This window comes from Nilaparvata lugens, chromosome 4 (assembly GCF_014356525.2).
Source record: "Nilaparvata lugens isolate BPH chromosome 4, ASM1435652v1, whole genome shotgun sequence".
Classification (NCBI taxonomy): Eukaryota; Metazoa; Arthropoda; class Insecta; order Hemiptera; family Delphacidae; genus Nilaparvata; species Nilaparvata lugens.
The window spans coordinates 49,139,764-49,211,852 of record NC_052507.1 but is presented as its reverse complement, the minus strand read 5'-3'; the positions used below and the strand labels follow the sequence as shown (position 1 = coordinate 49,211,852).

The window sequence follows — 72,089 nt, the reverse complement described above, 5'->3', positions numbered from 1 at the left end:
ATCATGGACCCTGTCGTGTGATGTATTCCAATTGTGGTACTAATTTTGTAGGTGCCAAGGAACAGTTGCGAAAAATATCTCAACTTTTGAACTCATCCGAGTTTCAAACCACATTGACTAGTCAACTCGCCGAACACAGAATTGAATGTAAATTCATTCCCCCTGGTTCACCGCATTTTGGAGGTCTGTGGGAGGCAAATGTCAAATCTGTAAAGTTGCATCTGTTCCGAGTAATTGGCAATCAACTTCTCACCAATGAGGAACTGAACACTGTATTGGTGCAGATTGAAGGTGTCCTGAATTCCCGCCCCCTGTGTGTACTGAGTGAGGATCTGTGTGAACCGCTGGCTTTGCATTTTTTGACTCTAACACCGTTGAAATCATTTCCCATGCGGAACGTGGACAGTGCCCCTGTGAATCGTCTCACCAGGTATGAATTGATTAGTCAACTTATTCAATCGTTCTGGAACCGATGGAGACGAGAGTACCTGCACGAACTTCAAAGTCGTAAAAAATGGTTGAAATCACCCACTTCTATCAGTGTGGGAATGGTTGTGGTAGTAGACCAACCAAACACACCTCCATTGCAGTGGCTACTGGGTGTCATCGAACAGGTGTTTCTGGGAAGTGACGGCGAGGTTCGAGTGGCGAGTGTTCGCCTAAAAACTGGTATTTATAAAAGACCATTAACAAAATTGTATCCACTCCCAACTCAATAGTTGTTGTGCTTGTTGCATTTTTTTCCTTGTGTTGTTTTTTGGTGTTGGTTTTTTTTTTTGTTCTTTTTGGCATGTCTGGATTTTTTCCTTTCTTTGGTTTTTTCAGTGTTGTAACTTGGCTGAGAAATAGTTTTTCAGAGGCGGGGGTATGGTCCGGCCAGAGCATTCGAATTGTAGCGCCAAATCCCTGACTACAGTTCTGCCAATAGCAGGTTTGTTGGCACCCGTGTCGATCGTCCAGCTGTTTGCTTTGTCATCCTGGTTTTCAGTTTTTTGTTCTGTCAGTCGTTCAGTCATTCTTGCTTTCGTCCATTAGTAGTTCAGTTCGCTTGTTTTGTCACCCCGTTGTCTTGTAGCAAGACCGAATTTGTATTTTGTAATGTAATTTCAATCGGAAATTTCTTGTAGATAATTGTTTGAGTATAGTGTGTGTGAATTGAGTATAACAGCGTAAATAGTGTTAAATTGAATTAATTTGAATCAGATTTGAATCTATAAAGAATCCAGTTTGAGCTTTGTTCAAAAATACAGTATATGACCTGCAAGTGGAACACAGAATCAACACGAAAATACAGCCCGGAAGCAAACCTTTCTTTTCCCAGATTTCTTCCCACCTTGAATCTGACCAAAACACCTAATAAAGGCTTCGAAGGGCAAGTAGACAAAATTTGATTAAATCTGGTGAGTTTTTGCTCTTTTTTATTGTTCATTAATGCAGAGTTTAGCTGTACAAATAACCTGGCTCAAATTGAAGATTAAATTTTGCCCCTTGTTTGTATTTGATTATTTGAATAGTAAATTACAGTCCACTAGTAGCTCTAGCCTGAGCTTTGTTCAGAACAATATATATATATATATATATATATATATATATATATATATATATCTTCTTTAAAAAATATTTTTACAAGATGAGCAATAAAGTTCTATTAGATGCAACCAACTATACTCTAACATAAATAACGAAGAATAACAAACTAAAATAAATAGCCAAAGATAAAACAACTTTTGATAGTAGATAAAACTAGTGTTGGTTGAATTTATTTATCTATGATAGCAGAATTATTACAGAATGTATAAATAAATAATAAATGCAAATCAATAGAAAAATCCAACATTCATTGTATGGATCATGTTGATAATAGGGACCTGCGGATAACCCGGTGACTTCTCATTGGAGAAAAATTCAAATTAAGAGATGAAAGAAAAAATATATACAAGAAGCTAAAATTCAGTAGGAAACAAAAGCACCTTTTAAAACAGATATTAGTGCCAATATGCCAACCGAAGCAGGCCTTCTGACCTTTCCCAGCCAAAACTGTAAATCAAAATGTGTGCGTTTAAACTATAGGGAGGCCCACATTATAATCAAAATAAGAAAAAACAAAATTTATTGCCATAAAAAACAAAATACAATTTCGTTAAAAATTCTTAACAAGTGATTATTATGAATAAGAATACATTTTTTTCCTTAACAAAACAATATTCGCCATGGCACCACCAGCAAAAGTAAAACTTGCTCGCTGGTGGGAGTCTTTATTCTAACCCTAATAATATAGTTATTGATTTAGTTGATCTAATTTATACAAATGAAACAAACCGGAGTAGAAAAAAAATAAATGAAATAAGAAAGAAGGAGAACATGAATGAGAGAAAAATACAAGAGAAAGAAGAGATCAGGATGATGATGTACTTGCTAGGCTATTCAATGAAAATGTCAATTCAAATAAAACTCAATTCATGAAAAAATTCATACAAATCCATTAGTTTGGACCATTCCTTTTATGATGTGTCAGAAATAAAGGCGGTACTAAATTGATGAATTTTGTGCTAATGTGCATAAGCTGTCTACACAACAAACTTAGACTACTATGAAACATTTTGAATTTCCTTGTACTATTTGGTCTGAGTGAGTATGTCGGCCTATCAGCCTCTTCAAAGTTATCTTTATAATTATTTATGTATTTTATTAATATTTTCAGATATATTTGTCTTAAGGTCATAACATGGAAATCCCTGAAGACTTGCTGGGTGGGATAGTCTCTGGGTTTGCGGAGTATGGTTTTAATTACAGCCTTTTGTGTTATAAATAGATTATTCATAATGGCAGTGTAGAATTGACAATACTGTTGCTGTCCTTTTCTATCATACAACAAAACAGATAACGCTATCTCTCTCTAGCTTTGCAATGTTGTCTGTTTGCCAGAATATTTTATTGTTACTTTTGACAGTGACTGTACAAAAGTAGACAAAATTCTCAGCCACCATTCTATCAAAATACTCTAGTACACAAGTCGTATAATTGATTTAAAATGTATTTTTGAAACAATTGAATAATTTTTAGACATTACTGTATGAGAAACACAAATTAAAATACCTGAATTGACATTTTAAAAGTTGATAACTAACCATCCTAGACTTCATCCATGCTTCAGTTAGCCTACACGTATAGGTTAGACCTACTCGTACCGGTATAAATAATATTGAAAGGTTATTTCAGAATTATTTCCATTTAAATTACTTATTTTAAATGAGATTTCTATTTTTCTATTATTTAAAAAAAATGGAATAGAATGTCTACCAAATAACTTGATTTCTGTTGTTTTGAAATTCTGATTGGTAAGTTATATCACACAGCTTTTTGAATTAGCCGCCATTTCAGATTTGTATAAAAATAAAATCTGATCTCAGTTATGAAAGCAAATTATTGAATCAAATTATGAAAAAATATATATTCTTGATTAATTTGACATTAAATTGATTAATTTTTCAAGGTAATGATAATTATTATTAGATCAAATTTAATGGGATAAATTGAGTAACAGCTGTGTACAGTCAGTGGCAAAATGGAGAGACTTGGCAACGTTTTTCTCCTATCTTTCTTCACTTCCATTATAATGTGGACCTCACTATAGCAATATGCGAGAACGGGATGAGCAGTGAGCCAGTATTGAGCATAACTTTTTAGAGCTTTTATGACTAAAACATAATATTGCTGTCAGAGAGAAAAATATTTATTAAAAAAATGCAATTTACAAAATAAAACTCGTATGAACTCAGACACAGTTTTAATACAAAAAATAAAAACAATGCAATCTCATGAATACACTGAGCAAAATAACTTTATAGAAAATGATCTGCATGGACAAATGCCTGTGCGCAAACCAGAGTTGCATACTCAGATGTTTACAGAGAGGAAGGAAACACTTATTTTGATCCATTCAGAAGCTTATTGACTATTATTACTACTTTCTTTTCCTTCCTCTCCTCTCTTCTTCTCCTTCCTCTTCTCTTCTTCTTCTCCTATCTCAGTGAGTTATTGAGTAGTTCAAAAAATCGTGTATAAGTGTAATGAAAGGAAAAATATTTTTTCCACAGCACAAAGCAATTCAACTGAATTAATTAGAGATAGCTATAAATCAGCCCTTTTTGTGACTTGAGAGATATTGCAATAAATTCTGTAGACAGAATCTTTAACTAAATTGCATTGAAATAGTACTTTACGTAACAAGTCCGGTACCGATAATTTACCGCATAAGTATGATTGTTTCTGCCCGAAACGTAGTTGAGGGCAGAATTATCATACGAATGCGGTAAATACCTTACCTTACAAGTTACGTACAATATTTTTTGTCATACTTATCTGAGAAAGAATAATATTTCTGAGAAACAGAACCATTACCTGCTGCTGCTCGAGCTACTGTATTCTATAAACATGACCTAGCCCGTAGCGCCTAGTTCATAACAGACAGACCCTTCGAGCTCAAATAAATAAAGGCCTAAATTATAAGATTTCAGATGAGTTCTTATAACTTGATACTCCTTGAATGAGTTCTTTAATTATTTGAGTTGGTATATTAATTATTACTCAAATGCTATTAGGACTCACTAGAGTCCTAACATACTCGACTGTAAAGAGAACATATGATCTCTTTACAGTATAGTATGCTGTAATGAAAATCACATGTTTTCTTGTTTTGCAAACAGCTGTTCACCGGCTTGATTTGATGCATGGAAAACAGCTACAATTGAGTAAGTATGGCAAAATAGTTATTTGTGCAACTAGTGCGCAAAGTGTCAGTTTGCTGCACCGAATGAAATATTTACGCCCGAGCCGTAGGCGAGGGCGGAATGGCTTCTTGAGTGCAGCAGAGGAGCTTTGCGCACGTATTTCACATTAAATTTTTCCTACAGTTACCATTGAATATGAAAAGTGGGTAATTATGGGTAAAATGATGGCTGAAATCCATCAAATGTTTGTCTGTATAATGTTGTTATTAATAACAACTTTAATTTATTTTAAACTTGATAATCTTGGAAATTAATGATCGATAATTTATTCAAATTAAAAATTAAATCAATCCAATTAATTTGAAAATTTAAATAATTTTGAGTAAATCTTAATTTCTAAATAATGTTTCAACCAATCAATTTAAGTTAAGATTGCAATTAATCAAATAGTCTTTTTAAAAATGAATTTATTTTTTAACCACATATTACAATAATTTTATATCTCGCGATAGAGCTCCGTCCGCTATGTCCGCTAGCTTGGAACTGACTACTAAATACAATGTTACCTTCCACTACAACTATGCTACATCAACAATAATGGAATGAGGAGTGCTGACTATATAAGTAATTAGCTATATAACTCCTCCATCCCTAAAAAGAACTTCGGGGGTAGGGTTGTCAACAATGTTTACATTGGTTGAAACTTTTCTACTTAGATAACGATACAATAGAACAATTGACATTAGAATAAAAATTACATACAAAATAATTGTCCAAAAACTTATGTTTGTAGTTAAAATACTTTCTTCCCTTATGGGGGTGTACTTGTTAACAGCAATCGGATTAAAATTAAGATGTTCTAAATTAATTGTGAATTCTGGTTCTTGGTCTTCATTCATACTATTGATAACGTTGTCTAGGTTCAATAACTTAGGTCGATATTTTGATTCAGACAAATGATTAAGTATTTTACCATTATAATAATATGTATTGTTGTTGCTATTAATTAAATAAACTCCTTTTACAGATTTTGTTATCGTTTCTGCTTGCTTGTCAATTTTTATGTTTTCTTCATTTGGAAAGATACACAAATAGCTATTCAATTCTGGAATCCATTTTACAATACTATTACCTATTTTCATCTTACTATATTTACAGTTTGATGTAGTTCCTGATTCAATAATTTCTTTTTCACATTTCAATTTGTCATTACATAAACTTTCTACAGAACAAATAAAATTTGAACTTGTTTTTCTAGTGCATTCACTAGTTAGACCTCCAATTGATATTTCTTTCTTATTATAATTATCGTTTGACTTGAGTAAGTATCTGACCTTAGGAACAATAGTTACATATCCATTTTGAAACATACTAGGTACAGAAAACAACTTGTATAAGTTATAATTTGATTCATCTACGATTGGTAAGTTCAAAAAGTAAATGATTTCCTTAGACGTTAGTTTACAGTTTACATTTATCAAATTTTCGAATTCCCACATATTTTTCAATTCAGGTTTCAATGGTAATTTATTCTGATAGTAACCAGCAATCTTGGTTATCTGATAAAACAATTCTTTAGTTGAAATAATGCTAGGATGTAAAACTTTCAATTTTCAGAATGTTAAAGAGTTTTCAATGTCTTGGATCAAACTTAATACAATGTTATATAAAATATTCAACTGGTTCAGCAAATCTCTAAATTTCTCTAGTTCTACATAGTCGCTAAGTTTATCATTTACAAATTTAAATTTATTCTCCAACTCATTAAAATTATAATTAACAATGTTCAACGTCTGATTAAATTCAGCAATAAGTTCTGAACTCAATGAATATTGGGCTGATATTTGATCAATCAAACTGTTTTGATTAGTTTTCAAATGTTCAAGTAAATAATCGTATCTTTCACCATCATACGAGTCCAAATTTCCAGTAATAAATTTTATTGCGGCTCCTATGACATTCAATAGTCCTCTTTTAGATCTCTTATCATTAGTCACACTTATGATATCTAACTTATCTTCTATTACATTCCTAGTATGATTAATAAATTTCAAATAGTTTACTATATCTCTTGCTTTACTACCATTATCAGTTATATATTCTACATTTTCCATTATTGGAATCTTATTTCTAATATTTTCAGATACCTTATCATAATACATATTCAAATTATCAACATGATCAAAAATACTTTCTAGTTCATAATAGTGGATAAAAGTGTGTTTTGAAATCTCTAACTTTGCAGAGCCTAAATCTGCTGCAATTATTCCTAGATTACTACTTATATTCCTGAATTCTTCAGCTTTAGAAGAATGATTCGCCATACTCATTAGGCAGAGGAGGAACCTGGAAGAACAGGATTTGAATTAGGATCGGTTGTTACTTGTTCAGTTCTCTCATTAGTTTGATCTTTGTTCAGTTTCTTAAACTTTCTAGGTCTTTTTATCTTGGATAAATGAATTTTCTCTCTAGTGTTATGATGTCGGGGATTTATTTTGGCAGTTTTAAGTTCTCGATTCACTGATAGGAGAGTTTCTTTGTTGAATTTATTTTTTGTTTTACTTTGTTTTTGTACATTCCTCACATAAACTTCTTTTGGGATTTCTGGTAGTTCTTCTCGATCTTTGTTCCTTTCGTTGATGACATGTTCTTTTCTACTTTGGTTTATTTCCTGTATATGGTCAAATAGTCGTTTAGTTTTTTCTTTGTGATTATTAACATATTCGTTAATAAATCTGTTCTGAATGTCAATTTCGAGAATAGGATTAGATTCTATGTGTCCGTATAAAACTTCCAAAGGTGTCAGTTTTGTAACCGAGTGAATGCTATTGTTATAAGCAATTACGGCGTACTTTACTTTACTTTCAATTGTTTCTGTTTTGAACTCGTCGCGATTATTGAATATTCTGATGTGCTCAATTATCGTAGAATGAAAACGTTCGGCTAAGCCATTTGAAGGCGGATGTTGAGTACTTATCCAGTGCATTTTGATTTTGTGCAATTCTGTCAATTCCTTTACTAAGCCATTATTGAATTCACATCCATTGTCGGCAACTATAGTTTGAGGGATACCATGGTGGGAAAAGAAACTAAGCAGTTTGTCTGCTACCTCAACACTGTTACAACTTGTTATTGGATAGCATTGTGCGTATCTTGAAAAACTATCAATGATCGTGAGAAATTTCTTTTTCTCAAATGTTATACTGTCCACGTGAATGATTTGAAGCGGCCTTGTAGCTGTCGGTGTCAAGTTCATTTCTAAATTAAGTGGATTTCGTTCGTACTTTGTTTTGAGACATATCTCACATTTGTTAATAAAATTTTGAATATAATTTTTCATGTTGGGCCAATAGTATTTTCTTCTTATCTTATCGTACGTTTCTTGTATACCTCTGTGATTCGTTTTTCCAATATGATAATTATCAATAGTTTCTATTCTGTCATCTTCATGTGTTACATCAAGTACTTTAACTTTACATCGTACAAGTATGAGTTTTGAAAATTTAAAATTTTTGGCAATCACTGAAGCAAATCTTTCATAGAATTCATTTTCAAAATACAAGCTATATCTAACATTAGGCACTAAATATTCTTTCACGAAGTCAATCACATTTTTATCGAAATTATTCTCAGATATCTCTACTATCATTCTTGTTTTACTATCGAATATTTTATGAATAGTGACTTTCTTTGGGTTATTGCTCACAAGCTTCAATATGACTTGGTTTTTAGCATAGTTAACTGGGTCATCTGAAACTGGTATTTCTACTGATGTGTTACTTTCGTAATTAGAATGTTGCGTATGAGAATTATTTTCTATGAACTCATCTTCAGCAGGACCTATGAAATCTGGTTCATCATTTTCGAATCCTCGAAAAGGGGTTTCGTTTTCAAATCCTCTAAATGGGGTTTCATTATCATCTGTACCGGTTTCATTTTCTAATCTTTGAAATAACGTTTCGTTATCATCCACGTTAGCTATCATAGATTGTGCATCCTCGTTAGGTATGATATTCACTACATTTTCAATGGCTTCATTTATAATCGCATCAATATCACTGAATAATCTGGGTGAGTTTTGGTTGTGTGTGTTATTATTATTCAACTGAATTCGGGAAAGGGCATCTGCGTTTTGATTTGCTGTTCCTTTTTTGTAACATATGTCATAATCAAATTCTTCTAATTTCAGTCTCCATCTTAATAATTTTGAATTCGGTTCTTTCATAGAAAATAACCATTGTAGGGGCTTGTGGTCAGTGAATATTTTGAATTTTCTACCATAGAGATAGGGGCGGAAGTACTTGGTAGCCCAAACTATCGCTAAAAGTTCTTTTTCAATAGTTGAATAGTTCATTTCAGTTTCATTGAGGGTTCTACTTGCATATGCACAAGGCAAATCAGCACCGTCTTTGTTCTGACTGAGAACTGCCCCAATAGCTATATTGCTAGCATCTGTTGTAAGGTTGAATTGTTTTTCAAAATCAGGATACTGAAGGATTGGTTCGTTAGTAAGGATATTCTTACAAGTTTCAAAACACTTAATGTACTCTGGGTCCTGTATATCTATTTTAGCATTTCTTTTCAAACATTTAGTTAGAGGTTTTGTTAAATGAGCAAAGTTGTTAATGAATTTTCGATAGTATCCTAGAAGTCCAAGAAATCCTTTTATCTCTTTCGTTGTTTTAGGGATAGGATATCTTTTTATCGCTTCGACTTTGTCAGGATTTGGTTTAACTCCGTTTGGTGTCACTAAGTGTCCGAGAAAACTAACTTCTTTACGCAAAAATTCTGTTTTATCAAGTTGTACTTTGAAGTTGGATTGTCTTAACCTTTCAAATACTTGTCTTAGTCGATCAATGTGTTCTTCTAAACTAGTTGAATAAATAATAATGTCATCTAAATATACTAAACACAATTCATTTTGGAGTCCTCTTAGTATGCTATTCATAGCTTTTTGGAAAGTGGGTGGACCGTTTTTGAGACCGAAGGGCATTCGTAAAAATTCGTAATGACCCGTGTCTGTAGAGAATGCAGTTTTTTCAATACTGCTAGGATCCATTTCTATCTGATGGAAGCCAGAGAATAAGTCTAGGGTAGTGAAGTACTGTGCTCTTCCTAATTTGTCTAGAATATCCGTAATATTAGGAAGTGGGAATTTATCGTCTACAGTCTTAGAATTCAAACCGCGATAGTCAATTACAAGTCGAAATTTCTTTTTACCAGAAGCATCTTGTTTCTTTGGAATGACCCATATTGGTGAATTCCAAGGTGAATTGGAGGGTTGAATTATTTTTTGTTCCAACATTTCATCAATCTGTCGATTTACTTCAGTTCTATAGATTTCAGGGTAGCGATAACTTCTTGTATAGACCGGGATTTCGTCGGTGGTTCTTATGATATGCTTTATTTCATTCGTGAAAGTCAAAGGATTTCCATCAATGTGAAATATATCTGAGTAATCTTTAATCACCTGTAAAATAGCTTGCTCTTCTTCGGCATTCATATGATTGGTTCTAATTTTTGATAGATCGATTTTGTTAGTTTTGTGATGGAGTAGATTCAAATTATTGCATGCATTATGATTACGTAACTCACTTGGATTAATACAATTATAGTTTTCAAGCGATTCGACTGACATTGGTTTGTGAATGGTAAATTTCTTGTCTGACGTAGTGGGGTTCAAAATAGAACAATAGGCTTTGTTTTCTTTCACTTTCACTAGACACTGAGGAATTTCAAGTCCGGAAATGTTTTTGTATGATACTATAGCTTCACCTTCATTCATATTTTCAATTGGAATTTCTATAATGGATTGAGTTCTAGCTTTTATCAGAAATGATTTTATTTGTGTTATTTGATTTTTGGTAGGGTTCGTTGACTTCACTTTTGAATCATTTTCTTCAGCGTTAAAATAATAAATAGGTAGTTTCATTCCATTGAAATCAATACTGTCATTAATGAAATCCAAATTTATTTTAAGTTTTTTCATATTGTCAAGTCCGAGAAGAAGGTCAAAGTTTTTATGAAAATCAAAAAGATAGAACGTGTGTTTCGATTTTCCTAATAAAGAAATCTTTGTACTGTATTTCTCTTGTGAAATACCATGCGCTGTTGCTACTTCAAAAGGGTCTTCTATCAAGTTTTCTTTGTAACATTCCATACCTATGAAGTTCTTCACGAATGACCTAGTGCTTCCTGTGTCGATTAGAACTCTAAATCTTGTTTTAGGATCAATGAAGTAGGGAAGTTCATTCTTGTCATCTTGTAAGTTCATAATTGAAAATTTCTTTCGAGGCTCGTATCCTCTAAAAAACACTCTGATTCGGTTTGTTCGGCTGGCTGGAAATACGTTTCATTTTCGTTTTCAACGGAGAGCTGTTTGAATTCGTCTGATAATTCTTTCTGAGCGTTTTCTCCGAAATTATTATCAAACTCATCATTTTGCATTTCGTCAATTGGTCGACCTGTCATTTGAAACAGTCTTGGTCTTTTTTGGGGACGATTGTTGATTGAGGAAATGCTCATTGGCGTTGGTTGATACGAATTTTGGGGTCTTGGTTGGTTGTAGTTTGGATTTTGAGCTCTTGGCTGATTTGTGTTGAAATACTGTGGTTTGGGTTGATTGTTTTGAAAATGTTGTTGAGGTCTGTTCATGTGTTGATTTTGGAAGTGTTGATTTTTGTTTTGAAAGAATTGACCTTTCTGATTTTGAGTGTGATAGAACTGTTGTCTCTGAGGATAGTTTTGCATTTGATAGCTGGGATTACTTTTGTGTTGGATTTGAGTGTTAGGCTTTTTCAAATTAGAGTGGTCTTGAAAGAAACCAAATTTGAACTGGAAGTCGTTGGATAGCATGTTTAGAGCACTGTCCAACGAACTGGGATTTTTGGTTCTCATGAGAGACCCGAGAGGCTCTCTTAATCCTCTTAGCAATACTCTAAGTGCTAATCCATTTACATACTGACACATGACTTCTGATATTGTAGGTTGTTTGTTTCGGAAATACGAATCTGTAAATTCAGAAGTTTTTGGATTCGTTCATAGAATGAAAAGGGTGATTCACCTGATTCTTGTTTTAGTTCAGCCATTTCAAGATTGAGAGTAAAGCAATCTCTCTTGTCCATGTAACTATTGATCAAAACTTTTCTTACGTCAGGCCATGCATAAGTGTTAGAACTAGTAACAATGTCAAGAGCTGGGCTTTTAATACGGGCAAGAATAGTAGAATACAAGTATTCGTTTTGGAAATCATCTGGATTGGCAGTTACGTAAAATTTCGCTACAAGTTTGTCACAAATTGAAATAAAACGATTTAGCATAGTAGGCTCTCCTGAATAATCAGGGAAAAAATATTATTTGAAATAATGAATAATTAATAATATTCAAAATTTATAATTTAAGGAGTTCTCCTTTCTATTTATTCGAAAATCAGAAAAAATATAGATAGAACAAATTCGCATTCAAAATACACGCCAACAATGTCAACAGCTGATTGGGATGGCTGCAAGATAATACGCAAAGTATTAAGAGTACACAAAGTAATACTTTGCGCACTAGAGCGGAAAAGTGATTCTTTGCGTTCTGTAATCAGTGCAGGAATGGTCACTTTTCAAGGTAACTGTAGGAAAAATATTTTAACATATTCACAAATCCGACTATAGGGTAAATGCAATTAGAAAATAATAACCAGGAATAAAAACATTTTGTAGACAGCACATGAACAACAATATTTAATCATGTTTTTACATTTTATTCGAAATTCATGATATGCAACAAAATCTTACTTTTTGCGTTAATATTTCAGGATAAAATGAAATAATATAATACTAACATCACAGTCATCCATAGAGTTGGCTGTGTTTCAAAATGTATATAAAAACATATCCAAATGCATATTTCTGTTGCTAATGACAATTATTTAAATACAGAAATATAAAGCTGAAATATTTAAATATTTTTCTCTGAATGGTAGAAAGCTTGACTGTAATGTGATACTATAGCATTTTCTCAATAAAACTCAACTAGTGACAATCAACTACAGCTTTGATTATACGATTATGCAGGGTGTTTTTAAAATAGACCAACAAACTTTGTTAGAGGTTTCCTAACATAAAAAACCCAGAAAATATAGGTCCTAAAATTCTTTCTTACAGAGATTGTGATGGAAGAAAATTGCACATTCATCAAATTTTCAATTTTATAAATATCTGGCAGTCTCATGAGAAATGATCAATTCTTATACAAAATTAGCTGAGAAATGGAATAAAATCAATTAGAAATATGTACCTTCATAGATAATGGCTAATGGGGGAAATATGCCAAATAAGTAACTTTGATGTAGGTAAACAAGTCAAGGAGTTGGTCGGTCTACTTCAGAAACACTGTATTGATATAAAACAAAATAAATTACATGTTATAAATATCATGCTTTACAATTTTTAATTTCTAATAACTGACTTTATAATTACTCCAATCAAGTAAATCATTCAAGATTCACCGTACAAAGGGCCGGATGAATAAAACGAGTAGGAAAAGTTTTTGACTTGCAAGTCAAGTCTACAAAGTTTTTAAACTTTTTATAATGAGCAGATGAGAATGAACTTCTGAGATTACGGAACTTCTGGAACGGTTTGCTTGCAATTATTTTCTCGCGAGTATATTCTCATTACGTTTATTTATTTTGCTACGACGAATAAAACTACGCTGGCTGTGATAGTAGGGTTATTTTTAGAGCCCTGATGAAAAACTATACTACTTTACTGAATCCATCTTACCGAAAATTTCATTTGAATAAGCGAAGGCGTAGTCATGTTTAGCAGCACAATTTTTCGACAACGCTGGGAAACCAAAAATTGTTTCACAAATCACAAAACTCATGAATTCCTTCAAATCTGGAAGATTTTTCATGCAGAAGAAATCCGATTAAGTGCAATTGGAAAAAAACAAATAAAATTATTGGCATGGGGAGCAAATTTTTTAAGTTCAAAATCTGATGAAAACAATGTAGTCAACATGCTGGCACATAAATTACATAAAAAAGTACAGACAATTTTTGTTCACAACGTCGTTATTTCGTTAAATACACTATTCACTAGTACAGAGGTTCCCAAAATGTGCGCCGCAAACTAGTGCCAGGTGCACCGCCGTTGTCTATCATAGAATCACACTATAAAACAGTGCGGATCAGTCTGTGTGTGTGCCGTGAAAAATATATTAACAATCTTACGTAAAGTAAGTTAATAATAAATCACTATTAAGAATATAGACTGAAAAAATTATCATAATAAATAATGCAATGCGATATAAATAAATTATACTAGGTGCGCCGCCAAGCTTTATCTGTACTCAAAGGGAGCCGTGGGTCAAAAAAGTTTGGGTACCTCTGCACTAGTAGGAAAAGTCTTGTACCAGGCTACCATGTATGAATTTACAAGTATCTTCTTGCCATGGAAGCATTTGCTCCCGCTTACTGACACCAATTTAGGCACTTCTTTATAGTTCAACTCGACTCACAAGCATTTACTTGCGAGTAAAAAGTTCTATTCCCTTTGAATTTTGCGTTTACTTGTCTGTTATCTGTCCGATCGAAAATTTACTTGTTCTACTCGTTTATATTCACCCGGTCAAAGTCAAATTCGAGTATTAATCACACATGCTATTACAATTCATTTTTCAAACTTCACGTGAATACAGTAGGAGTAGGAGTTATTGATAACAAATATGTTTGAGTTTTAAAATACAAAATCCATGTAAGCATATAAAAACCGATGAATAAGAAAAATAGTTTTTATGAATATTTTTATAAATGAATAAAAAGAGAATAATTGTTTTTTTGTTTCATATTGAGTTGAATGTATGTTGTTAATTAATAATGGAAAATCATAATTTGTAATAGGCAAGTTATTGTTTGGTATTATACGAGTTATAAAACCTGTAGGTGCGACTTGAGAGGTCTCAGAACATCAAGCCTGGCACTTCTGTACAGTTCTAGTAAGTACTGTTCCTCTTTTAGGACCCGTAGCGCTCTCCTTATTCTATTCTTTTAAAATAATTACTGTAATATATACTTTTTTAATATTTAAAAATTCAAAATTAACTACAAATACTATAATTATTATATTTATTATAATTATGATTTGTAATTGTCATTGAAATAAATAAATAAATAATTTATTGTGACATGAAAATACAAATGATGGATAGAATTATCTCAACTTGCTTTGGGAATTTGATAATTTCCACTTTTAAGGTCAGTTTCACACATATACGATTACGTTCGGCTCGGTTAGTTTTCGGTCGCTGCCGAAAACGAATTGAGACCTTTATATCTCACAGGGTTCTTATTAGGTTTTTTATTTTCATTCTGAATACATGCTCCAGTCGCCTCTCCCATAGTGAATATCGATCATCAATGGAGAAGATTCCAGCTGTTCTGATGTGGATTATTTACTTTATACTAGATATTATATTTTGTATTATATTATACTAATATTTTTTATTTGTTACATGTTCTGTACCACCACACTTTGGTTTAGATCGCACTGCAGGAAGCAGTCGATCCATTTCAACATTTGACGAACTTTTATCCTACTCAATTTATTAAATTTCAAAATAGATGATCCACTCATTATCAGGTTTAAAAAGTAACTGAACCGAGCGTTTGTGAAAGATTTCACTTGTTTGCTGTACCTTGATAACTAATTTGAACCTGATGAAATGAAATCTATTCGTGTCGAGGGGTGTGTGGTTTCTACTCGGTACCTTACCCAATTCAAAACTAATTCGTTTCACACTTTTCGGGATTGACCGAAAACAAACTAAACCGTATACATGTGAAACAAGCCTAATGAAACCTATTCGTGTCGAGGAGTGTTCGGTGATGTACCGAATTCAAGACTAATTACCGTTTCGGAATAAACCAAAAACGACCAGAAAGCTTTCAATGTTTGTATTGTTTCAACGATACAACCAACCACTTCTATTATTCACTTCATTTTATAAGCTAACTGTTAAACAAAGAAAAAGTATTTTTGCTTTTTCTGCCCTAATTATTTATAACTAGCATAACCAGATGATTGATTTATTGAATCTAATTACTTGTTGAATTCAAAATATCAGAATAATCTAAAATTAAAATGGTCTGAATTAAATCTTAAACTAAATTATTTTTATTTGCAGAAGTAATCACGATTTATAGAAGGCATTACAAATAAATAATGCAATATTCTAGAGTATAATTGCATCTAACAAGTGATAGTTACATTTTCACACAGAACAATAGCCTACAATGTTCTAAAATATTCTTGGTGCTAACAAATAATTATTATTTAATATTTACAAACATTAACTTCTATCACGAATTAATCGTTTTACAAAGCAGCCAACACAGCCGGACAATATATTGCGCAGGTTTTACATTGGATAGTTTTTCAAGTTCTTAAGGTTCTCAAGTCGATTCTCAAGGTCGATTCAAGGGTAGAAACACTTTGGGTAGGGCCAGACAGGCAGTAAACTGTCCATCAAAAAAATGGTTCATAATGCAATGAAGTATGGATAATTTGGATAAAAATGGAAAAGTTACAGTGTCATTTTTGAAGGAGACTCAATTTTTTCTTCAGTGTTGACATTTTACTAGAGAGGAAAGAATTGTAACTTTGAATACGTACAAAAAAGCGTGTGTGTAATTACGGCCGTCTTTGTCCTAAACTCTTGTGTAGACGTTGCGAGATGACGGAATGCCGTCCAACAGATAATCTTGCCTTGAAGCAAACGTTGATACATAAAGACCGTGCTTTTTAGTTGAGTTAATTGCTGCATTCATAGAAATGGTGAATATAACTGTTTGGTGTGGCATTAGTGGAAACTTTATTATTGGTCCTGACAAAACGTCACTTTTAATTCAAATCGTTGTCTAACGATGTTTTGTCACAATTATTGACAAGTCGACATATCAATCTCAATTAATACTGTAAAGTGCCAACATGCCAAGCATCGAGAGAAGCTATGCAATTTCTAAGACAACCTCCCCTGGACGCCTTCGTTGCGTGGAGTGATCTTATCGGTAACCAGACCTATCACCTTCTGACTTTTTCTTTTTGGGCTATCTGAAAGCACTTGAATACATCACCAGAAATTGGAAGGCAACACATTTACAACAAAAGAAATTCGAGCAATACCACGTGCAACGCTTCAGAGGAGTATGGACAAGCGCCACACCGTCTAAATGATAGAGTGGACATAACGGATGCCATTTTCTCACGTAATCAATGATACAATTTTCCCCTCTACATTAAAATTACAACATTAGAGGTAAACACTGAAAAAAACCTTGAGTTTCGTTTGAAAATGAGTTTGTAGCTGCAACTTCAAATTATCCATACTTAATTGTCCCAACCCTGTATAATAGTCAGAAAGTGCGTCTATTTATTTACAGTGCGTCTATTCACAGCGCTTCTGGTCACATTCCCATCATATTTTCAATTTTGCCTTTTTTGGCATAACATTCTACTGCAAAAATATGCACGTCTGGCCCTACCCTTCCGGTCAGTTGCTCAAAATTACAGTTGAATGTAATCAGCGTAATATTATGTCAATGGAACCAATTAACGCCATTTCACGGTGGCTAAATTCAACTGGTTATGAAACTAATATTCAGAAATAAAAGATCCAGCTTCTATATGTGCATGCAAAATCACCAGTCTACACAAATCATATTAATATAGTAATGATTAAATTATTGAAAATTAGGTTTGCATGATGAACTAATCAGAGTCAATATCGACTGTTTCGTACTTCATTTCAACTTTTTCTACACAAATCAATTCGCAATCTGAATCTGAATCGGCTGTTTCATTTGCTACAGCTGATGAGGAGTGTTTTGCCGCCTTACCCACATGCTGCCTGCAACCGATCACTTTTTCCAAATCGGCCAGCTTCTCCTTCAGGAACATGTTCTCCATCTTCAAGCGATCGATCAGCAGGTCTTTTTCATTGCATTCCTTCGGTGCGTCCTCAGTTTGCACTGATTTATCACTGTTGGATACTGGAAAAATACAATTGAAATTACATTAAATTAATACATAACAAATGTATGATCTAAACCAAAACGAATCATGGAACATGGGATAAAAATAAAGAGAACATGAAACAATATCTCATTTAATTGATAAGCATATTTGCATTGCTTTTATTGCTAGAAAGTCCTGACGAAAGTTGCATCTCGCCTAATAATATAGATTTGAGTCGTCAATGGGCTTCCCTACTGTTACAATCACTTAACAAGGGAGAGTTATTTAATGCGCTCTATTCTCTAGACCACGGTCATTCATACTCCAAATAATATATAATAGTAGAATATATTATTTCAACAAGTGAAAAAAGTAATTTTCAAAAAGTGTTTACTACACTCGACAAAAGTCAAGTTTATAAGCCGACGTGAACATAATAAATACATCTAAAGGTGGATTTTGAATTGTGCGTAAACTGCCGACGTCGACCGCCATTTTTGTCTGGCGACATTCATTTTTCCCAAATTTCAAATGTGATAAAAAAGCTGATCAATCAAATTCGTTGTTTGTGTTTATTATAAAACTATCAAGATATTTAAAAAAAATATAAACATATTGCCGTTTAAAAATATAAACCTAATCTCTCCCTTTAAAATATAATTCAACAGAACATTGTGATGAACAGACAATGTGGCGTCATTTCTCGGTAATTAAAATTAGTAGACGAATGTCCGGTTTCTAAAACTCTTAGGGCCGGTTTCCGAGCTCGGGATTTATAAGTTCTGGACTTCAATCAGCTTAAACCTAAGGCCGCATTGCAGGCTGGTTCTACACAGCTTGGCGGGGTTGTCATTTGAGATTAGTGTCATCCGCATTGCAGGATGACTGTTACAAAAAATCTTTCAGACAACAATGTAACGTATCTCCTGTTAACGAAGAAAGTCGATAAAAATATGGAAAAAATAACTTTGGAAAAGATTCAAATCAGAAACAAGGTATGAATGAAGATACTGTATCACATTCTAAATTCAAATAGGAAAACAAAAAATATACCTCACCTGTTTTGAGGTCTTTTGCGTTAGTTATGTCAGTTTTGAACTGCACGTTGGGCTGGGATATAATTGGCTCATTATCGGTTGAAAACTCCTGGAAGTCGGTTCGGACACTACTGATTAACAAGCATGACAGTGGCTCAGGATCAACGGTTTCTTGTTTTATCTTTGGTACATTTGTACAATCCATGTATTTTGCTGTAACTACTTGTTGTTCATTGGTTACGCTGTTGTGTAGGATTCGCGGACGAGATTCCTGATTACTTTCGCAATCGATTTCTGTTTTTATCCTTGGTGTTGGGTTGGTTGTGGAGTATATTACACTCTCTGTGGTTACTTGTGATGCCTCTGATGCTTCTTCACCTATCGAAGGTGGCATCGAGCCACTTGATTTTCTTCTGAGACGGGTACACGGCGAAAATTCAGGATCGTCATCGTGATCCATGACGATTTTCGAAGTTGGTTTGTAATCACAGTCTCTGTCACGTTTCATATTATACAAAGCCATCATCATCTCATCGGCCATTTCCTGATCGAAATCAGAATCTTCATTATCAGAATAATCCTGATGAGTTCTCTGTTGTTTCTTTTTCCTTTTTACTGGTTGATAGACCACTTTTCGTTTCATATTTTTCATTCTTTCTCGAAGTTCTTTCCGTTGTTGTATTATCTAAAAACAAAACACAAAGATCAGTTGCTAATCAAATGATGTATCACAATTCTGCGAGAGCAATATCAATCATCATTATAGCAAAATGAATTTAATAATAATAAAATTATTATCTTTGATAGAACTTTATTTTTAAATAGTTAGTTATGTCCGTTGAACGCATTGTTCTCAAGATATGAGCATGGTTGCAAAACGCTGAAAAATGCACCTTTTAAACCACCCTCATCCCCTTAGCACATGAGTTAGGAATGGGGACTTTTGATATGTTCTCCTCCTAACTAGTCTTAACAGAGCTGCATAGTCATCAATTTTGTTTAAAACATTCCCTCCAAATTCCTTTGTCAATTGGTCTATTGTTGCAAAAATGGAGATTTCACACTCTACACTAAAGCTGTTGCAAAATGTGTAGGGAAATTCGTAGAAGCGTGAAATTATACATAAAATTGAAGAGAATTCAATGATTTATAAACTCATAATCAGCATGTATTTTTCCCGTCGATTTTTAAAAAGTTATAAGAGCGAAAATAGGAAGAAATTTGTGGCAAACGTGTTTTTTCAAAAATGTCACAGCTTCAAGAGCGGATATCTCGTAAATTAGAGGAGATATAAATAAAAGTAGAATGAATATTGTGGGGAAATTATGTAAGCTCTTTTATTTGTTATAAGACAATCAAGTCCTTAAGCTGCGTTTACACTGTGTAACATTGTTAGAAAACTTTGGTTATATAACAAATTTAACAAAAATTAAAAAAAAAAAAACTCGTGTAATTTGTTACATGTAACTTCGTGTTTTAAAACATAATTTCATGTTATATAACAAGTTTTTTCTTTAGCTACGTTTACACTGTGTAACTTTGTTATAAAACGTTGGTTATATAACAACTTGAACAAAAATGTTATAAATTCATGTACCTTATTACAAATGTAACTTCGAGTTTTATAACATAATTTCGTGTTTTATAACAAGTTTTTAATTTCCCGCACGAAGTCGGTAAAGATCAAAGAAAAATTATAACGTTTTGTTACATGTAACATGTGTTTTACTACGTTTACAAAAAACTTCGTTTACGTTGTGTAGAACGTTTTACTACTTATAACATGTTACAAGTTAAAGAATGGAGTTGAAATAGGTGGTGGGGGAAGTAGCTGAATCATCAGCTGCTTGGCAGTTGTTGACAATTGACAGTGGTGATTGCAGGCACGGATCCAGGGGGACGATCGCCAGTCAATATAGACATGAAAAAGGGGATGTGCTTGGATTTTATATTGTAGTTCTAATTATTCAATATTATTCAGTATTGTTTGGATACATAAAAGAAGTCCAGAAACAATTTTTCCATGCAAAATTTCCTTGTGCTAGATACACGATGGCCCAAAAACTTCGTATTTTCGGCTCATTTTCCAGTTTTCATTTATTTCTGCAAAATCCTGTAATCGGACACAAGAATTCGTTTTTGCCTTTTTTTAGATAAAATTCTTAATAAAGACTTCTTCATTGTCATCACATTAAGATTTCGCACCATGATATAAGTTTATTAGATCATGTTTAGTGAGAATCACCCGTTAGATGCTCTTAATTTAGTGGAGAGACGCGCATAAGGACACCTCAAGGATCGAAATTTCAAATACTCATAACTTTCGACTCAATGATCAGATCTCATTGTACCACAGCTCTTTCTTCTCAGCTCGTCAAGACGGGTTCAAAAAAAATGCTTCATGAGTATTCATGAGTCGAATTCGATCGAAAAATATGAAATTCATTCCTGAGTGTAGATTAACTAGTATTTCAATACACAAAAAAATGACCAATAATTCAGAGCTCGGTAACCCATAATTATAAAAAATACTTGATCTTGAATTTTAAAATTGAATTTGATTTTTTTCTCCTCTTTTAGTTACTGTAAACGGAAGAATATGATCGTAATGTGTAAGATTCGATCATAAAAAATCAAGAAATCGAAGATACTGACCTCATATTAACGGTCTAGGAAGTGCTATGATGGGAAACAGTGATTCAAGATGAATTTTAGGCAACTGAGATCGTAGAGGATGGAATTGTCTACAATTTGGAATCAATCATGAGTTTCTATTATATATCAGACTCATTTTAGAGAATCATCATTTTTAATATCGGCTGTAACTTTCTAATAATACTGGAATCGAAAGTATTCTTCATTGTACTGGAAAGAGAAAATACTTTTCCACATCCTTACTGGATTTTTAAATTTTATCCGAAGTATTTCCCAATACGCAGCTTTGAATACTGGTTAAAGTACACTCAAGGATGAATTTTATATTTTTTGATCGTATTTCATTTATGATGCGTGCGTGATTTGAAATAGAAATAGAAATTTCTTTATTGACATAAGACATTTAACAAAATGTATGGTCAATCGTCATATATATATATATATTATATATATATATATATATATATATATATATATATATATCCATACATACATACACATATAAAGATATATACATATACACATACATATAATATTAAACAAAAAATTCAAAGCACAGAAACAATACGATTCTACAGTACAAAGTAATTTACAAACCCATTTTCACAATTCATACATACGAAAATCAATTTCATAAAAATCAGCCACTGTATAAATGCATTCTTGCTGCAGGATAAATTTAACAGTTTTTTTGAAACTCATACAAGAAAGGCTTCTAATAGATAGTGGCAAGAAATTGTACAATTTTACTCCAATAAACAGCCAGCTTTTTTGTGATCGTGAATACCTGAGGTATTCAGTTCTTATGTTATTTCTGTGCCTCGTATTATGATTATGGACTTCAGTGCCAGTAGCCAAATCCCCTTTATACGTATGTATATAGAGAAGCAGGCTCATAACATAGACGGACGGCAGAGTCAACAGCTTAAGTTTTTTGAAAAGAGGCCTACAATGAGATCTTTGGTTTTCATTCATTATTATTCTTACTGCCCTTTTCTGAAGCCTAAAAATCTCAATGGACCTACTGCAATTTCCCCATACAATGATTCCATAAGACAACAATGAGAATATCTGAGCATAATAAACATTTAACAAAACGTCAACATCAACAACTCCACGCAATCTTCTTAACATATATATTAAGATAATTTCTTCTTAACATATATATTTAGATAATTTCTTACTTAGGGACTCCACGTGCGAGAACCAATTCAGTCTGTTATCAATATATATACTGCTTGGTAACCTATTATTATAACTAAAACTAATATCACAGGTTTTATCTATATTGAGTGTAAGATGTTTTGCTGAGCACCAATCAGTCACAATATTTGTACTATTTACAAGTAGGTGATCTAACTCTAATGTGGTATTAGCTTTTATTTTTAAACCCAGGTCATCTGCAAACAAGAAACCCTCTCTGGTAGCACAATCAACATTTGAAGGTAAGTCATTTATATAAACTATGAATAATAGTGGTCCTAGTATGGATCCCTGAGGAACACCATACAGTACATCATTGCCACTGGACAGAAATCCAGATTGAAACACAAACTGACTCCTCCCCTTTAAGTAAGATTTAATCACTCTAACAGACTGAATTTCCAAACTATAATATTCCAATTTTCTTAATAACAGATCATGGTGGACTGTATCGAACGCACGACTCATATCAAATGATCTGAAAGTAACAAGAAACCTACTCTCAAGATCCATTACAACTTGATTTGTTAATTTCTGCACAGCCTTACTTGTGCTACACTGTTTTCTGAAGCCAAATTGCTTATCTGACAATAATTTATTTTTTTCGAAATACTCAGAGAGTTGCTCCTGCATTATCATCTCAAATAATTTAGAAAATATAGGCACTATTGATATTGGTCTAAAGTTTGATGGATCATCTTTGGAGCCTCTTTTATGAATAGGTATTACTTTTATTTTCTTCCACTCAGGAGGAAAATCAGAACAGTTAACAACATATTGATTGAATAGGTAGGCTAATACTTCGCATATATACTTCGCAGAGATTTTCAATAAAAGAGAATTTAAGCCATAAATATCTAGACATTTACTATTACTTAGATTATGAATCATTGCATAGACCTTCTCCACAGTGACAGACTTGAAAGAAAAATTACTTTTTGGCTTCTCAACCCTCTCCAAATAATCAGAAGAGAGCAGGTTGCTCTTTGGAATCCTACTGCTAAGGTTTGCTATGTGTCCTGTGAAAAAATTATTGAACTTTTCTGCAGTTATTGAAACGGCCTTGACGTGCTGAGAAGAATGAGCTGTAGTACAATGAGATCTGATCATTGTTTCAAAAGTTATGAGTGTTTGAAATTTTGATTCTTGAGGTGTCCTCCACTAAATTTATTCTTCATTAAACTAAGAATTGATTGAGGGGTCATCAAAATTAATTTTTTCTTAAAATTTTACTTATTTTTGAAAAATTGTAACTCAGTACTCATTGAAGATGGAACGTTCGAAATAATCTCATTTTATAAGGAATTTCATAATCTGAATAAAAGGCAGGAGCAAATTTTTCTCATCGATCACAGGATTTGGCGGAGATAACTTAAAACAGGAAAATTAACCGAAAAAGTGAGGTTCTTGGGCCACTCTGTATGTAGCACAAGAAAATTTATGTATCCAAACAATATATTGAAAAATCAGAACTACAATAAAACATGCAAACATAGAGATTTTGCAAACACTTAAAAACCGCCGATTTATGTAGTTACATCACAATATTTTATACTATCGTTATTCAAATTGCATTCAATCTTCATTCTCACTAATCATTACTATACTTTGCAAAATTCGTTGAATAAATAGCGATACTGTCATTTATTGTAAATTAGTGTATAAGCCAGAAAATATTGTAACATACTGAGACATACAAACGGGCGGCTGTAGAAGCAACATTCGTCCAAATTGTCTTGCTACCAATTGCTACTGCTCTTTAGTGAGATCCACTTTAAACTGTCAGCATTATTTGAAAGAGAACAGCATTGATGCTATTAATAAGTATGCTGATACACAACCAAGCTGCTCTATGGTGGCATTCATCTTCAATTGAACGGGAACAGCATCGATATCATCATCTGTAGTTGCCATGATGACTGCCACTTATGGAGACCCACAAACTGATGTTTTTGTTTTATAAAATGTTACAAATTCAAACTATCAAACTTTTGTTGTATGACTAAAGTTTTATAACTTATTTATTTAACAAAAGTTACATATAACCTGTTACATATAACAAAGTTACACAGTGTAAACGAAGCTTTAGGATACATAGTTTTTGAGTTTTATGCGAAGAACACCAATATTACCTAAAAATCAGACTATTCATCATAAATCAGCTGTCTAGTGGACTATAATACTATCCGTTCAAAAACATCGAACATCTTGAAAATGTATCTTTCCATCAACGTTAGTAGACAGTTGTTGTCTACTAACTTTGTCTTCCAATAAGCTAAGGCCATGATTCTAGTTTGGAGTTTAGAGTTATTGATAGAAAACATTTTTTCACATTTTTCTTTTCTAATCTGATGATTAAAATTGCAACAAATGTTATTGAAAAGAGATTGATTTCTAAAATCATGAAAAGTGAGAAATGAAGTTTGTAGGAAATCAGCATTATGGTAGTTTATCCTATACTATTAAACGAGCAACTTCTGTTTATATGTTTGTATGTTGTATTTCACCGGATCTCGAAAACGGCTCTAACGATTCTCACGAAATTCAGAACATAGTAGGTTTATAATATAAAGATTCGATTGCACTAGGTCTCATCCCTGGGAAAACTCGCTGAAGGACATTAAAATGATAATTATTATTTCATCCTTGGAAAAACAGCTGATAATAATTATTTCGTCGTCTGTTGGTGATGGAAGTGAGTGAGCGAGTTCATGTGTGTGGGACTGTGTCAAAATTATGACTCAGCTGTTGAACTTTTGTAATCATTGAATCAGGTACATAGTGCCGGTTGCAAAAAAGCCGGGTTATTTCCAATCCCGATTAATTCCAGTAGATCAATCTTTTTGGAATGGTCTTCTCTGATTTGGTTCACGTGAAGTTAATCAGGATTAAAATTTAACCAGCTTTTTGTGCAACTGGGCCATTGTGAGGGGAATTTTTGTATTCCTCTGGGAATTAATCTCAATTTACTGTGATTAGATAGAAAATTTCTGTATAAATGTTATTATAATTTCTTCTTTCGAAATAAAGTTTTTATGCTTTCGTACTCCAGAGCGAAGCTCGGTCCCCGATATTTTTGTTAATTTCAACACACCGACTTTTCGCCAACACGACAACACAGAATGTTCTCTGATGAGTTGATTGGATTGGCATATCGACGGCAGCTAGACCTGATAACAGCGCTCACACTCACATTCCGGGACGACACGTCACGGTACTATAGGACAGAATGCTCTATGTTTATTTAGAATTTTTTCTAGACATTTTAAATTGTTAAATTATTTAGTAATTTTTGAGAAAACATAACAAATTTGAGAAAGTTACAATTTCACACGAATTGACAACCTTGTAATTTCTTCGGATGGAGGGCCAAGTCTCAACTTATTTTACACGGACTTGGTATTTTCATAGCTTCATGGTATTTCCATGTATTACATGGAAATGTAACTCATGGAAAAAATGTATGAAATCTTTCTACTTACGAGTTTTCGTAAGTTTGAATATATATTCCATGATAAGGTATAGTTATATACTATTCAGAACCTTACAATTCAATTTTTGTTCTTCTTATTGGTCTCACTGTTTCCAAATCAATGTAGGAATTTGCCACAGTGCGTAAAATATAATTTCAAACTTTGTTCATTATTCAATCAATCAAATAGTTCTTAATTTATCATTGAATTTATACAATGAAAATAGTGTCAAAATAAATATAAAATAATCTACAATATTATCAGTTCAGAATGTCTTATATTGAATGTAATATAATTGTTTTGTATTCAAATAATTAAAGTATAATTCAATAATAAGGTATAAATTCAAACTGAAATGATTAGAGTTATATTATCAGTGTATTGGAGTTTCAGCTGGATACGTTTTATACTTTCACACTATTCGATACTGCTTATACTGCTTATCGTCAAAATATGATTTCTAGTGAAAATCATTTACAAGCTTCAAGAATGTAGATTAAATTTTGGCCGCTGTGAGAATCAAGGAGCTCCAGGCTACTAAAGATTTTTTCACGAACACACTGAAGACTAGGCAAACCAGAAGAAAGTCATTCATCAGACAAAAACATGCATTTCAACAATCAATTTGCTACGGTCATCTGCAGACTTGTGTGGAGGGTTGATGGCTTTGTATTTTCATTCCCTTACTTTCACTCCTTCCCAAACGCTCTCTCTCTCATAGCGCTCTCACTTCTCACTAAGAAACTTGTACTGTTTTTAGCCCTACACTGGTTCGTGCGATGGACTGAAAATTTTACTCCCTTCCGGGCCATAACTAGAAATAAAAAACCTATAAAGATGTGATAAAGTTAATATTATTATATCTAGTATGATTAGTTGGTTTCAAATGATTTCATTTTGGAGGCGGCCCAATTTAGACAAGTGATTCAATCAAAGTGTGTTAATAGAATAGAACTAGTAGTTCTGTGAGCAATAGACCTCGCGCAATTATAAACCGCAGCCTCCTCTTATACTGTCCATCAGAGTAGATCCTGTCTGCATGTCGTGTCGGCGAGATATCAGTGTGAATACGGCTAATGACTGTTGGGGTTGGTGTATCAAAAATGCTAACATCAAAAGTTAATCTCCTTCAAGACATACTGGCAACAGGACAGCCCAAGTTCAAAGCAGAGAAAGTTCGAGAGACAATACTATATTATTTTTGTTATTAATTGCATGCGTTATTGCACGTAATCAATAGTTCATTTATTTATTTTTTTTATTCACAATGGAGACAACGGGTTTCCCCGAATATGTTTCCTTAACAATAAAAATTGTACAGATACAAATGAAAAAAGAAAAATAATACGAACTTATGCAATAATAAATAATACAAACAACAAAAATACCACCTTATTCAAAAATGAAAAATACAAAGATTTCAAATACTTATGAAAAAAGTAAAAATAATACAAATTGAGAATATAATAACAAATAATGAACAAAAAATTGTATCAATAGAATAAATAGCTTTTATAACTGAACGACGTCCCAAACCATATTATGCACATACACACTGATACACCAACTATTTATTTCATCAGATCATGCTTTCATAAGATTCAATTATCATATAACGCTTCCCGGAATTTAGCGCGAGAAAACCAGAAGACATCTAGGCGCCCAGACAAGCTGTTATAAGTTCTTTGCATCCTATTTAATAGTGCATAAAAATTGCATTCAGTGAGGCATGCAATTTATAGTCTACATAGCTGCTGATTTTTTACCAAGTTACATTGAGATATTGAATCGCATGCGTCATGGCATGCGATTTGTAATCCACTCGACAGCTGATTTATGATGAATAATTCTATAGTCAGATTTTTACTCTAATATTGGCGTATGAAGGAGGCTCCTTTTTCCTTTTATATTATCCTTGAAATGCAAAATTTCCAAAAACCTTGTATATACGTCGACGCGCAATTTAAAAAGGAACATACCTGTCAAATTTCATGAAAATCTATTACCGCGTTTCGCTGTAAATGCGCAACATATAAACATTTAAACATTAAGTGAAATTCCAAACCGTCGACTTGAATCTTAGACCTCACTTCGCTCGGTCAATGAATTTACATTAAGTAAGTAATGTATGTAGTATCCTACCTAATATACAGGATGTCTGAAAAAGGTGCCTATACGTCAGGTAAAAGAGGAGAAAAGTTATAATTAGCTTATGTCCGAAAATGCTTAGTTACCAGTTATACAGAGTGGAAGATTTCAGTTCGCCTGCCGAAACAAAGCCCTAAGGGTATTTGTTGGCTGTTAATTAAGATGTACAATTTAGCGTAATTTATGTAAAATGAACTGAAAAATTGGATAAAACAGTTTCCAGACCTTTAGCTACAGTAATTTTTAAGATATGTGACGAAATACGCGAAACTTGGTCCCGAAAAACAAGTTCCTTTAAGGTTTGAAGCAGATTTACTATGTTAAATGTACAATAAACACAAAATATTTTTCTACAGATTAATTACATGCGTTTTGAATATAATTAAGGATTATTTTTTTAACCTTCATCCGCTCGCGCGGGCGGCAAATTGGCCGCATTTTTAGAATTTTTGTTATATTTCCTAAACTGACAATTAGTGAGTGGTGAGAGTGCCATGTTATCCACCCCCACTATCTTCCCTAACTTGTTCAGCCATTATCCAGCTCAGTTGGTGACTTGCTTGAGCATAGGAGTGATTTTTAGCGTGTGACTACCGGTGAGCGGCCAAACTGCCGCCCGCGCGAGCGCTTGTGTTGGGATCTCCACCAAGAATTTTTCTGCAAATATATCTTCAAATTTACCATTTTTATTCACATTACAATGCATCATTTTCATTTCAAACCCATTTCTAATGTATTTATTTTTTCAAGTAATCTCCTATGGCTTGTAAGATTGCAATAGCCTAACTGCAAGAACACATTGGAGTGGATTAGATACTTCTATGTTCATTTTTTAGTTCATTTTTTCAGTTCATTTATTGACACACTTTACAATTTACAATAATAAATAATACACAAAAACATTACAAAACAATAATATAAAGTGGTTAGGTAACCTCATTTGAAAAAACGTGTTGAGGCACCATCACACTGAAAATAAAGAAAGAGTAGCTTAGAGCCTAGCTAAAATTATATAAAAACTTGATAAATGTTTACAATACAGAGAAAAAAATATGTTGAAGAGTACTAAGAGATAAACTGTCCCTTCATAAATGTATCATTCACTGCAATATGATAATATCAAAAATACAATATAAAAGTAACTATACTATCTAAACAGAAACTCAACATCTTCTAGTGAAAACAACCAAGATTTCAATTCCTTGAGAAAAGTTCTTAAACTTAAACTAGAGGACACATGGAAAGGTAGATAATTATAAAACTTTAAAGCACAAAAAGTAAAAAACCTACGAAAAACCTATGTTCTAGTGGATTGTAAAATTTTACTTATTATCAAATAGATATTCATCAAAATATGTGAGATGTAACTACAATTTTTTCATTTCAACCAACCCCTGATATTTCAAATGAACAACTTTTTATACGACTAGTACGGCCGGTATTACACTAATTCTATGACATAAATGAATTTTTGCATTTCTCTTAGAGTCAGTTTCCGAGCTCGGGATTTAGCTAAGTTCTAGACTTTAACTGGCTTTAAACCTTGGAGTCAGAAAATTGGCTTTCCGAGTCAGAGCGTTAACGTAGTCGAGGACTTAAATAGACTCTGGAGTTTAGAGATCACGTTAGACCCTGGAGTTTGTCACGATGTATATCGTAACTAGTGAGGGGAATGGAGTTTAGGGCTAGTTTGAGGACGCTCAGTAATCTCTTGATGAGATCTCGTTGTCCAAAGAGCAGGCCGGGCGCTGAGCTACTGCTCAACAGTGCCGCGCATCCTTACCCCCTCCCTCTCGGCTACTGAGGAAGGCTCGTGAAGAGCTAGTAGAGCTCAGTCTAGGGCGGGTGTCCAGTGCAAGCGGTCGGCAGAGAACCAGTGAAGGAAGCAGCGCGCAGCTAGCAAGATAGTACAGCTCGTATCCTGAGTGTACTCCGACTCCTTCGACTACTAGTTGTGTCTTAGGTTAACTGGAGTTGACCGAAGGCCCTGGAAGCTCCGAGATTGAACACTCACAGCGGGTGAGTGTTGTTCGACCACTTCGACGACTTCTGGCAGCAGCCTGCCTGTTTCGACCAGTGGCGACAAGTCAGGTTTTGGCTATACCCTGGTGCATCATCGTTAGGACCAGGAAAGGTAAGAGGACCTCGAGTAAGGCTCAGGGAGGCCTTTCTCGACCTCGAGACGCGATCCTGCCCGCAGGAAATAGCCGGTGCCCGAGGTTAGGGACCCGGTGACCGACAGCGACGGCGAGTGTAAGGGACTTTCCTACCTTGCTATTTCCAATAGGAAAAAAAAGAGGACCTCGAGAAAGGCTTGGGAAGGCCTTTCTCGACCCCGAGACACGATCCTAGTCGCAGGAAATGGCCGGTGCCCGAGGTTAGGGACCCGGTGACCAGTAGTGACGCCCGGTGCAAGGGCTCTCATACCTTGCTATTTCGTCCTAGAATAGCAAGAGGACCTCGAGTAAGGCTTGGGAAGGCCTTTCTCGACACCAAGACACGATCCTGGCCGTAGGAAATAGCCGGTGCCCGAGGTTAGGGACCCGGTGACCAGTAGTGACGCCCGGTGCAGGGGCTCCCATATCTTGCTATCTCGTCCTAAAATAGCAAGAGGACCTCGAGTAAGGCTTGGGAAGGCCTTTCTCGACACCAAGACACGATCCTGGCCGTAGGAAATAGCCGGTGCCCGAGGTTAGGGACCCGGCGACCAGTAGTGAGGCCCGGTGCAGGGGCTCCCATACCTTGCTATTTCGTCCTAGAATAGCAAGAGGACCTCGAGTAAGGCTTGGGAAGGCCTTACTCGACCTCGAGACGTGACCCTGGCCGCAGGAAATAGCCGGTGCCCGAGGTTAGGGACCGGTGACCAGTTGTGACGCCCGGTGCAAGGGCTCCCATACCTTGCTATTTCGTCCTAGAATAGCAAGAAGACCTCGAGTAAGGCTTGGGAAGGCCTTTCTCGACCTCAAGACGTGATCCTGGCCACAGGAAATAGCCGGTGCCCGAGGTTAGGGACCCGGTGATCAACTACGGCAACCAGTTCCGTGGCTCTTAAACCCTGCTATTTCGGATCCTAATAGCAGGAGGACATCTAGTGGCAATCGGGAACGTTCCTCCCGTATCAGAGACCCCCCTCACGGAAGACACCAGATCGTTCCTATTCCTCTCACTCCACGCCCAACCCTGGTAGGCAGTGCGAAAGCATGGCCCCTCTTACCTAAAAGAGGGAAACATTTCTCCAAGGTACTCAAGACCTTGTTCCAACCCCCAACTCGAACGAGGGTGGTTGACGGACCCCCCACCAAGCCTCCCGTCCCCTACTGCGGCCCACCCCAAACGCCGACTGAGTCTAGCCGGTCCAGAGCGACACTGGGGATTCTGATAGAAGAAGGTGTGGGCAAAAATCTACTCAGAAGTTTATAATTTCGCTTTCTGAGTGATGAGCTTATAAGTCCAGGACTTGAATTAGATTCTCGCCTCTTTCCGAGTCGAGGGTTCATCAAAAATCGTTAAGTTCAGAACTTAAAACAGCGTAATTTTAAACCCTCGTCTGGGGTAGGGTTTTAAGTTCTAGACTTAACTGAGCAAACACAATTCAGTTATTGTTTTGGAGTACATGAAAAGCCAAATAGATGCCATGGAATACGTAAATTATTTGGATTATTCCATCTAAATTCATAATTTACAGTTTGCAAGTTCATTTTGCAATAAGAATTATGCGTAAAAAACTAACCTTATTTTACGAATGTGACATAACCTAAAAATGTTCAAGAAAAATAATACAAGGATTGGCTTGTAAATTATATTCCGAAGTAATTAATGTCAATTGTTATTATATCCCAATTAATCAATGTCATATTCAACATATTAATATAACAATAATAAAATTTTTATTCCAGTTTTTTTAAAAACAAATTCGTTTTCAAAACTCAATAGCCTAATTATATTTTTATTCCAAAATCACTGGTTAGGATCCAGTGATCAATAATAGCATAACGTAAAATAAAATGTTTATTCATTCATTTTTCAAAAGGTTAGGTTTTGTTTTGAATAGGCCTACAAAGAAATCGAAACGTATTTTCACAAAATAGATTGGAGAGCATGCTCATTTGAATTATCCCTTTGCAATCAGCTGTTTTCGTTTTGCTATAATGCCAACGATATAACAGCAACATATTGTGAATTTCCCTCATGTTTACTACATTAAAGTCCTGGACTCAAATAAGTCGAGAACTTTATAGACCCCGGAGTTTAGAAGATAAAATCGTGACTCAGAAAGTCGATTTAGACCCGAGCGCTTATTTCAGTCCTGGACTCTGTAAGTCCAGAACTTATAGATCCTGAGCTCGGAAACCGCCCCTAAATGTTTGTTCCGCATTTACGGCGAAACGCGACTGTTTATTCGACAGAGGCTGGCTCAAACAGCACTCTGGTTTGTGGACTGTATCAATTACATCGAGAACTTTTTGGGGTTGTCTGGTGTCGGGTAGCAAGTTGAACAATTTGCACAATAACATAGGCCTACCTTCATGTCTAAATCCTCCTTGCTTCTAGGATCCCGGGTCCAGATCATGATACGAGACGAGATAACACTTGTAATAAATCACAATAAATCAATAGATCACTTTGCAAGAAATTGACATTACAAGAAGTGATTTGTTCGATTGGCTGGCAGTCGGCAACTGGCGCAATTATGCTATGCGCTTCACCCTTCAATTGCCCCCTCCACCACACAACGCCAGACAACAAAGGGGAACATTGATATAACGTCCAAACATTCCGCCCATCTTGGAAGAATTTCCAATAACAAAAAAAAAAAACACCTATAACGAACCCTACTAGGGAAACTAGGAGAAAAAATATCTTCATTCCTCAGGGGCCATTGAGGAGACTTATACAAAAGGAGTAGGAGGCCCACGGAAAGGAGAGGATGGGACGAGAAATAATGACTATGTAAAACCACTATAGATAAAAACAAGAAACAAAGCAACTTGGGAACCTTTCAACTTTCGCAACGTTTCAAAGAGAGGCATTAATTCGTAAAATAAAATGGATTAATAAAATTGCCGAAGCTGTCGAAAAGGATCCGAAAAATGAAAAAATAAAGAATTTATTGAAAGTTATGGGTGAGCATATCGATCACCACCAGGTGGAGTTCAATGATATAATAGATAAGATGCAGAGCTACTATAACAAACAAAATCCTCAATTGGAAACAACTGAGCTTGAAACACTGATGAGCGAATTTGATGAGATGTATTTCAATGTCAAGGCTATTCTCGAAACCTTACCATCCACTCAAACAAATTTGAATATTAGTTCTTCCAATGTAGCTTCTTAACCTTCAACTGGAAATATCTCGTCAGTTGCCCTACCTAAGCTTCCTTTAATGACTTTTGACGGCGATTTGAAAATTTGGAGTCAATTTAAAGATTTATTCGAAGCCACGGTTCATAATAATGGTCAAATTGCTGACATACAAAAACATATGTATCTTCGGTCTGTACTGAGAGGCGATGCACTGTCAGTCATTTCTGTAATCCCATTGACAAGTGATCATTATGCTGAGGCATGGAAAATATTATTGAATCGCTACAATGACTCTTACAAGCTGACTGACGCATACTTGCAAGCAATTTTTGATATGCCAGCAGTTAATAAGCAACCAGACTCGCTACAAAAATTCATCACTCATTTAGTTGAGTATATTGCCGCACTAAAACCAATTGGTCATTCAGTTAATGACTGGTCGATTCCGTTATTATTTGTCTTGCGTAAAAAACTGACTGAAGAATTGAGAGAGAAGTGGCAGAGAATGCTAAGAAATGGAACAGTATCCGATTTGAAAAACTTCCAAATATTTTTGAATGATGAAGCTGTTATTTTGGAGGCTACCAAATCCACTGATTTATTGGGGTCATCTACATCGTTAGAAGCCTCCTCACGTAAGCAGTTTGGGAAATCGAAACCCACTATGGGAAATTACAAAGCTTCAGCTATGATTGTTAAATCGAAATTGGACGAGCTGAAATGTATTGAATGTAATAATTCTCATGAACTGGAAAATTGTGAAGTGTTCTTGAATCACAAACCGTCTGATCGATTAAAACGTGTAAAAGAATGGAAACTATGCAAATGCTGTTTATTGGCAGGGCACTTTATTAGAGATTGTAGAAGAAGGAAGCCGTGCAGTCACTGTAATGTGCGTCATCATTCGCTCCTCCATTTAGAGCCGAGACAGCCGCCTGTTGAAAACACCAACACATTGGCCGGTAATAAACAAATGAGCAGGGTAGACGTGCACGACGCCGCTGTTCAAAGCCATCAAACATTTGTTACTGACTAAGCTAAGAAAGTATTTTCGAATGTAAATAGTTCCTTAGTATTGTTACCAACTGTTAAATTGGGAGTTCGAGGTAATCAAGGCAATTATCATAAGGTCAAAGTATTATTAGATAGTGCAAGCACCGAGTCATTTATTACAAGGCGATGCATGAAAAAACTGGGTTTAGTGGTGCAGAAAACACATAGTTTGCCAATATATGGATTATCTGATACTAAACTGGAAGTGACAGATGAAATTACTAACTGTGAATTTGAATCACCGAACTCCCCTTCATTAAAAATTACCGCGTTGGTAGCTGCTACAAAATAGCAGCTACAAATCAGATAAAAAATGCGTACTGGGCACATATTGAAGGACTGGATCTAGCATATTCTAAATGTTTCCTTTCAGAGGAGGTTGATATTTTTTGGGTGCTGAATACTTCCCCTTCATTCTGACTGGAAGAAAGGTTATTGGTCCAGCGGGTACACCATCTGCCCTAGAAACTATATGGGGCTACTGCCTGATGGGTAAGGTATCAGAGGAGAGTTCTACTATCTCAAATAATCGGTGCATGTATTCCAATGCTAATTTAGAAGAGTTGGTGAAGCGATTTTGGGTCGTAGAAGAGCCACCTAGGACAAAAAATTATTGGAAAGTGAAATGGCTTGTGAGGAGATATACAAATCAACTGTTTGTCATTTGAATACTGGTAGATACATTGTAGAATTACCATCCAAGGAAACAAATACGAGTGAGATATCGGGATATCTTGAAGGTAAAACTAATGTTGGAGAAAATGTTTCCATGATTCGAGAAGAAGAATTGGGAGATAATTTAGAAGAAGTTCCAGGTAAACAAGGTATAACCTTCAACAGTTATTTACCGATCAACGGTAATTTAGGGAAAGAGTTGAAAGTGATTCATAGTCCACATGAAATCAAACCAATGGGAAGACCCATACCGAAAAAGGAAATTGGAGAAGATGTTTTTGAAAAGGAGAAACGGAATTCGGAAGAGTTAGATGATGATAGACAGGATAATGTTGAAATAAAATGGACAAAATCCGAAAAGGGAGAAGAAATGAAAGAGTATACTCTAACAACTATGTCGTATGGTGTATCATCATCGCCATTTCTTGCTATTTGTACTACGCATCAGTTTATTGAAGATGAAGAAAAAATGTTCCCTGCGGATCTGAAGCCTTACGGTTTTCTACTTACATGGATGATATAGTTACATCAGTCTCATCAATGGAAGCAACCAAGCAACTGCAGTCTGAGCTTACTGAATTGTTAAGCAAAGGGAAATTTGAATTGCTAAAGTGGGCCTGCAATCATTCTACCATTCTATCAAATCTCCCTCCAGAGCATTGCGCTATTGATGCAAAAGATTTCACTTTGGAGTCTGATAAAACCATTATAATTCTTGGCTTCCAATCGAATCCAATTGGTGACTACCTATTCTACAGGGTGAAGGTTCCATCCAGTCTAGCTACAAAACGAAATGTTTTATCAACGTTAGCACACATTTTTGATCCATTAGGATATTTAACACCTTTCATGTTTACCTTCAAGAGTATAATTCAATATCTATGGCAATCGGGTTGTGACTGGGATGATATAGCATCCGTGGAGATAGTGAAGAAATGGGAGCTTTGTGTGGTTGTCCTAGTAGCTAGATTATTACATGAAGTTCAAGAAGTGCTTTCAAAAATTATAAACATAGATCATATTGCAGCTTGGACTTATTCAACTGTGGCATTGAGTTGGATTCGGTCTTCACCTCATCGTTGGGCTACGTTTGTGACAAATCGTGTAAGTCAAGTACAGGAACACCTGTCTACAGAGCAATTCAGATATGTGCCAACCGAATGTAATCCAGCTGATTGTGCTAGTCGAGGACGATTGCTCAATGAGTTAATTGGTAATTCTCTGTGGTGGAATGGTCCTGATTGGTTAGACAAACCACTGGAGTGCTGGCCACACCAAACCCACGGTAATGATGATGAAAATTCCAAACAGATTGAATTGGAAGCAAGAAAAATTACTCTAGCAACACAGAGTAAAGAGTCAGAGGAATCAATTCAATCGGTGAACTTGAGAAATCGATGGAGTTTAATCAAAGGAATTGTATCCTCATTCTGGAAACGTTGGCAATTGGAGAATGTATCTAGCTTGCAAACCCGAACAAAATGGTACAGAAAACATAGTAATGTTAACATTGGACGTATGGCTCTCTTAAAGGAAAGTAACCTACTCCCTCTTCACTGGAGTCTTGGTGGAATAACGAAGATATTCCCTGGACAGGATGGAGTTGTGAGAGTAGTGGAGGTACATACTGCAAAAGGAAGTCTCACAAAGGCTGTCAATAGGGTATGTCTCATCCCTATTGATGAAGATTAGGCCTTATTGAAGGGAACTTCAATAAGTTTAGTGGTTAGTTTTTTGTTTCCCGTTTTACATGTTTGCGAGGTTGCAATATCGTAGGCCGCGGCCTTGTATTAGAGGTGGCTATGCAAGTATCCTTTGAAAAAAGAATAGTTCCAGGTACTGTTACAGCTAGATGACGTTCAAGTCTTTCTCTACTTATCGACACGAACTTCCCAGTCCAACCTTGTGGCGCCAATGCAACAATCTTACGCAATAATACTATGACACAATTATTCACAAAAATATTACTTGTTCTACTCAATTTCCAACTTAAATTGAGCCCAAATTTCTTAAGAATACCACAAATAAACCGTATATTCATCTACAATGACAAAAACAAGCCATATACACAGAAAAACCAAGAATAAAATAGGCATAAAAAACAACAAACCTATTAGGCAATATTTCAAACTTATGTCCTATTCAAATTCAATTAACAAATCAATCCCGGACGGTTGGACCATGTTTATTCGACAGAGGCTGGCTCAAACAGCACTCTGGTTTGTGGACTGTATCAATTACATTGAGAACTTTTTGGGGTTGTCTGGCATCGGGTAGCAAGTTGAACAATTTAAATGGCTAAGTGCACAATAACATAGGCCAATCTGGATTTGGACTTCATGTCCAAATCCTCCTTGCTTCTAGGATCCAGGGTCCAGATCACTATACGAGATGAGACGACACTTGTGATAAATCACAATAAATCAATAGATCACTTTGCAAAAAATCGACATTACGAGAAGTGAGCTGGCTGAGAAGAATTGGCTGGCAGTCAGCAACTGGCGCAATTATGTCACCCTCCAATTGCCCCCTCCACCACACAACGCCAGACAACAAAGGGGAACATTGATATAATGACCAAACAGCAACAATAGATTTTCATGAAATTTGACAGGTATTATCTTCTAGAATTATTGCGCACGACGAATATGTAATTTCTTTAAAGTTTATCATTTCAAGGATAATATACAAAGAGAAGGAATTTCCTTCATAGTCCAATATTACTGTAAAAATCAGACTATAATATTATTCATGATTAACTGTCGAGTGGATTAATAATTGCATGCAATTAATAACTCGAAGCAACTCAAAATTTACTCTGATGGGCAGTATTAGAGGAGGCAATGGTTAATTACTGCGCGAGATCTACTGTTGAAAGAACTACTACTTATTTTGATAAAACAATTCCATCATTTGCACTTACTGTTGGACGCTATAACTTTTCATGGTAATTTGGTAAGACATACAAAATAGATGAATGGGAAGTCCAAGTTGTAAGACCCTATACAATAATTATTAATGAATGTGAGCAACGAAAACAAAAAAAAAACATTCCAATGTAGCCTCTGTAGGGGATAGAATACGAGTTTTATTAATTTTCATATTATTCCTTCTTAAAGGTGTTTGCTACTCTATTCAATATTCTTCTACTTTAGGCTAAATAGGCTAAAACTTAAACCATTGAGATAAATTGGTGGGATTTTTTTTGAAAGAGAAAACTGCTTCTATTATCCAGGTGGATGAGGTAAAGAGAAAACTGCTTCTATTATCCAGGTGGATGAGGTATTTTTCAAGTTTCAAGAATATGTTCCTGTGGCGAACTCAGAAGTAGAGGATATGAATGATCCAATTAATAGACATTATTACATATGCGAATAAAGGACTTTTGTAGAAGAACAAGATGTTTAGTCAATAAATAAAAATTGAAGATATAAATGAATATATTATCAATAAATAAATGGATCTCATTGTAGCCTAATAATATTACACCTATTGCGAAACGATTCGATAGAATTTAATTCATTAGGCATTTGTACTAGTTAGAATTAAATTTTTTAATTGAATTTTTATCACTGAAATTGAACAATCTATAATATTTAAGCGGGCTATACTTACAGATTCCTTATCTCTAAACACTGCATGTCGAATAGTTTCCTTTTCCCTATCTGGAGTACCCGTCGGTTCAGGAAAAAAACTGAAGTTATCAAGGGTTAATCCCTCTTCTTTATCTGAAACAAAGTGAATCTTTCTATTTTATCCAATCATTAGATTCGCCCACCAAACACACACACACAGATCGGAAATGGACGTGCAACTGATTCGTCATGTTCTCCATTTTTTATGGTCAGTTTTTGCTGCCTGGTACATGTAAATATTCTAATCTCTCTTTTAATTCATCTATATTAGCCAGAATTTATATAAGCCCTCGAATCTAAATCGCCTTTCTGAGTCACGGATTTATCTTCTACAGAATCTATCAAGTGCTATCAACCTATTTGAGTCTAGGACTTGAAGCAAATACCTATGGTAATAGGGCAAGGAAAGTAAAAACAAGAGGGAAATTTACCGTTTTTTGTAATATTTGCATTGAACAGCTGATGGAAGCACGCTCTCATCACCTATCTTTCAATGCCAACATTACAGAAGCAAAATACTGTACGTTTACCTCTTGAGAAATACACTGTAAAGTAGTATACACTGTATATTGTAATTTACAAATAATGTACTTTTTTCTCCTCTTGGAGAAAAAGGACTTAATAGATCCTGGAGTTTCAAAGATAAATCCGTGACTTAAAAACAATTTAGATCGAGAGCTTTTTCGGTGCTAGACTTGTTAAGTCCAAAACTTATAGATCCATATCTGGTGTTTCTATGCACTGCACTAATATACAGGTTGTCTACGAACTGCCTACCATTACTCTAGGGCTAGGGCATTGTTCCTAGGTAACAAACATATCTGAATATCATATAATTAAATTGTCCCAAAGACTTCAGTTACTCACACAGCAGCCATTTTGCTCTTTTCACTCATCATTTTTTTCTAAATAATTATTATACATACGAAATTGAAACTTTGCACAATCATTTATAACAACTAGACAAAGCTACAAAAAAAATTAAAAATTCATAAAACAAAATGTCGGTCATTTAAAATTTTGTTTCTTAAAGAACTCAGAAAACGTTGGTTTTACTAAGAAATAATAAAAATAACTTTTTTTAGTAAATTTATTTGCCTATCGATTGGTAACAATATTGACTGAGATATGGCAGCTTTAGTGGTTGGTGACCCACCCTTAAAGGGTTATGTAACATTATTTTATTGTTTGAAATGACCTACAATCGCTTTCTATCAACATGCAATGCAAATAGAAATTGTTGCATCATTGAGGCGACTCTATCAGCATGTCTTGGTATGCACTTCAACAAACTTTCAGTTGTCATATATCACTAAAGCTGGTACCAATCGATAGGTAATTAAATTTACTAAAAAAAGTTATTCTTGTAAATTTATTGTAAAACCAACGGTTTCTGAGTTATTTAAGAAACAAAATTTTAAATGGCCGCCATTTTGATGAGAAATTATCATAATTTTTTGTAGCTTTGTCTGGTTGCTATAAATGATTGTACTAAGTTTCTATTTCGTATGTTCTATCATTATTTAGAAAAAGATAATAAGTGAAAAAAGCAAAATGGCCCCTGTGTGAGTATCTGAAGACTTCCGGACAATTTAAATATATTTAGATGTATTTTTTACCCAGGAACAATGCCCTAGAGTAAGGGAGGGAGTTCGTAAACACTCTGTATAATAATTTTTTGAATGATAAAACGGGTTGTTGATTCGAGAAGAAATATATTTCATAAAACATGCTTATTTTTCTATTGCACAGCAACGACGCCACATATACAAGAAGGTTCAAGACCTCCTAAACGGGATGTAAGGTCAACGGGAGGTAAGTGAAGTCAAACAAATCTTGGATATAAATGAGAAATACTTACTTTTAATCAAATGATTTAGATATTGCAGTTGTATTTTGAAAACTTCATTTATATCCAGATGAATTCAAATGAATGAATTTCAAATAGGGTAAAAATCTTTCTATTGGAATTTATCAGTTAAGATAATTATTGAAGCAGAAGAGGATCCGTTTCAAGTGCTTCTCCAATGAATGAACAGAAGAATATTTCAGCTCAGAAAGTGAGAAGTGATAATTCATAAGTTGTAGTTAGGCTAAGTATCCATAACACTATGAACAGGATGTTGTAGTATTCATTTATTATGAATAGGTTGTAGAGTGGTAAAATAAGTTTGTAACTGATAACTTGGAGAGGGATATAACTTATTAGAGTTATAGTGAGGTTCACGTTATAATGACAGTGCAGAAAGACAGCGTTGCCGATCCTCTGCATTGCCACTCCCTTCTATAGAGGATAGCTGATATCATAATATGGAGTAGTATCAACTGTTCATTCTTGTTTAAAATAGGCTAATCAATTAAATTTTATAAATTTTTCAATTACTAAATGACACATTTTCATAATATTAAGATAAAATATTATATTGATTAATTTTAATTCTACATAGTTAAAAGACGATCTGGCAACGTTGCAGAGCTAGAAAAGGATAGCACTACCTGCTTTGTCGAATTATAGACAAGGACAGCAAAACCAATGTCGATCAAATACTGCCATTATAACATGGACCTCACTAGGAGTGATACTTGGAAGTAGTCATTCTTACCAACAAGAGCCAGCTCTACCATGGATCGCAATCGGAGTCCATAGGGAGTATAATAATAGACATCACCATGTCTTGCTTTAGTTTTGTGAACAGTAGCACGCCACACTAATTCCCGTCGCCAACCTACACAAATTATATGCGCAATTTGCAAATCGAGAAAAAAGTAGATTTATATAACTAATATAGGATTAATATACCTGATATACATTATAGGAAAATATATGGAGTACAAGATTAAGAACTATAGAGGTTCATTGTTATCCCCTATCTATTCCAGATCCAAATAATAACTCTAAATAACTTCAATATTCCATTAGATTTTTTTTTAAATACATTACCCTAGAATTGCTATTCTGCGAAATCAATTAGCTTATGTTATTATAATATACAGTGTCTCACCAAGGTTGAAAAGCCGTTGACCACAGATTCTACTCGACATTTCTGACAAAAAATGGTCAGTAAACTTTTTTCCTAACGACCTTAGTTTTCGAGATATATAGATTTTTCGATATTTTCAGAATATGCTTACTTCCGATCATTTAATACTCAATAACTCGAAAACTACTGGTCGAATTTCAATTCCAAGGGTTTTGATGGAAAGAGAAAAACATTTCAAACAAGATTAATGTAATATTATTTGTTGTGAGATATCTTGCAGTTTTTTATTAGAGCTTAAACTTGAAAATATGCTATACTTCAAATTCAAAGTGAAATTTCAAACAGTTTTTTCTCGGTTTTTTTTCAGGTAATTATAGTGGTTTCAATATTCCAAAAACTTCTCCATTTCATAAGCTTTTGAATGTGTATAAATTCGAAATGGTAAGTTTCATGAAAAAGTGTTCAAAACTGCTAATATCTGGAATGAACACCTTCAAAATGAGGAAATTCACAAACAGCATGCATAAAGTGGTGATGCTAGGGTGAAATCACCTGATTTCTTTCTGCCAATATTCAAAAGTTTTAATCAACATTTCAACATTCTACAATGATTAGGACTTTTTCAATAACTTGCATTATTTCCTGTACCATAAATCCTGAATAAAATAACAAGAAGTGTATGTTTCAGCCTATTTTCAGTATAGTTTTCAGTGTGCTTTCCAGTTAATTGGCATGATATGTATCAACTTTGGCTAGTAGAGAAGTGTTCGCGTTCATTATCATGATATTTACCTTGATTGAGTACTTGACATGTTATTGGTGTATGGAGAGTGTGGATGCAATTCAAGAGAGGCAGAGAAAGTATGCAGGAGACGTTTTCCTGACCGAAAACACGCATCTCATAGGACGTTTTTAAGATTGACAGATGTCATGATGGTGAGGGTCTAGGATCAGTTTCAAGGTACGAGAGGCCCGTCTCAATTTCTGAAGCTTTTGAGAATCTTATTCTAAAGTATTTCGAGCAGAATCCTCGATCCAGCATCCGGCGGGCAGCTGCGATGTTGGATGTTTCAAGAATGATAGTTCCAAGAATATTGAAGAAGAATAACTTTCGACCATTTCATGACACCCCAGTTCAAGAGTTGAATGAACCTGATAATGTTTCAAGGATGCAGTTTTGCCGTTGGATATTAGCACAAGATTGTATTTCAAACATTTTATGGACAGATCACAGATAAAAGTACGTTCACAAGAACTGGTGCTGTAAATTTCCACAATAACTTTTCCAAATACATGGACCATTCATTTTCCCTGCAAGAATAAATGGTGAAGTTTTTCTGGACTTTCTGGAAGCTTCACGATTTGATGGAAGACGTGCCTCTCAATGTGAGGCAGAATATGTGGCTCCAGTTGGATGGCTGCCTCCCTCATTATGCTATTTAACGTCTGTGGGTGGCTTGATAACAATTATGCTGGGCGGTGGATTGGCCGAGGTGGACCCGTAAGTTGGCCACCAAGCTCACCTGATCTTACTCCAATAGACATCTACTTTTGGGGGTTCTGAAAAGTATGAAGTTTACAGATAACCAGTAGAGACCAGGGTGGAACTGATTCTCAGAGTTCGATTGACGTTTAAAGTAATGAAGAGACGACCCAACGAAATGAGACGGAAAACTCGAAGCTTGATGAACGGCAGCAGAAGTTGCACAAAGAGAAATGGAGGCTTTTTTGAATTCCTGTAAGCAGTGAGCATGACATGTAACTTGATTGTCATCTGAATGATTGCCATCAGTTTTTTAATTCTATCATTCATCTACTTTGAATTATTATTTATTCTATGAATACATTTTGTTGGATCTTGTAGAAGTGTATGATAAATATTAATTTTATATAGGATTTAGGCTATATGCTACAGAAAATAATGCAATAATCAGGTGATTTCACTCTTAGGATCATCACTTGATGCATGCTGTTTGTGAATTTCCTTATTTTGGAGGTGTTTATTCCAAATATTAACAGTTTTGAACACTTAATCATGGAACTTATTATACTCATTCGAAAGCTTATTAAATGAAGTAGTTTTTTAAAGATTGAAACCACTATAAATACCTGGAAAAAAACCGAGAAAAAACTCTTTGAAATTTCACTTTTAATTTGAAGAATAGCTATTTTCCAAGTTTAAGCCCTAATAAAAAACTACAAAATATCTTACAACAAATAAAATTACATTAATCTTGTTTGAAATTCGACCAGTAGTTTTCGAGTTATTGAGTATTTAATGACCGGAAGTAGGTATATTCTGAAAATATCGAAGAATCGATATATCTCGAATACTAAGGTCGATAGGAAAAAAGTTTACTGAACATTTTTTGTCAGAAATGTCGAGTAGAATCTATGGTCAACGGCTGTTACAACCTTGGTGGGATACACTATATAAACAATATCTTGAAGAATGAATCCTGGAAATTTCAAGAATAAAATTTGTATAAGTTCAGAAATGGATTAACCTAAAGATTCCAACTTTGATCGCTCATATCTCAAAAAGTAAAAATTATAAAAACTATTTCCTTGAAAATTAATTTCATTTTGGTAACTTGATGATATCCAAATCGAAATATTTTGAAAAATGTCACCAGTAAAATGTATTCAAAAGAGTGGTGCACTACCTTAACGTGACTGACGCTTACTTGACTCAAGCCAACCAAAACTTAACAGAAGCATAATCAAGCCAGTGTCACTTGAATACTGAATGAGGAAGTGAGGAAGTATCATAGTAGAACGTAATCTTTGTTATCTTAAATATTTCTCTAACAAATGAATATATAATACATACCATAATCGAATGGCTTTTTGTATTTTGGATGAGTGATATCCGCGCAAACCAGAGAATCTGTTGCTGATTTTTTGAAATCAAAATCAGGCATAAGGGTTTCATTTGACGGTAAACGGTTCTCTTGTTGCGGAATATCTTTCTCCTCTTTAATCTTTTCTGCAAGTCATTGAGAACATACATAACATGAATACACAATTCGAAAAATTTATGTAGATTAAAAACAAGGGTTATTGTAAGGTGCATTATTATTCTTTGAAATATATTGTTCTTCAATACTCTCCTAACCAAACGCAACACATCAAAACATTATTCAGTTTATAGTACTGTATGTAGGTATTTGAGACTTATGTGTAAGTTGTTAATCATTTAGCCATACGCTGAATAAAAATGAATAAATTCTTCAACTTGTTTTTATCAAATCAAAAAGTATTGTATTGTAAAGTATTGTTGTAATGTAAGTTGATTTGAATTCGGATTTCAATTCAATAACTAATTCGTATTATTGGTAAAATACTATGTATGACTTCAGATTCTAATAAAATATTAATAAAAAATTCTGGATCGATTCATCAATTGCATATTCAAATTAACTTCAATATATTAAGTTCATTTATTGTAAAATTGCACCAGTGGTACATTCAACCATATTTCATTATTCAACTACATGTCAATATAGTTATTCAACTATATTTCAATTCCATTCTACTTCGACTACGAGGGAATTAGCATTTGCTATAGAAGGCAATAAGAGGATCTATTACAAATGATTAATTATCATCTATTCAAAAGACAAATATCTATTTACTTGATAGATGAGGCCAACATATTATGCTTTTGCCATATAATATAGCCGGACTGACCTGCAAACCTATGTCAGTCTGCACATACTATTATTAAATCGAAAAAAAAATCGTCAAATCTCTATTCTTTTGTTAATGCATTATGATTATCAACTTATAACAAACTACACAGAAAATATAAAACTCTAAACAAATGGGCATAAAATAACATTAAATCTTAAAGATGGAACACAGAAAGCTTTTAAAACTATTTTGTCAGAGTAATGTCTTTATACTGCATAAAATTAAATTTTTTCACATTTTGGAGAGATCTTTATTTTTTATAAATTTAGATCTTACTTTTATATTTAACTCATCTTATGACAACCAACCATAAGTGCAAAATATTTTTAACGTCAAATTTCACACAGATCTAAATTTTTGATTGTTTCACTTTTAATTGATTTTATGTTTATAACGGATGTTTTTTTAGAGGTATAGAACTTCGAATTGCTATAAAACAACATTGGATTATTCGATTGACATATTTATTTTTAATAATAGCCTTGATGGTGGCATTTCATTTTGAATATGTCTGGCATATGACCGCGATAGCTGGCTCGGATGAAGTTCAATCTGGACGTCCAATTTTCTATTACTTTTTCCAACATTTTTTGTGGCCGTATATCCGTATAGGTTGCAATAACAAGGCGAATGTTGTCTCACAAATGGTCTAGCATTTGTGACTTATCCGCATAGACCTCCACAAAGTCCCACAGAAAGTGCTCTAGCGGTGATCACAAGATCTTGGAGGCCAATGCACAGGTACAAAACGTGAAATTAGGCGGGACCTTCGGTCCAGTAGGTGACAAGTAGTCGGGGTGACAACTTGACGGCAATGGTATATTTTTACGAGGGTATCGCCTATGTACAGCCTGTACCCTCGTCAAGTTGTCACCCCGACTACTTGTCACCTACTGGACCGAAGGTGCCAACTTGTCATGACCGTAAACGACAACCTGGCACCTCGCACACACACGTCAAAGTGTCACCCCAACTACTTGTCTCCTGTACCTGCAGGGGATAGTTAGTCGGCACCGCTGGCGTCAAGGTGTCACCCTGACTATACTTACAGAGCACAACTTACACCCCTCGGCGTGAGGAAGGATTGTCATGCAGTTTTATTAATGGTTAAGATGTAGAATTGAATTCTAAGCACTTTTGGTTCAGCAACATTTTCCCGTCAAACGCACGGTTCGGAAGATATTAGCCGTTTTTGCAATTTTTAGGAGACATTTTTTCGAGTTGGTTGAAAACAGAAAAAAATGAATAATAAGCTTTGAATAAAACTGAATTGGATAAAACTTTCAAATGAAGAGCCAGCCAGAATGGTGATTTCTTATAGTGTGGAATCAAGGTGATATGTTGTCGTGACCTTTAAAAAATATACCATTGCCGTCAAGTTGTCACCCCGACTACTTGTCACCTACTGGACCGAAGGTTCCAACTAGTCATGACCTAGGTTGTCGTGTCCTCGTAAAAATATACCATTGCCGTCAAGTTGCCACCCCGACTACTTGTCACCTACTGGACCGAAGGCGCCAAAAAGTCATGACCGTAAACGACAACCTGACACCTCACACCCTCGCGTCACAGTGTGTCCCCGACTAGTTGTCACCTCCTTAGAAAGGAAACAAGTAGACAGGTACGGCTAACGTCAACCTGTCCCCTCAGAACCGGTTTTAAAAGGGGACAGGTTGACGGGGTGTTAAGAGCAATGTTATAATTCGGAAAAAGGGCTGAAATCACGCAAGCACTTCGTTCTAGCATGTTTCGGACGCTATTTTCCAACCGATAATCATGAAAATGGTACCAAATTGTTCAGAAAGATTTGGACATCTCGGGCTGTACCGCAAAATTTTGATATCACTTATCAATTTTTTTCTATTGAACGTCAAGCTTTGCCAAATTTTCTCCAAGTTCATCAAATTTTAAAGTCATTTTATAGTTGGAAAATTGGAATTTGGTGGTACGGCGCGAGATGTCCAAATCTTTCTGAACAATTTGGTACCATTTTCATGGTTATCGGTAGGAAAATACCGTCCGAAACACGCTAGAACGAAGTACCTGCAAAGTACTCTCAATCGAGAAAGCTTCAATTCCGTACTAGCCTTTCGAAAAAGTATGGTCGAACTCACTAACATAGTCACAAACTGCTATGATTGTGAGTACACACACTCACACACAACCAGTGAACTGGAAAACTGGTTTTCGGTCATCGAAACAATTGTTTTTGTTCAATGAGTTATTGCTTGTCTTCTTGTCTGTGCTATTGTGTTTTATGTTATATACTATATTCATATATGCTCTATTATTCCATATGCTTATACAGTAGTTTGACATCCATATTATTATTTATTCCCATTTCATTTCAATATCACATGAAATCTGTACTATATTCTATTTGTACAGTGATTTGGGAGACATGGTTCATTCTTCTCTCATCGAATTCTTCATTATCCACGTTCGGCCATGCATGGCAATTCAAATTCAACCCGAGAACTTTACATGATATCTCCCGGGAAAAATTTAGTTTTGGAGAGATCAAGTTTTACACGTTTTTTCTTATACTGTAATTGGAAACCCACCAATCCTTCTCGAGAAAAAGTAAGTTATTGGATAATATGAATGAATAATAGTTCATGCGTCAACGAAAATTTCTGCAATAAAAAAATACTTTTAGTATACTGCAAGATTTCCAAGATAAGCCAATTCTCTGTTCACTTTTTTTTTCATTTACATTTACTTCCTTTGAAGTGGTAATGGGGTACAAGTATTCAATTGGAAGAAAGGTGAAATGCAAAAACTAATGGACAGTATGACACTGTACATTGTCGTGAGGGGGGGTTTCCAATAGGGTCAATATTGTAATGACTGACGATCTTCTTGTTTGGAATGTTTTCTGAATCGTACAGAATCACAAATACTTTGCTTCTGAATAAAACTATGCTTATATGAATCATAACTTTTTTTGGGTTTAGGCGCCTGCGCGGTAGATTCTATTAAATTCATAATTGACCAGAAATGAATTCGATTGTTTATAAAATAGAAAAAAAGACAGTTATCAACTGTCCATTGTTCAGTTGTTTACATGCCGTTGTACATGGTGATCTGCACTTGTTTTGGTGAATCAGAAATTAGGTACTTCTCGTAATATTTGCTACCGTATATTAGCCCAGTTCTGAATCGTGCTAATACAGTCACAAGTACTTTGCTTCTGAATAAAACTATGCTTATATGAATCATAACTTTTTTTGGGTTTAGGCGCCTGCGCGGTAGATTCTATTAAATTCATAATTGACCAGAAATGAATTCGATTGTTTATAAAATAGAAAAAAAGACAGTTATCAACTGTCCATTGTTCAGTTGTTTACATGCCGTTGTACATGGTGATCTGCACTTGTTTTGGTGAATCAGAAATTAGGTACTTCTCGTAATATTTGCTACCGTATATTAGCCCAGTTCTGAATCGTGCTAATACAGTCACAAGTACTTTGCTTCTGAATAAAACTATGCTTATATGAATCATAACTTTTTTTGGGTTTAGGCGCCTGCGCGGTAGATTCTATTAAATTCATAATTGACCAGAAATGAATTCGATTGTTTATAAAATAGAAAAAAAGACAGTTATCAACTGTCCATTGTTCAGTTGTTTACATGCCGTTGTACATGGTGATCTGCACTTGTTTTGGTGAATCAGAAATTAGGTACTTCTCGTAATATTTGCTACCGTATATTAGCCCAGTTCTGAATCGTGCTAATACAGTCACAAGTACTTTGCTTCTGAATAAAACTATACTTATGAATTATTGTAGCGTTATAATATGTAGCGTTGTTGTATGATTTGAATTTTTGTGCTCTGTTAATTATTTATTAATTTATTAGATTAGCACAAACAATATAATGAACAGGAAAGAAAAAACAGGTTATTGCCCAAAACTTTTTCAATTTCCTAATTTAGTTTCAAATTGTGCAAATATTATACATAGGTTATGTCCATTTCAATTTTCTACACCAAATCACAATCTGAGAGTATAGATTAGAATTAAACAAACAATTTTAAATTTTGATAGATTGATAGTAAAACTTTTCTAAAAACATGAAAAACGTTAAATTCACAAAATAAAGAATAAAACCACTTGAATTTTGAACTCGAAAATATAACGTTCACCTTAGCTATAAAACAGCTGTTTCATGTTATCATGGATAATGAAAACCAATTTGATTTATTTTTTTATTCATTTATTGTATAAAATACTATAATCATAACCTACAATCTCAATGAGAATCGAACGTGGGACAGTAGACTGAATAAGTTGAGAAGAGCACAGTATGCCACAAAGAACACTTACAACAAGAAATCACTATCAATAGCCACAAAATTGAAGCATTACAAGACAGTCACTCAACCGGTAATAACTTACGCAAGTGAAACCATCTTTAAAACTACCAATACCATCGCAATAGACAAATTACTAAAAATCGAAAGAAGAATCATCAGAACCTGTATTAACAAGAACTATCAAGTAGATGGACACTGGAGATTAGCTTCCAACGAAACTGTTTATAAAGAAATTGAACCTGTCACAAGTACAATAAAAAAAAAGCGAATATCTTTCTTCGGTCACCTGATTAGAGCTTCGGAGGACAGACTAAGCAGAAGAATTATTGAAAAGTTGTGGAAAAGTAAAACAAATATAAAATGGATTGACGAACTCAAGGAGGATATGAGAGAGTTGAATATAACATTCGAAGATTTGAAGAACAAGTCGGACAACATCAGAATCCTGAAGGACAACAGACCAGACTGCAGATCAAAGTCAGACACAGAATGGGAAGAGTGATTTCGGACGAGGAAAGGAAATTAATTTCTGAACGAATGAAGAAATATTGGGCTGAGAGAGGACGGAGTAAAGGTGGAAGATACTGACTACAGTGGTCCAATGAAGGCCATAAAATTATAATAATAATAATAATAATTTGATTATAATAATTTAATTATAAATTATAAATAAAAATAAATTTGATTATAATAAATTTGATTTATTATATTATTGGAATCATTTTTTGTTTGTGATTTTCCCTAATAATATACATAAATACATTGAAATATTTGATCCTGTACTCCAAACAATATTATTACTGGAAAAATTAATTCCTATCTAGAATCAAAATAAATATATTTAAATCTCAAGAATGAAGAATCATGATTTTTATTTGTCTATGCATGAACCATTTTATTAACAGCCTTCAGCACTTACTGTATCTATATAATAAAGTGCACTCATATATTAATGAACTTGTATGTCGATTTAGAAGAATTAGTCAAATGAAGTGTTCTTTGATAGCACTGCTGAATCAATAGAATACCATCAATAGCCAGGCTCGTCAAAAGCAGATCAGTCATGTTAGAACAGCCGCAGAATAAGAAGACAATGCAGTGTATAATAATAATAATAATAATAATGGACTTTTCTAGGAAGAGAAGACTGATATGAGAGTGAGTGCGCGTGTCAATTGTGATAGTGGTGCTACTGAAGTAATGAACTCCTTTCTCTAGAAAGAGAAGACTGATGTGTGAGAGAGCGCATCGATTGAGAGAGAGTAGAGCTATGAAGACCGATGTTTGTGAGCCAGCATGCTTTTTTACTCCGTTGCCCATCTCATCAGTTAAATCTAGCGAGTACTACACTTTTTGAACAGCCTTCCTAGAGATGGCACTTGAGTAGTCGGGGTGGCACCTAGTCGCGTTCCCCTCGACATCATGGTTGTCCATTTCAGGAAGAAAAAAGTTAGTACCTAATCTTCCATGAAGTGGATGGACAACTGTTGAATTGGTCGCCATCTTGAACAGTGATGAAAAATTACAGTTCTATACCCCTAAGTAAAAAACATCACCCGTTATAACAACAACACTGAGATGTTGGGACATCTTTGTGGATAAGAAAATAATTTATATATTATTCTTTTTGGTGTATAAATTTTAATTTAAAATAATTTTCCTCATAATAGCCCAAAATCTATTTATAAATTTACATTCTCATCAACACATTCCACTCGAGATTATTCCATATAGGAAGTGACATGAGTTGAATAAAATATTATTATTAACAAAAATGTTCGGAATTTGCAAATTTAGAATTATTAAAATCTATTGCCAATTTATAATAATAAATAACTTACACTTTATTATAACAATACTCACTATGTTCGCGATCCTTTGTTAAAATATTCGTCACAGAAACATCATCCCACTGGATCTTTTTAGTAGCTGTTATGTTTATCTTCTTTGATTTCTTATTTGTCAGACTCTTGCTCTTCGGATTAGTTCCCAATTTCATTTCGACTATGAAAATATAAGGTGAATGAGAGTTTTCCAAGCATAAGAAAACAAGATAGGCCTACCTAAATGAAATGAAGCTTATAATCTATCAAACTTCTATTTTGAAGTTTGAAATAAAGCTAGAAAATAAATTTGAATTTATAATAAAATTGAATATTGAGCAAGTCAATGTCCTAGAGTATGATCACATTGACTGCATGTATGTGCAAGTGCACGTGTGGTCATGCATGATCAAACGCGAAGATGAAAAACAAAATCTGGAGAGCTATAAAAACACGTTGGGACGCGCCTGTAGCCACTAGCAAGTGAACTCGTTCAGTGTGAGTGTTCCTATGGCTCTTTCAGATTTTCATCAGCTTGGTCATAACCAGGTGTGCACTTGCACATACGTGCATCCACTCAAGAGTCTCTGACCACACCCTATACAGCAAACCACTTATTGCTAAATCGCTGATAAAAAATAGTCCTCTTGAAATATATTGGCAATATCTTGTAATTCTTAAGATAAAATTTGCCAATATCTCACAATTCTTAACTAAGATTATAAAGAATATAGGTAAATTTAAACATGTTTTACAATTTATTAGCAGATGAATGAATCATTTTCATTCCTCTTAAATAAGAGAATAATTCTATAATTGCAGGCTGTATTACTTCAAATTAATATATTATGTGAGAAGCCTAGTAAAAATAACATTTCATTCAATTTGTGTTGTCTTACAATTACACACATTAATAACATTGCACTCACATTGGTAGTAACGATCGTTTCGACCTGTTGTTGATCATCATCAGACTATAGGAATTTACTCTATCAAGGTTATCAACTAAACCAAGAATTGACATTAGATGTAAATTCCTAGTCTGATGATGACCAACAACTGGTCGAAACGATCGTCACTAGCAATGTAAGTGCATTTTCACTCCAAAAGTGTTTTTAAAATTCAAGTTAAATTTTAACAGTGAAAAAGTATGAATATGCAACAGAGTAATAACATTGCTTAAAGAACGACTTATTAGCTTTGATATACATGTAATGTAGCAGCAGTACGAAGTTCTGAATAACAAAAATTATTAATAAATATTCAAAACATCAACTTACTTTGTATTTGTAAATTCAAGATATTTATGCTTGTAATATTTGAATCATATGAAATTATTTCTTACATGCTTGTGTTTGTTGTCCTATAAGTGTTGTAGCAGCTACATTTCCAATAATATTATCAATGGGTTCACAAGGTGGCGGTAGATCTGATGGATCCATCTCCTGAAATCAGTAAACCTGTAAGCATGTAGGCAAAAGACTGCATTATTTTTTTAGAGACTTCATTATGCAGAGGAATTGGTTGTAATAGTAACTACAAAAAAAACAACAGAAAACAAAGTTATAAAAATACAGTTAAGCACCGTGGTGCAGTAAAAATCTAAACTATATGAAATATCTCTTTTCTAGAACCACTAGATGACTCGAACTAGTAAGGTAGGTCTATAAACAATCAGTTTATATTCAAGGCAAAAGTTAACAGATTTTCACATATTAGCTACAACAATCTTGACGGGTTTATATATAATCATGATTTAATAATTTTGGAATTGTAGGCTACACATACCATTTAAACAATATTTTAATTGTTACTATATTGAATAATTAAGAATAAGTTAACAGAAAACAAGTTAGGCCTAGTTTAACCTCAAACAAGAATCTTACCTAACGTCAGACTCCAGCGTTGAACTACGTTGAGAGACTGTGCTTGTTAATGAGTAATTCTTCAATGTAGTAATTTCCAGAACAATAATCAATTACTTTACACTATATAGAGCAGGAAATTGAATTTTATTAACTTCTTTACTTATGATTGTGTAACCACTACAGCAAGCAAAGCAAATGGGATGGGAAATAACAAAATGGAGCGTTTTGATGTCAATTTCAAATCGAAAATTGGTAGATTGTTTGTTTTTTTATTAAATTCCAATTTTACAAAAATTAACATCAACATTTTTATGTGCTATTAGAAGTTATAGGAAGGAGAATTAATCAGCCTGCAAATATAAAAATACCTCTTGAGGAGAAAATACTTTTTACACTTTGGATGTTGAGCAAACCAGAGACATTCTTAGCTGCTGATGACAGATATAATTTTTCTCAAAATACTGCTCATAGAATCTCACTACTTCTATGAGATAGTGGTTGTCATTGCAGCTTCAGTAAATTAACATGGTCGACACTCTTGCAGCAACAAAAGTCATCTGATGTAATTAATAATAGCCTTTACTAACTTCATAACTTGTGATTGCTACATAAGAACTTCCTTTAATACAAGATTATCTCCGGGTTGCACAACGGTCTGTTAACTTTTAATCCCAAATAAATTTCACTTTTGTTGCCTCAGTGGTCCACACATGACCCTCTGTGGTGACTTCTGTAACATAAAGAAAACAATGATATTAAAACATCATTAAGTAGTGAACATGATTGACTTCCATAAGGTAGGCCTACTAAGCATTATGTTATACTTACTAGTAGTGCAGTCTATATAAATTGGTGCTTGCAAAATATATTGTAGTTTTGAATTTTCAATATGATATAAATCACTCTCAAACAGGATGTATCAGTGCCACTTTTTTGAAGTTGTTTTTTGAAGGAAACTTCAAGCTTGGCTACAAAATCTTGCAGAAGCTTGATTAAATTACACCGGAAGAGTAGTAGCTCAAATAATGTTATAATCATGAACATATAACATAGAAGAAACGCATCTATAGTGAGGTCACGTTATATTGGCAGTAGAGTAATATAGAAGAATAACGTTGCCGATTCTCTGCCTAGCCACTGTCTTTTATAGAGGATAGCTGATACCAGTATATCTTATGTAATATCAATATTGTTCATTCTTCTTTAGAACAATCAATTTATTGTACTCATCAAGTAAATTTACTTTTCAATAATTAATAATACACTTGCATAATTAGATTGAATTTTTTTTTTAATTAGCAATTATTGAATATATTTCAACATTGTAAAAAATCTGACAAAAGGATAGCAACACCAATGTTAATCAAATACTGGCATTCAATCAAATACTGACTATCCTCTGGAAAATTAAAGGTTACAAATTTTCCTAAACATTTTATTTGTCTCATAGTTTTAGAGATTTCCCTATACTGTAAGTCTTCTAGGTTGTTCTCTGTATCTTCTTTAGTATTGAAAAGACAGACTTCTTTCAATTGTGGAGTACCTAGCTTGGTTTAATTTTTCAAAATGCAATGGGTTTAAAGCTGCATATTATACACCAAAGTTTTCACAGATTCTTCTTTAAAAAAGTTATTGATTATCTTCAAAAATTTGCTGTTCTCAAACAATGTAGAACAACAAAAGCTGTCGAATTTTCACTTAGAGAGCATAGCCTGCATGGACTTGTAATGAAGGAAAATTTTGTTGGCAACTTTCTTAGTGTTTTCGACAATGTATGGAAAACAAAAATCATGTTAGATAGAGGGATATTTACAAGTTGAGGAAGCAATGTTGCTGTAATTTTAACATATTGCCATAATTTGTTGAAAACTTTGAATGACAACTCTAATGTAAAAGCTTCAAGTTTTTAGCTTGGCTTAAATTATCACAGTCTCTACAAAAAATAGCAGCAGAATATGGTAAAATTATTTATAGCAATGTGACTACTATCACTAATCGTTATTATGTGATGAAATTTATATTATAAGAGGATTGCATGAAAGCGCCTTACCTGCTGCTAAACCAGCCATCTCGATGTGGCCATAGTTTTCTTTCAGATAGGACTGGAAGAAGTCCAAGCTGCCTGTGAAACAAAAATCATAAAGTTCCAGTACTTGAGCTGTTGAATTAAAATTAAAATTAATCTTTATAAAATGCAGACGACCTGTATAGCAAATAAAATTATTCGTATAGAAAGCAAGAGATAATTTTTATAATCTTTATTACGGTATGCATAGGCCTATTCGATAGAATAACAAAATTTTTAATGAAATAAAAATGAGTGAAGTTTATTAGGTTTAAGTTTCTGTTTAGCCGATTAAGTATTCTGAAATTTGATAATGAAATTCTATTTATTTTTTTAATAAATTAGGCCATAGACAAAAAAATATGAATAGGTATTGAGGTTAAACAGCAATAAAAATCTAAGAAGAAACAGAAGTAGCCAAAATCAAAAGTAAATATTTCAATGCTATTCAAATGGATCAATAACTTTCATGACCACAAAGAATAATATTATATTATTTATTATTTACAATTTCATTGATGAACACTAAAAAGCCTAACAGTTTTGGATAGATCACGTCATGAGCACAAATATATTTTAATATAATAGTCATACTAAACTAATAATATTGTCAAAAATGCAATTAATGAACTCACCAGCCAATAATGTGTAAATTTCCTCCTTTCCAATTATTTTATAAAATATACCTTCAAAAACAAGCTCATGTTTGTATTCGTAATAATCCTCCATATTTGCATTTAGTTGTGTTGTTTACTTGACTGCAGACCAGAGCAGACGACGCGAAACTATCAACCAATAGGAGCGCTCCGATTCCGGGTGACTCGGGCTAGAACTTCGTAGCCCGTACTATTTGGTCGGGTCACGATTCCTGACCAGTTGTTATATGCCAGATTGCCCTGAAATATCTTGGTAGGGTAGTCAAACCAGTTTTTTTTACTATACGTCACAGAGTCCACGGCACAAAATCTCTACGTCACTGAGAAGATATTTTGGCCCCACCACTACATTCACATTTCATTGTTTAACGGCTACCCACACATGCACAAGCCCTCAAACCCTCCTTACTAACACAAACCTACACAATAACTCACACACGTGCATGCACACTCCTCCAATATGCAAGGGAGGAAAAATTTCCCTGTATCTCACGAGGTGTTCAAAAAGGACAAGGTTGAACACTATTTTCTTGTTCCTAGCACAAGGACTGAATGAGATATAGGCGAATAATTGAATAAAAATGGTACAACAAATCAGTGGTTCTGCACTGTATTTTCAATATATTGTTAAACGCTATATTTATTCAACCTTCTTTTTGTAGTAAGTTACCATAGTTTATGGTGATGAATACTGTTCTATTGCTGTTGTTCAAAACATAATATTTGAACGAGCGTGAGCGAGTCAAAGTCGTTGTCCGTCTCTGGGTATGTTCCACAATATATTTTGAACAATTTGATCAATCAGGTTCAAATTTTTAACATATTCTTCTAACCTTTTTATAGCTCAAGTTCGTTGGACAACGAAATTGAAGTTAACAGTCGGGAATAATTGCTTGCTATTTCTACAATTATTATTTTCAAATTCGTTTAAAACAGCTGATGCTATTTGGGAGTTATCACACTGACTGTCCTTTATGCGCCGACATATGATTGCAGCTGATTAATAGCCTATACAACATAAATTATTCAATTCACAATAAAAAAGTTTTAAGATATTAGAATAGGCCTATAACCATCCTCGGTGAAGATTCAATATGTGAAATTCTAAGTTAATTAGTCCTGTAGTTCATACGCAATGATGGGTGAATTTCTTATCGCTCGTGAATTTCCTATCCCATACGTGTATGAAGCCAACTCTTCCCCTTATCATAAATTAATCAGCTGTTGAGTGTATTATCAATTGTATGCAAAGTCGCATGCAATTAATAACAATAAAATTAATAGAGTATTTCATCTCGACCAATCTCTGCTTATCCGGGCTGAATAGTTGACAGTACCTATTAATTTGTATTTCTGGTAGGAAATTAGCTTTTGATGATAGATTGTCTCAACAGATGATAATTATTGTCGTTACGCCAACCCAATTAGGCGTTGGCCGTTTTCATACAGATATCTGGACCGACACGACACTACAGAATTTACTCTGATCGAGAGTATAAGTGGAGGCTGTGGTTTATAACTGCACGAGGTCTTTTGTACTCAGGAAAAGGAATTTCCTCCTTAGTCCAATATTATTGTGAAGAAATTACTATAGAATTAGTCATAAGAAAAAACATAATGTTCCATAGGCTGCTCCTATTCCATTTCAAATATGATTCATTACACACACTTCACATGACACAAATTAAACCTATTGTTAATTACCAAACATCTATATTATAAGAGAGAGTAGGGTTGTGTTTGTTCGTTTGTTCGCATCAAAACATGTCAACTTGTGGATTGCATACCGGAAAAACGGGAATGATTTAGATCTCCAAATTTTGCATATAGATTCTAAAAATATCTCGTGCACCTGGAAGCCCAAATTTTAATTTTCCTTCTAGATTTTTCAGAATTAATGTTTAAATTTCATTAATGGTACACTTGATTTCAATAAAAAATCACCAAATCATATGGTCAAAATTAAAGAAGGAACATCTGTTTCTATATTGCTTTCCACCTGAGAAAAAATCTGGTGTGGTACACTCACACAACTTTCCTTGCTCATTGAACTGTAAGCCTCATTCAATCATTCTTAGACGAGAATAATTTAGGGAAATAACATAATGACGATTGGCGGCAAAATATTTGCAACTACGATCAGACTACTTTATATGTTTATATATAATATTTTTTTCAGAGTACTTTTTCCTTTGTGAAAATTGTGAAACTTGATGATTTTTTCTAAAGTCGTCAAAACAGCTGTTCTACAGATGAAATATCTCGACTATGACTGTGTTCTTTTTATAAACTGCTCTACCTACCTACCTCATGCACGAGAAGGAGGTTACAAAGTCCATTTCTCAAGGATGGGGTGGACCCCCCATTGGTTTCCCAGAAATGAGACTCATGTCAGTTGATAGGGTTTATAAATAGCTATCCGTGGTATAAATTTGAAGAAAATTTTCAGAGCCGTTTTCGAGAAAACTGTGAAAAACATGGGTTTTCAGTCATTATCCGCCATTTTTCTCAAGAATATTACGGAGCTCCTGGAATTTTCCCAGAAATGAGACTCATATCAGTAGATAGGGCTCATAAATAGCTATCCATGGTATGAATTTGAAGAAAATCGTTAGAGCCGTTTTCGAGAAAAACGTGAAAAACATGGTTTTTTAGTAATCATCCGCCATTTTTTCCGCCATCTTGAATTGAATTTTATTGAATTTCTTATTGTCGGATCCTTATGGTATAAGGACCTCAAGTTTAAAATTTCAAGTCAATCGGTTAATTAGGAATGGAGTTATCGTGTTCACAGACATACACACATACATACACACACACACATACACACACACAGCCCAACATCCAAAAATCATGTTTTTGGACTCAGGGGACCTTGAAACGTATAGAAAACTTGAAATTAGGGTACCTTAATTTTTTTTTGGAAAGCAATACTTTCCTTACCTATGGTAATAGGGCAAGGAGAGTAAAAATAGTTTTAAAACTTTGTTTTCCTGATGCAATGTTTAGGCCTACACGTGGCATGAATTATTAATTTTTCAGCTACAACAATTTTTGAGACAAAGTGCTAAATAAACGTCTACAGTTTCATCAATACTGTATTGGCAATATGAAAACGCATGCAGTTAATATGTCTTTGAATGAAGGTTGCTTATTTACATAAAGAAATTATATTCTTTCATTTTTGTTTAATTAAAATTTCAAAATTATTCGAGCCCTGATAGAATGACTGACTCACTGTACAGTCAGTCGAAAGTTTTAATATTGGAATGAGGGGTATTTTGGCAAGTTGAGCAAAAAAAATAAGGTCATATGCACCTTTTCGTTATATCTGCAAATGAAAAATGAGTCTTGTGGGTTGTCAAAACTCCCCCCAAAAGGGGAACTATTCAACTTATTCTATCTTTTAGGGAAAATAACAATGATCATCCATCATAATATAATAAAGGAAAGAACTGGATTATAAACGTAGCCTATACAGATGTAAAGTATAGGGAAATTATGTTGACGCATTATCACGTCAGAACTACTGGACTGATTAACTTTAAATTTTCATGTAGATTCTTGCTTAACCAAAGGTGGTTATAGACCAATTTAAAATTCTTCAAGATTTGATTACATCTAGTTTTCAATTATTTGTCATGCTTCCAGTTTGTATGGAAGCAGCAGAAGATTTCTCTTAAAAGGGAAATTAGAAGATAGGTATGATTGGGGATTCTTTTCGAATGATAAAAACAGGTTTTCCGTCACACCCAAATTTTTTCCGCCATTTTGAATCCAACTTTTTTTTTAATTGAAAGGTGGTCATTCTGATTTACTTGAAATGCAGCATATTCTTAATCAACTGAGGATTCTTATAGGCCTATTTTGAATTCTTCTAGATTTCATTACGTCAAGCTCTAAGAAAAACCCTTGCAAAGCATGGGTTACCAGCTGGTAACAGGACAATAACGCTGGAAACACACGAGATTTGCTATCTCTTCATAGTGAATGATTTAATAGAATCAACAGTTTGCAATTGAAATAATCATATATTCTCGAATTTCGAGCTTTTTTCAATTTTAGGTGAAAATGTTACTTAACTTCAATTGTAGAGATTTTCCGCTAAGTCATTCCGCTAATTGGGAGATGAGATATCGTGTACACAGACGCACATACACTCATACACACACACACACACACACACACACACACACACACACACACACACACACACACACACACACACATACAGACCAACACCCAAAAACCGTATAGAAATTTACAAATTTGGGTACCTTAATTTTTCGGAAAGCAGTACTCTCCTTTCCTCACCTATTCCTTATGGTAATAGGGCAAGGAAAGTAAAAACGGTAGTTTGGAATTGAAGTAAGTATAGTTGATTGGTACCAGCTGTGGATAATTGCTCCTTAGAAGACCTATACAAAATAATAATTATCACTCCCCTATCATTGAGAAACTGGAAAATGTTGGAAAAAAATTATTCATCTCATGAAAGAGAGTTGTTCGTCATATTGCATTTTCCAATATTTCTGAAGAATGACAGACTAATTCACTTTTTTCAATTTAGCTTAGCTTATATTCATCCTAAAATTGAAGATGGAAAGAATATGGAATTCTGTGTAATTCATCGTATATCGCATATTTCCTGGACCATCCATTGACAGTCAACAACTATGAAAACATTAAATTCATTTTGAAACACTGGTTTAACCCATCTATTTTCTTTCTTCTAATTCAACACTCTATTGATAGATATTACTATCAATTGATTGAGAAGAATATGTTTTCGGAATAATAAAAATGCTGCATGACCAAGCACATAGGAAGTCCGTATTGCAATGTAAATGGAAATATTGATTGTCAGATGAAATTCATGATTCACCATATAATAAAGTCAAGTGTGACATGAGATACATTGACTTTTTGGATGTTACAGATGAAATAACTCGACTTTGTGTTCTTTTTATGAACTGCGCTACCTACCTACCTCATGCACGAGAAGGAGGTTACTAAGTTTATTTCTCAAGGATGGGGTGGACCCCCCATTAGTTTCCCAGAAAGAAGACTCATGCCAGTTGATAGAGCTGATAAATAACTATACAGGGTATGAATTTGAAAAAAATCGGTCAAGTGTTTTTTGAGAAAATCGTGGAAAACATGGTTTTTTAGTGATTATCCGCCATTTTTCTCTAGAATATTACGGAGCTCCTGCAATTTCCCCAGAAATGAGACTCGTGTCAGTTGATAGGGCTTATAAATAGCTATCTATGGTATAAATTTGAAGAAAATCGTTAGAGCTGTTTTCGAGAAAACCGTGAAAAACATGGTTTTTTAGTAATTATCCGCAATTTTTTCCACCATTTTGAAATCAATTTTATTGAATCTCTTTCTGTCAGATCCTCATGGTATAAGGACCTTAAGTTTGAAATTTCAAGTCAATCGGTTAATTAGAAATGGAGTTATCGTGTTCACAGACATACACACATACACACATACACACACACACACACACACAGACCAACACCCAAAAATCATGTTTTTGGACTCAGGGGACCTTGAAACGTATAGAAAACTTGAAATTAGGGTACCTTAATTTTTTTTGGAGAGCAATACTTCCCTTACCTATGGTAATAGGGCAAGGAAAGTAAAAATAGTTTTAAAACTTTGTTTTCCTGATGCAATGTTTAGGCCTACACGTGGCATGAATTATTAATTTTTCAGCTAGAACAATTTTTGAGACAAAGTGCTAAATAAACGTCTACAGTTTCATCAATACTGTATTGGCAATATGAAAACGCATGCAGTTAATATGTTGAATGAAGGTTGCTTATTCACATAAAGAAATTATATTCTTTCATTTTTGTTTAATTAAAATTTCAAAATTATTCGAGCCCTGATAGAATGACTGACTCACTGTACAGTCAGTCGAAAGTTTTAATATTGGAATGAGGGGTATTTTGGCAAGTTGAGCAAAAAAAATAAGGTCATATGCACCTTTTCGTTATATCTGCAAATGAAAAATGAGTCTTGTGGGTTGTCAAAACTCCCCCCAAAAGGGGAACTATTCAACTTATTCTATCTTTTAGGGAAAATAACAATGATCATCCATCATACTATAATAAAGGAAAGAACTGGATTATAAACGTAGCCTATACAGATGTAAAGTATAGGGAAATTATGTTTGACGCATTATCACGTCAGAACTACTGGACTGATTAACTTTAAATTTTTCATGTAGATTCTTGCTTAACCGAAGGTGGTTATAGACCAATTTAAAATTCTTCAAGATTTGATTACATCTAGTTTTCAATTATTTGTCATGCTTCCAGTTTGTATGGAAGCAGCAGAAGATTTCTCTTAAAAGGGAAATTAGAAGATAGGTATGATTGGGGATTCTTTTCGAATGATAAAAACAGGTTTTCCGTCACACCCAAATTTTTTCCGCCATTTTGAATCCAACTTTTTTTTTAATTGAAAGGTGGTCATTCTGATTTACTTGAAATGCAGCATATTCTTAATCAACTGAGGATTCTTATAGGCCTATTTTGAATTCTTCTAGATTTCATTACGTCAAGCTCTAAGAAAAACCCTTGCAAAGCATGGGTTACCTGCTAGTAATATCAATATTAGTAATTCACAAGCTGATACGAAAGTTGCCAATATTAGAATGAGAATTAAATTGAGTTACATGTTAATTTACTTTCAAATTTTCATTTCTAAACCTCTGTTTTCGAGCTCGATACTTTGGATATTGTGCTGATATTCAGGATATTGTTTACCTAGAACTTTTTGAATCCAATTCTAGAATTGACAAATTTCTGAATTTATGTTTCACATCTTTTTGTGGTATTGAAGATACAGCTCAAAAGAGGGTAGAATAACAACTATAGAGAGACTAGAAATCTCTGCAAGCATGAGAACTAAATGCAATTTGATAATTTTTCATAAGTAGGCCTAAATCTATTTAACTATTAATAGAACAAACTTGAAACAACAGTTTATCTTATTAAAACAATACTGCAATCATTAACCTTGTGAAATAAGTGGCATGACCGCATGACATAATATATCATGCAAACAACAGTAACTATATAATCACAGTATGGCCATTCAGGCACGGTCCTTGGGACTTTGCCGCCCTGGGCGAAATCGGCAAACGCCGCCCCCCCCCAACCAGGTATCCCGTCTAATAATTGTTTACTTTAAATTTTGCATGTAGCCTAGATTCTTGCTTAACCGAAGGTGGTTATAGACCAATTTAAAATTCTTCAAGATTTGATTACATCTAGTTTTCAATTATTTGTCATGCTTCCAGTTTGTATGGAAGCAGCAGAAGATTTCTCTTAAAAGGGAAATTAGAAGATAGGTATGATTGGGGATTCTTTTCGAATGATAAAAACAGGTTTTCCGTCACACCCAAATTTTTTCCGCCATTTTGAATCCAACTTTTTTTTTAATTGAAAGGTGGTCATTCTGATTTACTTGAAATGCAGCATATTCTTAATCAACTGAGGATTCTTATAGGCCTATTTTGAATTCTTCTAGATTTCATTACGTCAAGCTCTAAGAAAAACCCTTGCAAAGCATGGGTTACCTGCTAGTAATATCAATATTAGTAATTCACAAGCTGATACGAAAGTTGCCAATATTAAAATGAGAATTAAATTGAGTTACATGTTAATTTACTTTCAAATTTTCATTTCTAAACCTCTGTTTTCGAGCTCGATACTTTGGATATTGTGCTGATATTCAGGATATTGTTTACCTAGAACTTTTTGAATCCAATTCTAGAATTGACCAATTTCTGAATTTATGTTTCACATCTTTTTGTGGTATTGAAGATACAGCTCAAAAGAGGGTAGAATAACAACTATAGAGAGACTAGAAATCTCTGCAAGCATGAGAACTAAATGCAATTTGATAATTTTTCATAAGTAGGCCTAAATCTATTTAACTATTAATAGAACAAACTTGAAACAACAGTTTATCTTATTAAAACAATACTGCAATCATTAACCTTGTGAAATAAGAGGCATGACCGCATGACATAATATATCATGCAAACAACAGTAACTATATAATCACAGTATGGCCATTGACTATCACGCTTTTGATTGGCTAGCTCGATCACGTGGTACAAATCTGCCATTAAGATTCCAAACAAACTTCAATCCTATCTTATTGAATTGGAAATCTTGAACTTATAATTTCTTTTACTGATTGGAAACACATTTTGAACTTACAATGAGTTTGGCAAAACATTTTCGAAGGGAAATCGATTATAGTTTGATAGACCAATAAATATAATTCATGAAACACTAGACCAAGATCTTAGCATTATTAAAGCATTATTTGTATCATATGTCATCCACTACTGGTATTTCAAGTTCCAAAACTATATTGGGAGTAGGGATAATAAGAGGATTCTGGCTCCACCGGCGATGAGCAGCCAATAGGAAGTGAGCATTTACCCCCTCCACCCCCACATCCGCCATTTTGAATCCAACTTTTTTTTTAATTGAAAGGTGGTCATTCTGATTTACTTGAAATGCAGCATATTCTTAATCAACTGAGGATTCTTATAGGCCTATTTTGAATTCTTCTAGATTTCATTACGTCAAGCTCTAAGAAAAACCCTTGCAAAGCATGGGTTACCTGCTAGTAATATCAATATTAGTAATTCACAAGCTGATACGAAAGTTGCCAATATTAAAATGAGAATTAAATTGAGTTACATGTTAATTTACTTTCAAATTTTCATTTCTAAACCTCTGTTTTCGAGCTCGATACTTTGGATATTGTGCTGATATTCAGGATATTGTTTACCTAGAACTTTTTGAATCCAATTCTAGAATTGACCAATTTCTGAATTTATGTTTCACATCTTTTTGTGGTATTGAAGATACAGCTCAAAAGAGGGTAGAATAACAACTATAGAGAGACTAGAAATCTCTGCAAGCATGAGAACTAAATGCAATTTGATAATTTTTCATAAGTAGGCCTAAATCTATTTAACTATTAATAGAACAAACTTGAAACAACAGTTTATCTTATTAAAACAATACTGCAATCATTAACCTTGTGAAATAAGAGGCATGACCGCATGACATAATATATCATGCAAACAACAGTAACTATATAATCACAGTATGGCCATTGACTATCACGCTTTTGATTGGCTAGCTCGATCACGTGGTACAAATCTGCCATTAAGATTCCAAACAAACTTCAATCCTATCTTATTGAATTGGAAATCTTGAACTTATAATTTCTTTTACTGATTGGAAACACATTTTGAACTTACAATGAGTTTGGCAAAACATTTTCGAAGGGAAATCGATTATAGTTTGATAGACCAATAAATATAATTCATGAAACACTAGACCAAGATCTTAGCATTATTAAAGCATTATTTGTATCATATGTCATCCACTACTGGTATTTCAAGTTCCAAAACTATATTGGGAGTAGGGATAATAAGAGGATTCTGGCTCCACCGGCGATGAGCAGCCAATAGGAAGTGAGCATTTACCCCCTCCACCCCCACATCCGCCATTTTGTCTCCCACCATGACTCCTCCCCAACCAATAAGAGAGCAGGAAGCCCCCACCATGATTTTCTCCCTAAACAGTGATGACAGGTGTGCTAAGAACAGGTGCAGCTGCTCTCACCAAAACCATAAAAAAAATTTCCCATTTAAAATTCCCCTATTAAAATTTTTTTTTATTCCCCATACTAAATTCTGGTATTTGATATTCTTAATGAGGGTACTTTAAGTTTTATTGAGATTCTTAGAATATTTTTTTTTAACTTCAATTCTTGTATCCGATTGGTAATGTGGATATTCTATCCTCTAATACTATTCTCTTATCATCTTGGAAGAAAGAGATTTTTTATTAATATCCACTGTATAGACATGATGCTCTTTAGATCTGATGCAGGTATTTATCAGTCTATGGTCATTATTCAAGCTGAGACAATTCAAATAATCATCAAATGTAATATATTTATTTAATGCAGCTGACCGAACACCTTTTGCTTTTTTTATTTCATGGTCATACATTCTTATGGAATACATTTTTGCACGAAGACCCACAAATTCCAAGATTATCTTACTATTTACCTCATCCTTGAACTTTCCCAATACTTTTTTATTCACTGGTGAATAGAAAGGATGGTCAATGGGATAATCAGATGTGTCAAAGTGCTCAATCATGTTATATATATCATCATACTAGCCGTCAGGTTCGCTTCGCTCGCCATATCCGTCTAGCCAGGGGGCTCCGCCCCCTGGACCCCCGACTGGATCGTCCAGGAATGAGATCAGCAGGCTCGCTTTGCTCGCCTGCATTTTTCATTTGAGCATTTTTATCATATGTTAGAGCAATCCAGTCGGGGGTCCAGACTAAACGTCTGGCTAAACGGATATGGCGAGTGAAGCGAGCCTGATGGCTAGTAATATAATATTCCCAGGATTAAAGTAGCAGTGTCCAATCAATTTTTCCGCGATAAATGCATTTAGATCTTCAACTTGGTGCCAACCTAATATAGTCAACTCAACTTAATGCCAACCTGACAAAATTATTAATTTAGTTGCCAGTTAACAACTGTTTCGAAGAGGTACTCTATCTAGATTATAGTTCTATAGTAACATATGATATGGAAATTTCAATTATAATTAAGAGATTGGGAGAAGAAGAATATACATGCTAAAAGACGAACTTTAAACCCTTAAAAACAACCCTTAGAGTTAAAATATTGCCAAAAGATTTCTTAGTGCGCCTCTAAAGGGCCAACTGAACATACCTACCAAATTTGAACGTTTTTGGTCTGGTAGATTTTTAGTTATGCGAGTGAGTGAGTGAGTGAGTGAGTGAGTGAGTGAGTCAGTCAGTCAGTGAGTGAGTGCCATTTCGCTTTTATATATATAGATAAATCATCAGTAACTATTTTATATAGTAGACTATCTGTATCAATATATGCTAGTTTAATGTTCTCATTGCCATATTTTGTTATCATTATATTGTAATGAAAGTTATACATCACTGTTTTTGAAATATCCAATACGGCTTGACCTATGTATATTGGTTTGTCTAACATTATTTTTTTCTTCTTTAGATGAATAGCTACCAAATTCTCACTAAAAATTGTTCTATCAATGAACTCAGGCTTTCTAATCATTTCTTCCATCTTTCTATCACTGCACACTAATTGCATATTAAATCTCTCACAAACATTCTCCATTGTCTTACCATAGACTGAATTAATATATAATTTGTACATATCCTTCTCAAAAGCATTTTTAGAGCAAGTACAAAGTCTTGTGTTATGTTCAATGTATGGCTGCAGCCAGCATGACTGTTTGAATCTCAATGCTTGGTGAATTTTCTCAACAATAAGGCCATGTTCAACTGCCTGTTTTAAAGCAATATAGTGAACTATATATTGCTTCCTGCTATTCACATGAGCACATAACTTCTTTTGATCAATTCCAATAGATATATGCTCAGGAAGAAATGGGAGATCACAATGATCTACATGTAGTGAACTTGGATATGATACATCAACCTCAAGAATATAGCCATATTCATCTCCTTCTTTTGCTTCAAGTAGATCATTCATACTCAAATTAATCCACTGAAAATCCCCAAATGGAAGGGGTTTTGACATGGCAAGACCATATAGGTTATTACAAACTACAAAAGCAATGAAAACACTTTCAGCTGTGGAGTCAAATGTTTTCATAAATTTATTGTTGGCCTTGATATGTCGAAGTGAAACTTGACACAATCCTCCCCTTATCCCCTTCTCAATCATCATGAACTTCTCATAGTCTGTAAGAAGTTCAAGTTCAATACCTGTGAATCTTAACATGGCATCCCAAGATGGACCAGGTAATGTGTAATAATGACATGGATCCAACTTGTGTGTTTTCATGGTAATATCCCTAAAATTCTCAAAAACATCAGCCAACAATAATACATCAGTTTTTGCATAATGGTCACTATATTCACCAAGATTTTTGAACCCAAAGGTACTCCATACATTTATTGCATGTAAATAATCTTCATCAGTAATTGCTGTCTCATTAAGATTTGAATAAAATGCAGCTTTTGGTGGGAGAGAAGTTTCATTCAATTTATCCCAACTTGTCATATACTCATATGGAAATACACCTTTCCTTGTTAGTAGAGGAATATGTTGAGGTTGGATGAACTTTGGTATCTCTTCAAGTTTGGGGAGATTCCTAGCCAGACTATCCAAGCTACTTGGCATGAAATGAAATGAATCTAGAAACCATAATTTCATGAATTTATTGATTGTCTTTGAAAATGATATATATTTTTCTTCTGAGTTGGGAATTATATCGATCTGCTTCTCATCATAACCCAACTCCCTCACAATAGAGTGACTATCATATCCACTAAGGTTGTGAAATAATACAGGGAGGAAGTGGGGGACTTGATACTTCAAATTGCAGCTACTATGTGCTGCCCCTCGGTAATTTCCTGTCATATGACAGTGATCTCTGACTTTCACATCATCTACACTGAAATGTTTATCACACATATAACAAGTATCTGCCGAATTGTATGCAGCAAGTTCTTCAGGACTCATTTCATTCATTGGATTGTTAGTTTTATATATTCCTGTTATTTCTTTAGCCAATTCCTTCAAATATTTAAGTAACACCTTAGCAGCATCCCTACCCCTGTATATGAATGGCTCTGAGGGTAAATTATCATACTGTATTTTTTGTTTCAAATAGACACAGATGCTCATAGCCTCATGTTTATGTACTTGTACTGTGTATGATGCAGCAATATCTGGTGTACAGCCTTGTACGGGCTTTAAAATACTTTCAAAATCACAGTAAACAACAAAAGGTCCTTGCAGACCTCTCTCAACATGCTCAAACTTCACGAATGGTTTATCATCTGGTAGCACAACTCTTATAGGATTATTAGCAACACACATTTTCAAATGCTCCCTCAGCTTTTCTTCTTTCAACACTCCATACTGATCATCAAAATGGCTGAAGCACCGCTTGTATATTGATATGCTATCTTTATGTTTTGTAATTTGATAACGAACCAATTTTTCAAAGTTTTTTATATATACAAAGTGACTGATACCATCACTATTGGAAATCGATAGAATATCTCTATGATCTTCAAGTTCTTCATCAACAACTTTCAGAGGATAGACCTTGTTCTTCTCATCTAAGCCGAATATGTTGATTGTCATTTGATTTACTTTCTCAAATTTTTTAACCTCATTCAATGGTGTGGGGAAAGATACACAAGTGAAGTCATATGTATGATTGAGATTACTGTAACTTGATACTCGATAAGGTTCTTTATCTATCAGTTTAGATAAAATTGCATACTTGAAGCATCTATTATCAAAATTTTGGACATTGATACATTGCTCTCCTGTTGTTTATCACTTTGGGAAGTGGTACATAAGTACTACCACCAAGAGGTATATACTTGTTGATGCATAATCTAAGCCCATCAACAGCAAGAAGATGCCATCCACTCTTTTTTAGTTGCACTTCACTCAACTCAGAATTCAATTTATCAAATCCTAACATTAGAATTTTATCTATATTACTATCTGCAAAAATAGGATAATTTTTTGTTTTAAATGATACATTCATCTCTTCATCCATTTGATTTATCATTCTACAATCAACTAGTATATTGAACTTAACTGCACCTTTCAAAGACAATGACATATTCAATCTTGTAGTTATTTTATCTTTCACAGATTGTAGAAAAAGAGGTAAGTCATGATTGACATCTTGTCGAATGAAGTATGATTTAAGCTGACCTCCAAATGCAGTCTCATATTCATTAACACCTTCCAAGGATGGTTGCATTGCAAGTAATGCATCTAATTTTGGCTCAACTCTTAGCCGTTTTGATGGTATGATTTCTGATTCACAAGTTTTATGATGCTTGAGCAAATTGTGTAAATTGATGAAGTTACATCCACAATGAGAGCATGAAACTTCAAAATTTTCATTGCATTTATTTTCATGCTTTTTTCTTATGACTGATCTTTGAAAAACTTTACCACATTTCACACAAATAATGTTCATAGCACAGTCTAAGTCTTTATCATCTAAGAATTTAGAGCAGATGATCTCATGAAAGTTTCATGATGGAATTGATTTGAAAGAATCACAACAATATTTACAAATATGATTAAAAGCAGAATCAAATTCCTTTTCACATTTTGAAACATGTCTTTTCAAATTGAATAAACGTGAGAATTCACGATCACAAATTTCACACCTCATGATATGAATATAATTGAATTTATATTATCTGAAATTTGTGATATTTCCCCCATCTCCACAGTCTCGCATATGCAACGTTGCGTATCTTATGGAACACTTCAGATAAAAAATCCAAAAAGTAGTCGAGGTTGTGATGAATTTTCTCCTCTTCTCACTCCAATTAATTATAATTCTGTTTCCAATACCGTTCAAAAGTTACAGCCAATTGAATGATGATCTTTATTTTCTCATTTTTCTTATGATTTTACTGTTATTAAAGAGTCTCTAAATTGAGTACAATACATGATAGAAACTTGCGATTGGTCTTAAATGAGAGAAAATTTCATGCTCTATAAGTTGAGTTGCCTTAAATTGATCTTGCATTACTGTTTATATCGAAAAACTGTCGAGACTGTGAAAATGAGAAAAATATCGCAAATTTCTTGATTTTTTGAAACAAACGTATCTTATTTCACAATTATATTTTTACAAAAATCATTCACCTCACATAAAAGAGGAGATTCTTTTCTTCAAATCAAGACCAAGTATCATTTTGAGTTACCGGGACACACAGTTTTGAATATAGAAATCGGTCATTTTTCTATGCATTGAAATATGTGCATGGAAATACACTAAAGGAGGAATTTCCTATTTTTTTCACAAATTTTAGTGTTATGATACATGATTTTCAACCGCCTTGACGAGCTGATATGAACGAGCTGTAGTACGAGATGTGATCATTAAGTCAAAAGTTATAAGTGATTAAAGTTTTGATCCTGGACGTATCCTTATGTGTGCCCCCCACTAGGAAATACTGAAATATAATGAGTGATTCTAATAGAACATAACCTTCGTAAGGTGATTTCAGCCGAAATATGTTTCTTTTTTTTAGGAAGGCCATGATAAGGTATTATAATGAGAATTTGAATTTTGGCAGTAGGACATGATTTTCTATTTCTGGGTGTAATCCCCCTGCCACAACTACTAAATTCAAAAATACCTAAGGAATTCTGTTCAGAATTGATATTGTTGATTCACGTGATGTGTGGCTAACCTAACCTAACCTGAAATAAGTTCGTTTATCTATCTATCTATCTATCTATATACATGCTTATGCTTTTTCCATGCCCAGTTCAGTAATAAAACACACAAACAACAACATTTAGACAAACTAATGAATCAAACGTACATATAGGGTTGATAATATTCAACATAAATATGTCTCGTTGGGCTTTCTTCATTTTTGGTAGGTCAAATGCCAAGCTCTCCCACAGTCCCCTCCAGCCATGACATGGCACGCTCATCTGCCAGGTGAATACCCCCGAGTCCCCCCTCATAGGAATACAGTGGGCAGTCTTCCACCAAGTCTGCACATCTCCACAGGTGCAGTGGAGGTCAGTGGCTATGCCCCAAGTAGTCTGTGCTTGAGCACACCTGCCTGCAGATGTACGAAAGCAATTCAACCTGCA

General features: G+C 34.1%; 1 protein-coding gene across 2 annotated transcripts; it reads right to left on the bottom strand.

The window, feature by feature from the left end:
• Window positions 1-12,433: 12,433 nt before the first annotated feature.
• LOC111060321 lies at window positions 12,434-53,845 on the bottom strand. Of its 2 annotated transcripts, none has more exons than XM_022347982.2 (8): window positions 53,628-53,845; window positions 53,087-53,201; window positions 51,782-51,922; window positions 44,738-44,893; window positions 41,527-41,649; window positions 38,904-39,016; window positions 18,796-19,459; window positions 12,434-17,772 (listed from the first exon to the last, which is right to left on the bottom strand). In XM_022347982.2, the coding sequence occupies exons 2-8, from the start codon at window positions 53,181-53,183 to the stop codon at window positions 17,492-17,494; spliced, it is 1,575 nt and encodes a 524-aa protein (XP_022203674.2). In that variant the 5' UTR covers window positions 53,184-53,201; window positions 53,628-53,845; the 3' UTR covers window positions 12,434-17,491. The 2 variants fall into 2 exon arrangements, with proteins under 2 accessions (XP_022203674.2, XP_022203675.2); XM_022347983.2 differs by having other exon boundaries at window positions 53,087-53,186.
• Window positions 53,846-72,089: the final 18,244 nt, after the last annotated feature.

What these genes read in the sequence shown, in the direction of transcription:
- LOC111060321 (XM_022347982.2), bottom strand. Translation starts at nt 53,183, where the DNA reads ATGGATCCATCAGATCTACCGCCACCTTGTGAACCCATTGATAATATT. An exon ending in AACAAAGGATCGCGAACATA is followed by an intron (nt 44,894 to 51,781) that starts GTGAGTATTGTT and finishes AATGACTTGCAG; the next exon opens with AAAAGATTAAAGAGGAGAAA. An exon ending in TGTTTAGAGATAAGGAATCT is followed by an intron (nt 19,460 to 38,903) that starts GTAAGTATAGCC and finishes TTTTGTTTTTAG; the next exon opens with ATAATACAACAACGGAAAGA.